This window comes from Akebia trifoliata, chromosome 11 (assembly GCF_017979445.1).
Source record: "Akebia trifoliata isolate Shusen 1 chromosome 11, ASM1797944v1, whole genome shotgun sequence".
Lineage (NCBI taxonomy): Eukaryota > Viridiplantae > Streptophyta > Magnoliopsida > Ranunculales > Lardizabalaceae > Akebia > Akebia trifoliata.
The window spans coordinates 109,067-178,980 of record NC_141385.1 but is presented as its reverse complement, the minus strand read 5'-3'; the positions used below and the strand labels follow the sequence as shown (position 1 = coordinate 178,980).

The window sequence follows — 69,914 nt, the reverse complement described above, 5'->3', positions numbered from 1 at the left end:
TCACCTCAATCAAGAATTTAAAATCTGGACATTTTGATTTAATTTGTTTCAGCACCATCGCTAGGTTTATTTAACTTGTTTTTGTATCGTAGCCAGATCCTACACCATTATTTTGTTCCACTCTGGAACTTCTTCCTTTGGTTGGTTTGCATCAAAGATGAACCCAAGAAAAAAACGTATAGGAACTTTTTTATTAATTAATTCATCAAACCACATTATTTATCTTTATTTCAATTTATGACAATTTCAAGTCATTCTTGACTTGATACATATAAGCATCTCATTATTTTTGTGGTGCATGTCAAATAAGAATTTCTACGATTCAATTTTTTTTTTTTTTTTTTAATTATCTTTATTTGAATTACCCATGATTTGAGGTTCTGAAAGAAAGCGTTTGTCGATGAACCTGACGGTCCGTACCTGAAAGTGTAGTTGAATTCCGTGTAGTTCCGTCACGAGTGAGTCTAGTTCTCAGGGAGAGCTCTCTATTCAATTCAGTAGGCCCTGACTAACTACACTTGATGTTGGAGTCGGCTGAATCAGGTGACCAGGTTAAAACAGGATTTCCGCTTGATAACTTAACAATTCAGATATAAAGATTTTTCAGTATCTTTGAGTAATTCTTTAAATTTTTTAGGATTATTTGTAAAAATAAAATAAAATCTTAGGTGACTCATTACCACATGATCCAAGTACCAACAAAGTAGAAATAAAAAATCTATTGGTAAGAAATCACCCTTGGATCAAGTATCAAATAATTTTTTTCGAATTTGGTATCCACAGGACTCATAGCAAGTAGCAAAGCTCTATTCATTTTGGTTTCATACGATATATAGTCAAATATAACCGTTTTGGTAATTTCTCCTGTCCTATATATCGCTTCTGTAATATTATGAGAAGGTAAGGACATTTACGTCATTCGCTCAGTTCATTTGGTTTCATTCGTTTTCGTACCCGAACAAGACTCTTTTTGGCTAGAAAATGCTTCTGTTTCTGTAAATAATAATATGTCACAGATGTTTTCATCTTCGTTCTCTTCAGCAGCTAAGAGAATTTCTTCTTTTTCACACAAAATCTCGAAATTTAGACCGTTTTCTAACATGGGGTTCTCTAAAATTATCAGAAAACGATCACTAGATGATGATAAGTGCAAAAAATGGGATACAAATCCCACTTCAGGTATGCTTAAATCTCCTCAATTTCTCTTAAAAAAGAAGAAAAAAAACCTTTTTTTTTTTCTCTCTGTTCTTCAATGAAACAACTTATTTTAATGTTTTTTTTTTCTTCTATATCTATGTGTAATATGGTCTGAATCTTCAAAACTTTACCATTGGAAACAGCCCAAGAAATTAATAACAGCATCTACACAATCCTCACCATTAAAAAAAGAACTTTTTTTTCCTCTGTTCTTCTAGAGCATCTACTCAATCCTCACCATTAAAAAAAAAGAACGCTTTTATCTCCTCTGTTCTTCCATGAAACTAGTTGTTTTTTATTTACTTTTTTTTCCCTTTGTGTTCTGAGTATGCAAAACTCTTACTTTTGGAAACAGCCCAAGACATTGAGAACAGCATCTATACAATCCTCACCATTCATCGATGGGAGTCTCTGAATCAGATGGACTACAGATTGGCTTCTCTTAGAACAGTTCACGGAAAACTCGCTTTGAAATTTCTCAACTGGGTTATCCGACAACCTGGTTTGGAATTCGATCACATCACCCACATATTATGCATTACAACCCACATACTTGTTAAAGCTAGGATGTACGAACCCACTAAATGGATTTTGAAACATCTCTCTCATATGGGTATAGGATCACGTTCCCTCTTTGAGGCTCTTATGGATTCATACCCATTTTGCAAATCGAATCCTTTGGTTTTCGACCTTTTAATTAGGATTTATGTTCGAGAAGGAATGCTTAAAGATGCTCTAGAGATGTTTCGATTGCTGTGTGGTCGAGGGTTCAAGCCATCGGTTTATACTTGTAATGCTGTCCTAGCTTCCATATCGAAGGAGGGTAGAGTGGAGTCCGTTTGGTCGTTCTTCAAAGAGATGTTGGCAAAGAGGATTTGTCCTAATGTGGCCACTTTCAATATACTGTTAAATTTGCTTTGTGTGGAAGGGAAGCTCAAGAGAGCTGGTTATTTATTAAGAAAGATGGAAGAAACTGGTTATGTCCCGACAACGGTTACTTATAATACTCTGCTTAATTGGTATTGCAAGAAGGGGAGGTACAAGACAGCTTCCGAGCTGATTGATCGTATGGGTCGCAAAGGCATTGAACCGGATGTGTGTACATATAACATGTTTATTGACAACTTGTGTAGAAATCACAGGAGTGCTAAAGCTTATTTATTATTGAAGAAAATGAGGAAGAGGAAGCTATCACCCAATGAGGTCACCTACAATACACTTGTTAATGGGTTTTGTAAGGAAGGCAAGATAGGAATTGCTACTCGAGTTTTCAACGAGATGTTGGGTTTTAATCTTGTGCCCAATTGTATTACTTACAATGCTTTGATTGATGGGCATTGTCGAGGAGGGACTTTGGAAGAAGCTTTGAAACTTTTGGATGAAATGGAAAAGGTGGGACTAAGGCCTAATGAAGTTAGTTATGGGGCTCTTTTGAATGGGTTTTGCAAGGTTACCAAGTTGGATGAGGCCAGATGTCTTCTTGACAGGATGCAGAAAAATGGTCTGGTTGTTGGCCCTATAGCATACACAATGTTGATCGATGGGTTCTGTAAGAATGGAAGGCTTGACGAGGCTTTGCAATTGCTTGACAGAATGCTTGAAGCCGGTGTGAATCCTGATGTTGTCACATATTCCGTGCTTGTAAATGGACTCTGCAAAGTGGGCAAGATAAAAGGTGCAAGGGATATGGTTGGCAAGATGCATAAAGCAGGCGTTTTACCCAACTCCATCATATACTCTACATTAATCCACAATTGTTGCAAACAGGGAAGTATAGAGGCAGCCATGAACATCTATGCAAGTATGAATCGTGAGGGCCATTATGTGGATCTCATCACCTGTAATACACTGATTGCTTCTCTTTGTAGAGTAGGGAGGTTGGTAGAGGCGGAGGATTTCATGCAGCACATGAGTAGGATAGGCCTAGCACCTAACTCCATTAGCTTTGATTGTATTATAAATGGTTATGGAAATATAGGTGATGGCTTAAGAGCGTTTTCCTTGTTTGATGAAATGGTTAAATGTGGTTGTCATCCAAGTCCTTTGACATATGGAAGTCTGCTAAAAGGACTATGTAAGGGGGGAAACTGGGATGAGGCAAAGAAGTTCTTGGAAAAAATTCGTGATATTCCTTGTGCCATAGATAGTGTCATCTACAACACGTTAATGGTTGAGGCTTGCAAAGCTGGGAAGTTGGAGGCAGCAATGGTACTATTTGATGAGATGGTCCAAAGTAATATCTTACCTGATGCTTACACATTTTCAATTCTTCTTGATGGATTTTGTAGGAAGGGAAAGACGCTTGCTGCAATTATTCTGTTTGGAAGAATGATGGAGAGGAGGATTTTATTTCCAAACCAAGCCATGTACACTTGTCTGATCGACTCACTTTTCAAGGAAGGTCAAGTGAAGACTGCTTCCTATATGTATCAAGAGATGCTGGGGAAAGGCATTCGCCCTGATATCATTTCATTCAATGCTATTGTAGATGGATATTCAAGGTTGGGACAAATGAAGAAGGTAGATAATTATTTTGTTTCCACAATGAAGTCTGAAGGTTTGTGCCCCAATTTGGTAACATATAACATCCTTTTACATGGGTATTCTAAGAAAAAGTTGTTATCCAAATGCTTTACCCTGTATAAGACCATGATCAAGAGTGGTTTTGTTCCCAACAAGTTAACATACCAAGCCCTCATTCTTGGATTTTGCGAGTGTGGTATGCTGGATATTGGGGTTAAAATTCTAGAAAAGATGATAATGGGAGCTATTATTCCTGATCACTTTATATTTAAGATGCTTGTTACCAACTGCAGTGAAAATGGTGAGATGAGCAAAGCTGTTGATCTGATTACCGGTATGAGTAGGTTAGGAGTGCTACCTGATGTAGATACCTACAACACCATTATTAATGGAATCAACAAAAAAGGTGGATTTCGAGAATCTCATATGATTTTGCATGAAATGATGGAGAAGGGATTCCTTCCTACATGTAGACATTATATTACTATGATTAATGGTATGTGTAGAGTGGGAGATATACAAGGAGCATTTAGGCTAAAAGATGAGATCGAGGCATTGGGTGTACTACCCCATAATGTAGCCGAAAGTGCTATTGTCAGAGGACTTCTCCACTGTGGGAAGATTGAAGAAGCCATGCTGGTTCTTGATTGGATGCTTCGGATGGGACTGGTCCCAACTATTGCTACCTTTACAACTCTAATGCACAGACTTTGCAAAGAAGCGAAGCTTGTGGAATGTTTGAAGCTGAGAGGAGTGATGGAACTCTATGGTGTGAAGCTTGATGTTGTTGTTTACAATGTTCTCATTACGGGCCTTTGCGCTAATAGTGATGTTGCTGCTGCCTTTGACTTATTCGATGAGATGAAACAAAGGAGTCTTTGGCCTAATATCACCACTTATACTGTCCTCATCGATGCTGTTTATAAGGAAAATGATATTGGTAAGGGTGAAATGCTTTTGATGGATATACAAGAGAGGGGATTGATCACTTTGGATAAAAGCACCCAAGATTTGCATAAGCGCTTGATGAATGCCATGGGGAGATTAAATTTCTTAAGAAACAGGAGAAGGAAAAATAGTGCCACAAAATGAGTAGGAAAGCTTGGTTCACAACATTATTGCACTCACTTTGCTTCAAGGCCTATTGGCAGATGAGGATGATTTCTAGCCTTCCAAGGCTTAACCAATTGGAATTCTCTATTAGAGGTGTGTCACATGTCATATTGAAAGCATTAAATCTGTTATTCATTGTTATCCGTGTTCAAATTGTATCACTCATTCTTATCATTTTCAACAGGTGAAAGACTTCCACACTATCAGAAGCATTAGCTCAGGTTTTAATGGTGGTAAGTGATTTAGTTTTTTGTAAAACTTGTGAGTAGAAGAATTGTTCAATAATAAGTACTAAGAAGCAACTTTGGTCCTATTTTTTGGTTTCCAGGAATGAAACTTCTTGATGAGGGCCCCAAATAGGTGGTGAAGTGTGCCTGGTCAGTTAATTTCTTTTTTGATAAGCCAAAAATTTTATTGAGTAAAGCGAGGTGGGCGAGGTGACCAAGAAAGCAACGACAGATTATGAAGCACCTACTGTAATTGAAGATTGCCCACCCGGCCTGTCCCATTTAACTACAAAATCATCAAACCCAACCCCTCTAAATTCCTCAAAAACTTTGGACCAAAAAAAGATGCAGCCTAACGCCGCCAAGTTGATCGCTTGAATATCTGATGACTTTGCTTTGAAAACTCTCCGATTTCTTTCTTTCCAAAGTCCCCGGCAAATTGCAGAAGGCAGGGACTCCACAAGCGTCTCTTTGAATATCTGGTGAGCTAATTTCTAGTGGTCCTATTATGCTTTTAAGGTCAATTCAGCTCTTCAATGGCTAAGATTTTCTTTTTCATATATTTGCTTTTACTTGCGTCTTTCTTGTATATGGGTTGTTTAATCTTGAAACACAGCTGAAAGTTCGAAGAACTTCACATGTATTGTTGTTATAAAAGCCCGAGGAAACATAACTTAGAATATTACTTCTTTGTGATTATATCATTCTTCTTGGCATTGTCATGTAATCACTCTAAGCAGTAAAAGATTCAACCACCTTTGTCTTCATTGTTGGTTAACTTGAATCACAAATCAAAACGACAAACCATCCAAAACCCACGGACGAGATATTAAGTTTTTGTGAATTAAAAAAGCCTTTTAGTTTGGAGGTTTTATGTTCTTGGATAATGCTTTGGTTGATCGAAAATTACATGGTGTTATAGGTCCCAATTTTGAAAGTATAAGAAGCCCATATGTAGCCATATCAGTAGTGTGCAGCTGTTGACGGAGGCAATGTCTTTAACATCAGCTTGTATTTCCCATCAGAAGGTGCGGGTCATTGGATCAAGCCAAATCAGGCTGTGGCCCACCAATTGAATGGTCAGGACTGATGCACGTCTATGGTTCCTGGTACTACAAGGCTATAAGGTATCCTTCCCTGCCTGCATATTTTCTGTCATAAAAGATGATATTGTATTTTGTGCTGGTTGCAGGATGAGATTTCATGATCACATGCAACTGGTTTGGCTCATCTAGCTGATGGGCTCCATGTAGGAGCTCCCCTAGAAATCAGCCTAATTAGATGACTTGCAACCATCTGATCTATTTTCATCTTTTGATGAGCGTTGTAAAAGTTTATGTATGAACAATATGATTATGTATCTATAGAAAAATGGAAATTAAAAAAGAAAAAAAAAATAGAGAATAGAGAATAGAGAATAGAAAATAGAAAATAGAACATGTATGTAGAATAAATGGCTATAATGAGATGATCAGCTCAGGTCAATTTGGCATATAAAAACGGTGAGAATATTTTATATAATTTAAAAAGCAGAACTCTGCATCATTTCTCCTAGACTCGTAGACGTTTGAGCGACCACTTACTGTATTTTTGTGATATTTTTATTTTTCATATTATTGATTTGTAGCATTTGGACTTCGCTTCTTGCTCTTTTGATATTCAAATGCCCATTGGTGTAGACTTTAGAATTGCTTCATGCATAAGCAAGAAGCCAAAATAAGGGCATGGTTGATTGTATGGTAAACTTTTCAGGAAAATAGTTTGCCATGGAAAACTTGAATTTACCGTGTTTTAAGTGCAAATTAAATACAAAAAGCAGGGAAAATGATTTGTCACGCACATGAATTTGGGTCTCTTAAATTCTTTGATATAAGTGATGTCATTTTGGTAAAAAAAATAAAATTGCAACTAATGACCCTATAAATAAGGAGGTTAGTTTTCAAAACTTTTAAAAAATATTTTATTATTATGTAATATTAAAAAATATTTTAATCAGTATTTTAAACTACAAATAAATCCTTTTAATTTTAAAAAAGAAAAAAGAAAAAGAAAAAGAGAAACACCTTCCTTAAATATCATTGAGCTCAAATAGATTATCAAATTGCAATCCAACACCATAGTCCTCTAAATTTCATGTAAAAAACTCAGATCCATAAAAATAAAAATAAAATTTTTTTTTGGACGTCGCGGTTTCAAAAATGAACTATTGAACTCTCAAATTTAAAATTAAAATGGCATCAGATAAATGTTTTTGGATGCTAGATTTTCCACATGATCTTCCAAGATTTGCCAGTACCTCATTTGCTTAGCAAATGCCAGTTCCTAAATATTTTCCTTGCAACCAAACACGCCTAAATGTCTTCAACTTTCTGTCCAAGATTTACTCCTCCCCTCATAAAGGATGAGAAACTACTTTCGCTTTTCTCTCTAACTTCTTCATCTGGAGTAATTGCAATAACATGGAACAAACTAAAAAGCTCCCTCATAACTTTTTTTTTTTAAAACTAATAAGTCATTTAACCACTATGTTTACATTTATTTTAACTTAAAATTTCTATTATGCTTTTAATAATGTAATTCATTATTAACACCACTATGATATTGGAGTGTCAATGCCCATTTAACATCTTTCTATTACTTGAAAACATTTCACACACACATACACACTCCATCAAACACATTTAAGGATCCATTTTTTTGGAGATCACAAGGAGTATCCGTTCCCTAAGTATGATATTATCTGAGATGCCAAGATTTTGAATATTTTGCTTAAGCCATAATACCCATATTAATTTTAATTACTAAAACAGTCAGCAATCAAAATCTGGTATAAACTGATTTAAATAGCTTCTGTAGATGTTTCATGTTTTGAAACCAAGTTCAAAAGTCAAAACTATGTTATTCTGTTAAAACTATGAAAGATGGGGGAAGGAAAACCTAAATCAGTTTTTAAATTCTACACCCCTATATAAATAATACCAGATGGCAAATCCAAAACTACACTCTGGATGTGCCAAGCTTCCTTTCAAACAGGCGACGCAGAAGGTAGACTTGACCAACGCTAGCCCCAATGAGTGCTACTGATTCAAACATTGCCTTGTGGACTGCCCGTCGACTCATTCCTTCATTCACTGTCAACACAATCAAAAGAATATGGTTTGAAGTTACGTTTACTCACAATTGGAAGAAACTCATCAATTCTACTTGTAACAAGGACAAATATTCTTAAAGCACCAAGTTAAAAGTCAAATATATTTAATCTACTCTGCCAGCATAGTGCGTGCATGAATCTAACACTATCATTGGCACCTGACAGAAAACTAGGCTTTGAAGAAAGGTTTTGAAACAATATGTATGGAGATGCAAGTTCAACACAAAAGGGTGGTTTTTGACACACAACTATAGCATTCATGCCCCACAATGTCACTAATGTCATGCACCTATGGCAATGATGGCAAAAACAATTGTCGTTGAAAGTTTGAAATCTAAAAATTATCAAGTTGAAATACCATGTTTATAACAGTGATTGGGGGCCGTCACATTATTTATTTCAGAATGTTAAAATTTAAACTAAGTTCTGGCGGAAAATATGAGTCCAAGAAATTAATAGTTTAACTGTAAGCCATCACCCAAGATTCCTCATATAGAGCTAGAAAAATAAAAAATCTGAAGTATCCAACACTTTTTTCGAAAAGCAGGAGTATTAGTTCCTAGAAAGGATGGAAATCATGGTACACCTAAAAGTAGGGAGTACTTTATAAAAATCAATAATATTGATATCAACGCAATTACCAAACTTTATATATATATTTATAAATAGATTCAGGCCATGAACATATACAAAAAATACCAATTTGAAATGTGTGTTAAAAAAACAGGAATCCAGAGTTGTAGGTTTATCTGGTAAACATCAGGCCCTTAGAGAAACAAATTCTTGACGTGCAATGGATGTGTTCTCATATAAATAGAAAAGAAATTATGAAGTTTTAATACATACCCAGTGCTTGGCGAGCAGTTTGAGCCTCGAGCCAATGTTGTTCGAACTGGATGTTGTAAAGAGCTTCCTCTAACTTTCCAATTTGTTCCAACAAGGGATTGAGGTGCTCTGCAGAGATTCAGATAAGTTACCACAGGGTTTATTTTCTTAACTTTTATGGGATCAACAAAAGCCCAAAATATAGAGCCCAGTAAACAAAATGGCTTACCATCTTTTGCATGCTGATCATAGTATGTGAAATGGCCAACATGTACATCAAAGTCTATGGTTTCATGATATGGAGACTTATTAGTGAAGCAGAATTGGTGGAGGCCTTTCTTGTGAGCCACAAACTCAAACTTCTCTTCAGTTTTGTCACGAGAATCGTGTATTTGATCACCTGAAGGTCCTTTTACCTGGTAATATTGAACATTTTTCAATCAATGGTGGTATTTACAGGCAAATAAGGAGCAGTACAAGTTCAAAATCAAAAGAAATCCCCAGCACAAGCATAACATGTTTCCCAGGCCAGCAGAGAGGTTCTGAAACTTTGCCAACCAAATTTTCTAACTCAACTATGATGGTGATATTAAAGAAATTAAATCAAAACTTGTTGCATGGATGCCACTGACACGTCATTTGCATACCAGGTACAAAAACACCTTTTTCTTATCAGGCCAACTTTTGGGAAGCTATTGACAACAAAAGAAGATATACTATGAATTTCAGAGTAGGATATGAACAACTCTCAAAGTTCTTCAATTTTTTATTCTATAAAGTTTTTTCTTTTTCTGAAACACTTGATACCCTTTATCTTATTCTTAGTAGAACTTCTTAATCATGGCCTCCCTCTAACAAGAAAGCCTCATATGTTTCTAAGAATAAACCTTCTAGCTCCACTCAAAGACCTCCAAAATTACTTTGACTAGGACTGTTCCTCATTTTAAGGTTGTCAATGCCTAAGTTCAATCCATTTTAGCTTAATTATTTTTTACCAAGTGAACTTAGTATGCTCCCATGCTTCGAATATAGTTTCTTTGAATTCTTTCCTATTAATCCTCTCAAATTTTGTCAAACTATCCCATGTAACAAGGACGCCTATGCAGTGTTTCTTTTTTCTACAAATCTGGACCCAAGCACGGATAAAGGAGTACTACATCGGATTTGCAATTGGCATAAAAAGCCATCACCACCTGCAAAGAATTCTAATCATGTATTTCATTCAGCTCATGCTAGGACGTGAAGACATGGTTCTTGATAGAATTGAATGGAGGAAAAAGATTTGTTCAGCCGACCCCAATTTTTTGAGATAAGCCTATGATGATAATCCTACTTAACAAGGACATGAAACGTGTATCACATGTGTTAGTGTTTGAAACGGGTACAAAAGGCTAGAAATGTCTTTAAGAAGCTTGGCACATTGATACATCCTTACATATTTATTATAACACAATATTTTAGAATTAGTTAACTCAGTATTTTTTCAAACAAAAATAGGAAAAGAAAAATATGACGAGTAAAAGAATACAATTCTATAGACATTACTAAAAACTAAAACATAGTTGTGTTTAAAAACTAAATAAATCAATGTATAGAGGATGGATCCTGGACTTAGAAACTGAAACAAGTCCGTGATAACTTGAGCAAATTATCTTTTGGACTTGGATGGCTCAAAATGATTTTTTCCATTGTGAACTGGCTACCTCAATCATAGTTTTAAAATTCGTTTTGACATCTCGTCTCGTTCATGAACAAGACCAAGTCGGCTCGGAAGAGTTTTCCGATACGTTTGAACCGTCTCGTTCAACAATGAGAAAAATGAACTATAATTTTAGATCTCATCCGATACATTTGACCTGTCTATCCATCATGTTGGTGGAAGACGTATCAGACGAGATTTAAAACCATGACCTCAATGACTCATACAAAAACTAGTTCAAGTCAACCGAGGTGGATCGGTTTTGGTGTTTTCCTCGTATCAATATAAACAATTTTTAAGAATCTAAATGTTTGTAACGTTTTATTTTATTTTATATTAATATCTCCACAAATACTTCCTTGGGGATGGATAAGACTTACCACAAGATCCACGCCATCGTCACGATGATGCCATGGTGCATCACCTTTAATCACAACAAAAGAAGCATGTACATTATCTCCTTCATATTGAACTGAATGAGAGAAGCACTCTTCTCTGTCGATCACAAATCTAATCCCAACTGCTGATGGCAGGCTTGACAAGAGCGCCACTACTACAATGATTACAAATTTTGACAACCAAAATTCCATCTGTACATTTGAAAAAAAACAAAAATTTTTATTTCACGTCAAATAATCCAACAAATCTGCCACACAAAACAGAAAACTAAACGCACTAAGAGGTTGGTAAGATAAAAGAAACTTGTAAATTAAACAAATTCATGCTAGAAAAATAATAAATCATATTCATGTAAATTAAAGGATACTATACCATCACAAACTTTTCACGAAAATTAGGGCTTGTTTCTAGAAAAAAATAAATAATAATAAATAAAGAATTACAATAGTTATATATTCATCAAGAAATTAGAAACTCCTAATAAATTTCGTATTCGTGACTAATCTTCTAATATAGTGAAATTTAGGGTTTCTATTCTTGAAATCGCAAGTCCAAGTTTCAGAAGTTAATAAAAACGATCGTGGAGAATTCTGAGACTGAAGAACCGAAACGATTATTTAAAAAAATCTAACAAGAATTACATACAATTTCGCGACTAATTTAAAGATATCGAACAAACAAACGAAGCAGAATCCGATTAATGAATCCAATATTACCAGAAGTAGTGTTGATGTTCATAAATCTCGCTTTTGTAAATCAAATAAAAATAATACGAAATCATCCCACTTGGTGGAAAAACGAGAAATCGAATAACAGAAATACCTATCAATTTGAAGAATCTGAGAAGAATTCTTGTAAGAGTTCAGATCGAATCGAACGAAACGTCAGAAAAAGAAGAAAATATTTTCCTTCGAAACCCTTAAAATATATATAATATATAATTAGACAAGTTGCAAAAACTTGAACGAGAGAGTCAGTGGACTATGACTATGAGAAGAGGTTTCGCTTGTACTTATATAATACAAGGGTTTGACTTCCTATGTTTGCCAACGTCAAATTAAGAATCTACCGTACAGCTGTCCTAATAGCTTAGGGCTACCCCACTAATCGACGATCCAAAACACACAACATCTGGACCACTAATATCGTGGGCCAGTTAAGACGTTTTTCTTTGTATCCACATTAAGCTTTTAGATGGCCACTATTGCCACACCAAATTTTACTAACGCCACATCAACTAAGTGCAACTATTTGGTAATTTAACTACGAATTGGCGTGGCATTACTAAAAGTTGATGTGGCAATAACTGCTCTCTTTCGAAAATCAGGATCGTATGATTTCAGATGTGGCTGTCTTAAAGATGATTTACTGATTTCTATGGCCTTGATTAATCAATCAATCTAGTTCTAGTGGGCCTTGTTTATACTTTAGCGTCCTGCAATACTAACAGTTGGTATTAGATTGCGCCCGTCTGATTGTCATAAAGCTATGGTTGGCCCATTATGAAATTTGGTTTGGCCAGCCTTCATGACTTTTTAAACTATAGAAATAGAAATCGCTGACATCATGCATCTTTAGGATTGCTTAATCCATGATTTTTTATGGATTAATCAAAAGAGGTGGTCTACAAAACACTGATTCAGCCCAGGCCCACCATAATTGGCCCAATTCTTGATAGACCTCATACCCCCCCCATCCCCCCCCCCTAATCAACTGGTTGAGTTAAGGGTCAACCGGACCCTGGAGGGTGGCCCCAAGGAATTCATAGCTTCGTGGGATTTCAAACACTTGACCTAACCTTCCTGTGGAGCTTACCAAGGCTCGGCTTGCCATTGGGCCAACCCCTTGAGTGAACTAAACACCAAATATCAGTGTTGTTATTGGTTTCTATATAATTTCATCAAAGAATCAAGCACATCATAGCCTTCAACACTCCACATGTGAAGATCAATCATAAGTCTTCATTATCATTGAAACATTATCCCAAAGATTGGGGTTGGCTAAGATAGATAAGAAGAGGTACTAAATCAATTAGTTACAATATCACATTGTGCGATATGTAATCTAATACAAGGATAACATATAGATCAATATAGCTAAAACAATTGATTTAAATGTGAGAGAGGAGGGTATACTGCCATTGTCCTTGCGAAAGAATAGCCCTTGGTACACGGGTAGATTGATGACAACCACAATCCCAGACAGAAGAATTTGCAAGAAGAATAACTCCAACAGCCTAGTTTCCATGTTCATGATCGCTCTCTTGATCCATCCAACCAAACTAAAAAGGTTGAACAATGCAAGTGTTGCTATAATGGTAAACATGGGAGATGATGTCCCAAACTCCATGATTTCTTTCTCGTACCTTTGGGAGATGCCATGGTCAACCACCTTGGATGTGATGTCAAATGCTGAGTTTGCAAGCCCTAGTAATTTCAAGATGACGTCGATCAAGCCGAAGAGGTAAGAAGTTGTTCTCCTAAACATCCACATCCTTTGTTCATTCCACCAACCCTGGATTGTGCCCCCCGACCAAAGGTATTCACCTAAACTGTAACCGTATTTGGTGATGATCACATATGCAAAGGGTAGGAACCATGGATTTGAAATCTAATGGGAAAACAATAGGATGTTAGCCTTCATGTAAGAATTTTTGTATTTATGCATGCATATATCAGACATTAGCAACCTCTTATACCATAGTTTTTTGGTCTATTAGTGTCATGCTAATGATCATTACAAGGATTAGAGATTAGCAACCTTAATTTAGTACCTGAATTTTTTCATAAAATTGTACAAAAAAAGTTTTTTTAGTTTAAAAATTAAGTGATTTATTATAATGGTGCAATGGCATTGAATTTTATGTGTCAGACAATGTAATTATAGCCCAAGGTTATCGAATTAATCTTTCTAGCCCACCCCTCAGTGGATCTGCACGCTACAATCAGTTTGATTGTGATTTCCAGGCATTGGAATTGAACATTTCTTTATCAAGAGCCACGACAACGAGTTTGTGAGAAAACACTCAAATCCAATAGCTAAAATCACCAAACAAGCTAATTTGATGTATAGATCCAGGGCAAGGTCAGCAAAACATTAATAGGTCCAAAAGAATGTGCTAGAAAGGAAGATAAGACATACCTCTGGGAATAAGGGAATGCCCTTAAGGAGACAAATGGGTGGAACAATGAGGTAGCATAATGTGGGAATGGAATTAGGAGCCCATAGGCAGTAGATACAATATCCCATTTGAAGTTCAGGCTTAATCCTTCCAAGCCCATAAGATAAGGGACTATACTTGGATACCAAGATTTGAAGATCGCCTTCAGACCATCTCTTATGTTGCACAAGTGTCTGAGCCAATGTTGTAGGAGCAATACCCAAGAAGCCTTTCCTCACAGGATTGAAATACACAGATTTCCAGCCCAAACACTGAATCGATAACCCCGTTATTACATCCTCAACTGGACAACCATACTTTAATCCCATCTGTAAATCCATATTCATTTTTTTTTAATATGCATTAGAAAGAAGATCACATAGTGTCGTGGACTAAGAATTGCACCGGGAACAACTTGACATGTGTAGTATTGAAATTTCTCCAACCCACAATATTAGGATACGAAATCAATGGAAGAGAACAAGCAAGAAATCGATCACAACACACTAATTTATGTGCAAATTCCTAAATTAAGGGAAAACCACAAACCCACACTTATTTTACTATGCTCACACTGCTAAAAGAGAAGTACAATTCTTTCTACTAAAAAACGACATTAATTATATACCCCTAACCAATTAGGCTTAGCATATTATCATCGCAAAAAGTATTGAATTATCCTTTAGATTGGGGTTTTGCTCCTGGACCTGAGCACGGGTGTGTTGTCCCCTTGCAATTCCCCCTAATTCAGTGTGGAGCTCAACCCATGGAAATTGCGCCTTGCTTAATTAATAATGAATCTTTATAGATCAGTAATGTCTATGGCTCCACAAAATATGATACATAGAAGGGACCTATTTTTGTTGGGCCAAAGTGCTAAAGGTCGTTATTGTAAGGAATTTTCCGGCTTAAACCCACGGTTGAGATTCTCCATCAACATGACCGTTAGCATTTGAGGAAAAAGGTAGATTTCCTAGAGATTAGTTTTGATCTTTTAGAAATTAAGACACATTTTCCTTTCGTCCCGACAGTCTCAACCCATGGGCTGAGAAGGCAAGTATTTTCGTTTTCCTTATTGTTAAGGGTTAGGATCAAGAACCAACTATTTGGCTAACATGTTTTGTCTTATATTGGTTATAAGTTTTGGAATGGGCTGATTTTTAGTGAGGATATAACCCCATTACAAATTGAAGAATTGTGGGCTGTTCATTTTTTTTGTAAACTACTTACAATGGGGTTAGAAGTTTCGGAATGAGCTGATTTTTGATGAGGTTGATGACAGTTGGCCAAATATTTGGCTTTTAATTGTCATAATATATCTTGGGATGTGTGTGGGAGCAGTGTAAAAGAGAGAGATAGACCTGATTTCCCCATTGAGTACCCTCTTCATAAGTGCAATTTGCAAGGATCTTCGATGACTCTTCTAATTCACTCACAGTTTCCTCTCTTTTCCTTCGAAAACTTCCCTTCCATTCAGATTTGTAGTCCTTGGTGTACTTCCTCCCACAAAGAGTTTCTCTCCTGTGAAAACAACCCGTACCAATATATAATGGCCCTCCACAACCATCCAAACCAGGAAGGTCCACCTTTGTTATATATGAAAAGCCACACACAAAACATGAGAAACAAAAAAAGTATAAATATTCCAAATTAACATATACTGTATGAAAAAAAGTTTATTTAATTAGTTTTTAAACATGCTCTAAGAATAAGTACCCACCTCGCTAATTACCATCAAAGAACCACCATAAACATCATTCTTGGTGATGTTCTCAAAGCATTGAGGAAATTGCACGAAAGCAATTTCATTACTTTGTTCTTTGTCCATGAAGAAACACAGTGCGTCTCTCACCGAATCTGAGTTGTTCGAGTACATATCACAATCCACATTAAGGATTATCGTTCCATTGCTTATATTTGATGACACCCTTAACTGCACAAAATAATATATGATGTTGAATTGTTGATGATATCATGCATGTTAGACAACATATTTGTTTGTTTAGGAGTGTCAAGTGATACTCATTTATATTGGAATCAGAATCGATTCTATTATATTCTATCGGTACCTGCAAGTGTCTCAAACTGATTTATTTTACCTTTTTTGTTTTTTAGGAAAATTCTCAAAACATGCACAACTTTTGTTAAAATTAGTAAGATCATAGGTATTTATTCAAAAAGTTACGATCTCTCTGGTAAAAAATTAAAACATGAGATAACGATATCGTGACTTGATAAATTAGGTATTTTAAAGTGAAATATTGCTTGATATTTAACGGCGAGATCATTGGTATTTATTCTATAAGTGCCAATCTCTCTGAAAAATAATTCCAAATCATGCGGAGCATGTTTTGGGAATTAAAATGAACAGCGTACTAAATTGGGAATTTTCCCATATTCACCACATGAAATGGTAATTTACCATTTTTTGAGAATATTGTCGGTGGTTGTAGATATTCCTACCTTTTAAAGTTGATAAATATCAAACAAAATTCTTCAAGTTTCCATATAAGTATGTCTTCTAGTTTAAACTTTAAATGAGTCATCTCTCCTAAAATTTATTATTTGTAAAGAAGATGAATTTTAATTTTTCGAAAAAGCAAAAAGTCATCACGACTTTTTCATTACAAATTGTAATTATGAGGTTGATACCTTTTTTTTTATATATGAATAATGATGAATGCACGCGGCGGTTTTGGTATACAGCTGATGTGAAAAGGGCACATAATCTTGCATCTTTTTTCTATGTATCCTCATGAAAAAGATTTATGGTTCTATGCCCTTGCCATGTCAGCCGTGTCCACAACCCCATACCAAAATCATGTGCATTCATCACTGACTCTTTTTTTATATATAGAAAATGTGTTGGATTGAATCGTGCCGGAGTAACATTGAAATGTGCATCGATTCTGACATTCTGATGTGGTAGTGCACACATAACCATCGATGATTTTTATTCATATTTCGATGAAAAACATCTATGGTTATGTGTGCACCACCACATCAGAATGTACACTTTAGTGTTACTTCAGCCTTATCCTGTTGTGTTATGGTTTGTGTTGGCTCTCATACGCATTACCAATGCATTCATCGCTCCAGCTTTGTAGTTATGAGGGTGTCCGGGTCTCTTCTCACGTGCCAAATATACCAAAGTCGGCAATGCACGTCCATCAATATCCACCGCACGTGGGTCTCTTCCATCTATTAATATCTAAGGAAAATACAAAAAAACAGAAGTCATAATAAAATATAATTTTTTAAATAAAAATGTGTCTACGTAAATTAAAATGTAGGATTAATTGATTACCTGAATTATTGTTTGATGATCACGTTTCGATGAAACCGAATCCCATTCAGAAAATCCTTTATGTTTTGCACAAATTTCTTTAGAAATCCTACCCAATTTGGTTGCAGTTTCAATCTGATGCTCCATTTCTTCATACAATTTCTAAAAAATCGAAAGAAAACGTTCTTTGTGTTCATCATCTTTAGACTAAAGTTGTTATCCAAACATCATATCAAGGTTTATGAAACTTTAACAGGACCCTTTTAAAGAATAGACATGGCAACAACCAAACCTTATCCCAAAGATATGGTGTCCATTTTAACCCTGACCTTTCAACTGAAAATTTTATCTACTACAAGGAAAGATAGGGTTATTGTTGAAGAGTAAAGAGATAAAACTTGGGTTAGAAAAATACTAGGACTTTCTATAATGGGTTAAGGCAAGGTGGAAAACAATGAATTAGAGACAAGTTTGAATAGATTGAGGTTACCAAAGAGGTTGAAGAACTTGAAAATGATTGGTTTTGGAAAGAACAATAAAACAAGATTTTTGGGAAAGAAGAAAATGATGGAATTACCCACTTGGGGTTAGTTGAGATGGTAAGAAGCGACTGGGTGTGCTCTCCAAGTCGTGACTTCAAATTTTTATATGCCCCTCCACCAAAAAGTGACTACTTAATGGCTTCATGTGACAAGGTGAGATGATGCATGTGGTCCAGGAGTCCTGTCGGATAAGGTTGGTTAAAGCCCAATGGACCAAAGCCTATCCCACTACCACAAGGACCACCTTGTTACCGCACAAAAAGAATGATGGAATTTTTTTTATTATAAAGAAATCTAGGTTTTCCATAAAGTGTTAAATGTTAGGTTTAAAATGACAAATGTAAGAAAATGTTAACTAGATTACATAAAGATACCAACAATTTAGGATTTTGGCATATTCTCACATTTTAGAGATGATTCTCTCCTCCGAACCTGAACAAACTCCAACCCAACCTCAGAATCACTATTTACATCTCTAATTCACTACTCACATAATAAAAAACAATAAACTTACTATTGGCAATCCAACTTTACTTATTACACCCCAAGTTAAATATATAAAGTTTGTTATTGGCAATCCAACTTTACTTGTTACACCCCAAGTTAATATTTAAAAAAGAAAAAAAATGCTATTGACAACGTAACTTTACTTGTTACACTCCAATTTAAATAAAAATCCACCAATTGTATGAGAAATCAAATTTGGGCTTAGTAGAAAAATATAAAGATATACATTTAAATTATTTTTATTTATTTAAAAAAATGAATATTTAATATTAAACTGATTTTTTATTATAATTTTTTGTCAAATTTAATTGAACAATTGATTAAATCTGAGTTTAAAATATTTTATAAATATTTAATAAAAAGAATTAAAAATATTGAATCATAAGAATTAAAAATAAATAAGAGACAAAAATTATATGTAAAACATATTTTTATTGAAAAAGAAAATTAAGAATGACATTTATGTAAAACATTAAAGACATGATTAATATTTGAAGAAGATGAATAGTGAAATAAAGATCATTATTATTATTATTAAAAAAAATTTATTTTTATTTTTAATTCTAAAAATGTGAATAGTGGTTTAGGGGGTGTGTCAGAAATTAAAAGTAAGGGACCCACGCACCAGTCATTGAGTCATACGTGACGAGAGGGCTGAGGACAGCACGTATGTCTGTACATAGAGAACCCTTACCTTGATGGATGACAACTCCTTGGAATCGACAAGACCATTTGTGTCAGATTTTGCTGAAAAATAAGTCCCCGGAGATCTTGGCTCAATGTTGAATTTCTTGCAAAAGGGTATCCAATACCTGGAGAAATGAGAGGCCTCTAAGAGAGCGTAGAACATCAGATCTGACCCACCGTCGTCGGAGAGGTACACACTTAACTTCTCCGGTGGGTAATTGTACGACATAACCGATAAGACAGTGTTGACCACCATCATCGGTGGCTCTATCGTGTGATCCGCTGTACATACGAATACGTCCACACCTGGCAGTTCCTTCTCATATCTGTCCCAACATATAATTATAGTAGAATTACAAAACAAATGCAAGGACTTTAGAGTTTAAGTTAATGTTAAAGAAGTAAGAAGCGATTCTCACCAAAGTAAAACTTATGTAGCATTTTTTTTTTTTTTAAACAATTTTTACAAGGTTGAGACGGCGACAAACTTAAAGAAAAATTAAAATGACTTTGTTTAAATTTAAAACATGCATTTCAAAGTCTTGGATCAATTGAAAAAAAAAAAAAATCAGCTCCATTTTTTTAGAATAGAATTGATGCCTTTCTTTTTTCATCATGGATTTAAATCACGTCAGAGACTAAGATAATTCGTTCGAGTCATGTCAGTCTCGTTCAACAACGATATGGATTTACATGATATCTCAATATTCACATCATCTTGTGAGATAAACGAGATGTCTCATACAATATTTTGAAAATCTCAACAAAGTTAGTGAAACTCGGTGGTGTCAAGTAGGATTTTGGATAAAATAATTAATTTTTTTTAATTTAAATATTTAATATATATATATATAATATGATGTTGTCAATAAATATTTTTTAATATATCTAATTTTATTAAAAAATTATAATTATTTTAATTTAAAGATATACAAACAGATCAATGTAAATCAGAGTTAAATGAATTGTCTCCTCCATGGACGAGACGAGACGTGAAACCGAGTTCTAACACCATGTTTTTCATTAAATGACTAAAAATAACTTGAATATTTTGAATATTTTTAAGGTATAAAATAAATCATGGAAATTCTTTTTTTTTTAAGGAAAATAGTAAGTTATTCATTTTAATTTGAAAACACTAAATTATCCTACTTGAAGTCAGGGCAGAGCTAGTAAGGAGCCGGTGGGGACAATTGCCCCCATGGAACTTTGAGACACCCCTATATTTTCAACTAATTACAAATCTCATTTGTTTTCACTCCCTCACCTCTCTCCCCATTTGCCCACACACCCTCCAATTTTTGCCCCCCCCCCCCCTCCTCCTCAATTTTTTTGTTGATGAGATTGCGTCTTGACAGGCCTTTTCATATATAAATTGGAAATGACCTAAATATCATTTTCTTCAACTTCTAATTAAAAACCTCATAATTTCTCCATAAAATCATTCATCTTCAAGTTCTTCAATTATACAACCAATCATAATTTGCCCCCACTACAAGAAAATCCTAGCTCCGCCCCTGCTTGGAGTTAAAACATTTTGGTTGAAGTAAAATAAATTCTATTTTATAAAACAATTAATACTTTTCTCATTTTAATTTTAGTAAGGATTAGAAAAACATATTTTATAATTTTTTTTTCTTCACTTTAACTAAAATATATTAATTTAAAAAAAAAATGTAAATTACTGTTTTTGAAATTAAAATTTATTGCTTTGAGAAATTTTCAATTTTCCTTTAAAATAATTATCCAAGTATATGTTTTCTCTTAAATATAAACACGGAGAGGCTAGAGAGGTCAATATTTACGAGTATTACCTTTGAGAGAGTCTGTGTTTGAAGGTGTGACGATAGATGCAGTTCCAGCGAACAGACTGGGTAACAACCCAATACAAACTGAACCACAACTCCGCTCCAAATAGTAGGATCCAAGCCCATCTTCCTTCTCCATTTCCGGGTATGTGAGTCACCCTGTAAAACCATATCAAACAAATACCAACAAATATCGACAACGAAAATAACCGATATCCGATCCGACCCTTTGCTTCCTTTGTTTCAAATAGAGGAAGATACTCATCTCCCTCACCACCATCTCTAACCATTCTCTCTCTCTATCTCTCCCTCTCTCTCTATATATATCTTTCTATCTTTCTTTTGTGTGTGTGTGTGTGTGTGTCTTATTTATACACAAAGATATGTGGAAAGAACGAAAGTGCCCATTTGATTAATAATTGATGAATGTTTTGAAAAATTAAAGACACACCTCCTTTAAGATTAAATTAATAAATTAAAGTTTCACCCAAATTAATCAAATAAATCAATAATAAGAGTCATCAATTTTTTTTATTATAAATGATAAGTCGCACTTCTTGACGTGGAAGTATACGAAACCATAAAAGCTTTTCAATGATTCCTGTATATTTTCCCATCAAAAAGTGTGATATGAGATTTCAACCTGAGGTCACTCCAATGACTCTCTATTAAAACACTAGGATACTGAAAATATCCAAAAATAAATTCAAGGAGCATTCTTAAATTACGTAAATAGGACTAAAGATCTTTCAAAGTTCCGTATGCTTTTGGGTGTAGTTCATCAATGAGTGGACTCAATATTTAATAAAGTAAGTGTTAAATTGTTCAAATGTGGCATTTTAGGATGACTTTCTCTATATTTACAAAGACTGAAAGACATACTATTCTCTCAGCATAGCTTGATTTGTTGGAATAGCACGGTATCCCCAAAACCATGGCCCCACATGCTTATGACTTTTATAGCTTTAGAACAAGAAAATGCGAATGGAGATTGGAAGAGACGACAAAACTTAACAATCGACATTGCCCTATATCCAAGTCTACGAACTGGTCCAAGTTTTTTTTCTTCTCATTCTTTGAACACTCACACACACACACTCAAAATTCCCCAATTAGCAAATTATGATAATATATTAACAAAAATAATTTATGTAAAATAGTTCTGTAATATAATTTGAATTGTTGTCATAAATAGATAATCCAAGGATTTTGTTAACTTTTACCTTTAAGGGAGCAAGTTAAAGTGCAATAAATACACTTTGAAAATTGGAATCCAACAACATCACCTTATGGCATCCAAAAATATGATTTGATGCCACTTGATTGTAAAGAACAAAATTATATGAACTTTGAAAAAAAAAATATTATTTTTCACCATCGAACTTAATTTATGGTTGTGTGACTTTATTTTTAGTAAGTGTAATGGTTTTGTAACTCAACCTGATAGGGTAACTAAGACACTCAATTGATGTATACCTTGCAAGAATAGTAAATTTCAAGATCATTTTTGATACAAAATCCAATTTCGAAAGTGTATTTATTGCAGTTTAACTAATACAAATCATACTTTAAATTGTTTCAATTTTTTTTATTTTTATGATAAATGTGTATACCTCTAGATTCAAGACATGAACAATTTTGAGCAAATCACTCTTTGAAAAAGAAATTTTCACTACCAAGTAAGAGGCATAACTATAGGAATTCTTCAAACAAAATTCAATAAACTATATAGAATCAATTAATTAAAACTAGATGGTTCAAGTGGAGGTGTGCTTTTGTAGTGTTATATAATATGTACATATCAATCACATTTAAAGAAAATTTGTCTAAGACAATTAGAAAACTAATTATGCTTTATAGAGTTTAATATTGTGCACTCAAGAACATGGTTTCTAAACTCATCCGAGACCGAGATATATCGTCTGAGTCGTCTCGATATCAAGCATGGATGAGACGAATGGACAAGTCAATGTATCAGACAAGATTTAAAATCCTATGTTCATTTTTTTCATTGTTGAATGAGATGTCTCAAACGAATCGGAAAACTCGTCCTAGATGACTTGGTATCTAGCATGGATGAGACGAGACGTGAAACCAAGTTTTAAAACCATGCTTAAGAAGCATCATATTGATAAATTGGATGAATAGAGGAGACAATATGTTTAATAGACAAAAACTAAGAAAAAATCAAACTAAGATGATTAGGATATGTTTGATAAGATTGATCACACTCCCAATAATAAGAAATATTGAAGTTGAAGTTCTTAAAAGAGTAAGAAGAAGACCTAAAACAATGTGGATGGAGTCAATAAAAGTAGATATGAATTCACTTTGAATGATGGAATTAAGGCTTGACTTTGAATGGTGGAATGGAGGAACAAGATATGTTTATATAGCCAACTCCAAATCTTTAAGATTTTGTAAAATTCAATGACTCCCAAATGCATTCTTTTCTATATATTCTCCATTAGGCTTCTTGTAATGTCAAAAAATAAAAAATAAAAATAAAAAATCGATCAAATAATATTATTTAACACTCCACATATGAAGTTCAATCATATGTCATCATTATCATTGAAGTCTTGTCCCAAAGATTTGGGTTCAATCTGCTGCCATACTAGGTAAAAATATTGAATCCATTGATTACAATATCACAACAATATTGTTTACTTATTGAAAGAAACTGAACTTATTGCAATATAATCTAATACAAGGATAGCATACAGATCAATAGAGCTAAAACAATTGATTTAAATGTGAGAGAGGCGGGCAGGCGGCCATTGTCCTTGCGAAAGAAGAGCCCTTGGTACACGGGTATATTGATAACAACCACAAGCCCAGATAGAAGAACTTGCAAGAAAAATAACTCCAACAGCCTAAATTCCATGTCCATGATCACCCTCTCGATCCATCCAACCAAACTAAAGAGGTTGAGCAATGCAAGTGTTGCTATGATGGTAAACATGGAAGATGATATCCCAAACTCCATGATTTCTTTCTCGTACCTTTGGGAGATGCCATGGTCAACCACCTTGGATGTGATGTCAAATGCTGACTTTGCAAACCCAAAGAGTGTGGAGATGTTGTCGATGAAACCGAAGAGGTAAGAAGTTGTTCTCTTAAACATCCATATCCTTTGCTCATTCCACCAACCTTGGATTGTGCCCCCACTCCATAGGTATTCACCTAAGCTGTACGTGTATTTGGCGATGATCACATATGCGAAGGGCAGGAACCATGGATTTGAAATCTAATGGAAAGACAGTAGCATGTTAGCCTTCATGTAAGAATTGAGTAGGAATGCATACATCAGATATTAACAACTTCTTACACCTTAGGTTTTTTTTTATCCCCATCAAAGTCTATTTTATAAGTAGAGAGATTTATCTGTTGGACAGACCTCAGTTGCATTTTTATTACCAAAACTCCCTTGGGGTCTCCAAGAGAGCCATAATTTATCAAGTTTGTTACCAAACAAACCTTAAAGTGGGACCCCAATCTTTTAAAAGATTAAATAATTATAATATCTCATTTTTAAAATCAAATACCTATTATAACCTTCCTTCATCATCAATTATCTCTCCCAAAATCATCATTGGGCTCATAGTGGCAATCCAACACCTAAACATTTTAGATTTCATGATAAAATTTATATTTAAAGAACAAAAATTAAATTTGATTCATGGTTTTAGGAGAGAATAGATGTCAAGAAGATAGAGGATATAATAGGTATTTGATTTAATGAATTGAGAGTATTATAGGTATTTAATATTTTAAAATGACGGATCCTACTCTAAGATTTGTTGGGTAAAAAATTTAATAAAATAAGGTTCCTTGGAGTTTTTGTAATAAAAATGAAATGGTGAGGTCTAGCCGATAAATCTCTCATAAGTATTTATTTTTGTCTTCTGTGACCTTATAATGACCAATACAAGGATTGGAGTTTTCCAACCTTAAGTACCTGAATTTTTTTTTCATAAAATAGTGTAAAAATGATTTTTTTTTTAATGATAAAAATTGAGAGATTTATGATCATTGTGCAATGGCATTGATAGGATGAAGGGGTCCAAAAGAATGTGCTAGAAAGGAACATATAGTTTGACAAAGAAAGGCATACCTGTGGGAATAAGGGAATGCCCTGAAAGAGACAAAGGGGTGGTACAATGAGGTAGCATAATGTGGGAATGGAATTAGGAGCCCATAGGCAGTAGACACAATATCCCATCTGAAGTCCAGGCCTGATCCTTCCAAGCCCATAAGATAGGGGACTGTACTTGGTTACCAAGATCTGAAGATCACCTTCAGACCATCTCTTATGTTGCACAAGTGTCTGAGCCAATGTTGTAGGAGCAATACCCAAGAAACCCTTCCTGGCAGGATTGAAATACACAGATTTCCAGCCCAAACACTGAATCGATAACCCTGTTATCACATCCTCAACTGGGCAACCATATTTTAATCCCATCTGCAAATCCGCCATTAATTACTAATATCCATTAGAAAGAAGATTACATTGTGTGTACTGGGTTGGCTGGTGCTAAGAATTAAGCATCAACTTGACATGTGTAGGCCATGTTTAATACCAAGTAGTTTCCTTTTATTTTTAAATTTTTTACTTTAATTTTTAAAAATTAATTCAAACACGCTTTTTAATTTTACAATTTTTAAAATAAAAAGCTATTTTTTTAAATATATCCAAATGGGCTAGTACCATTGGAATTTCTCCATTTCACAGTCCTTGTGATACAAAATGAATTGAAGAGACCAAGAGAGAGAGAGAGAGACCTGATTTCCCCATTGAGTACCCTCTTCATAGGTGCAACTTGCAAGGATCTTAGATGTCTCTTCTAATTCACTCACAGTTTCTTCTTTTCTTTCAAAACCTCCCTTCCATTCGCATTTGTAGTCCTTTGTGTACTTCTTCCCATAAAGAATTTCCCTCCTATGAAAACAACCTGTACCAATATATGCAGGCCCTCCATATCCATCTAAGCCATTAAGCTCCACCTTCAAACGAAAAGCCACAACAAACAAAAAAAAAATGCATGAAAATTAAAAGTCTAGTTTCAAAACATGCATGTTTCTAAGAGTAGGTACCCACCTCGTTAATTACCCTCAAAGAACCACCGTAAACATCATTCTTGGTGATGTTCCCAAAGCATTGAGGAAACTGCACGAAAGCAATCTCATTGCCTTGTTCTTCGTCCATAAAGAAACACAGTGCGTCTCTCACCGAATCCGAGTTATTGGAGTACATATCACAGTCCACATTAAGGATTATCTTCCCATTGCTTATCTTTGATGACACCCTTATCTGCACAAATTAATATATGATGTTGATGATATCATGTTAGAGTAAGGTTAGACTGAATATGTGCCTAGTAGTGTCAATTGAAATAGGTTCAGTTCTACTTGATGGGCATGTGCGAGTTTCCTGGAACTGATTTATTTTATCATTTTTTTCTAAATTTTAGGTGTTTGTTGACTTTCCTACCAGCCATTTGAAGCTAATGAAAATCACATAAAATTCTTTAAGTCTCCACACAAGCTATGCATTCTAGCTCAGATTGAACTCTCTCCTAAACTTTATTACTTATAACAAAGATGAATTTTAATTATTGGAAGAAAAAAAGAACGGGTATTTTAGAAACAACCCCTGTAGAATGCTGATTTAACAGTAAAATTTTGATTTTATCTAAATTTTAATTTAGTGATTCAAGTATTTAAAGAGCATTTTGAAAAAAATTAAAATTAAAATTTCACTTAGAAAACATAACGTTGTCTTATGGTCGGGGGTAAACCTAATATCACTAATTTTACAGGGGTTGTTTCTTAAAAATAAAAAAACTCATCATGTCTTTACCATGAAAAATTGTAATTATGAAGTTGATCATGATAGTTTTTTGTTTTTATTTTTAATAGACAATGTGTTGTGATCTAGAAATTTTTTTTTGCAATGATTAGTAGAAGACATTTTCTCATATATATATATATATATATATATATATATATATTTTCTTATAAAAAGAAGTGTATTTAAAAGAGATGGAATTCCATTATCTAGATGCTTTTTTGTCTGGAATGATTTTTAATACTTAACCATATTAAAAGGGTCAGATTTGATAATTAACCAATCCTATAGATTTGATCATGAAGTTAATGCGAGAAAACTATGGTTTTTAAGCAACAAGTAAGGAATGAGATTTTCTTTGGCGCAAAAGCCATTTCTTGCTCGGCTAAAAAGTCTTTTTTTTTTAATACCAGGATTAGAAAAGCTGGCTGACTCCAACTGATAGGGCTAAGAGAACAAGTTGAGCTGGCTTCAGGAAGGGAAAAGCTTTGGCTCTCGAACTCATTAAAATGTTTTATAAAGATCTATTGGATTTGAATCCAAATATTTTGATCTCATAAGGATCCAATCCAACAAATAACCATTCGATTACATATCTGATCTGATTATTGTCAGATTGGTTTCATATTGAGTTCGATATTGTTCCTATTGACAGTTTTAATATAAATTTATTTGAGTTGACTCACAAGTCAATACTGGACTCTATGACCAACCGAATCACTAGAGTTTGGGATAAATCATGTGTTTTGCGTTGGCTCGTACGCATTACGCTACCTACCAATGCATTCATAGCTCCAGCTTTGTAGTTATGAGGGTGTTTGGGTCTCTTCTCACGTGCTAAATAGACCAAGCTCGGCAATGCACGTCCTTCAATATCCACCGCACGTGGGTCTCTTCCATCTATTAATATCTAAAAAAATAAAAAAATAAAACAAAATATAAATATTTTAATGAAAATAGCTATATAAATAAAAAGTAGGATTAATTGAATACCTGAAGAATTGTTTGATGATCACGTTGTGATGAAATGGAAGCCCATTCAGAAAATCCTTTATGTTTCGTTCGAATTTCTTCAGAAATCCGACCTAATTTGGTTGCAGTTTCGATTCGATTCTCCATGCCTTCATATAATTTCTAGAAAATTAAATAAAAGAATACTTTGGTCATGGTCACCATATTTAGACTGTTATTGTTATCCAAACATCATATCAAATAGGAGTGTCTGAACCCTTGGCACGGCCCCTTTTAAATAATAAGTCATGGTCTTGGTACACAGTTGGATACATGGCTGATGTGGCAAGGGCACAGAATCCTAGATCGTTTTCATCAAGATACAGAAGAAAAATATATGTTGTTTTGTGCCCTTGTCACGTTAGCCGTGTACCCAACCGCGTGCATTCATCATTATTCAAATAATAAAGATAGTGTAATGATTTTCTAACTCAACTTTGACACACTAACTCAAAAACTTGTTGACTTGGCATGTGCAAGAACCATAGATTTTTTCCCTCGGGATACACAATTGCACAAGGGTAGAGCCATGACTTTGCTAGGGGGGCAACCAAGAGTAGAAATGTGTTTGTGAGGGGAAATAGTCAATAGTCAATAGTGGCAAATTTTGTTATACATTGCTAAAATTTGTCGTAATAGCTCACTAATCCATAGACTTCGAAAATTCTTGTGAGGACGAGTGCCCCCATTGTAAATCTGCCCTTGCAACTACACATGTTTTGTGGGGATGTGCAATTGTGGATCCCAAGGTAAAAAAATCTATGATTTTTGCACATGCCACGCCAATTAGTTTTGAGTTATTATGCCAGATTGAGTTAAAAATTCAGCACTCAATAAACATAACAACAACAACTAAACCTTAATTACCATAGAAATTTATAGTCAACTAACTAAAATAAAAGAAAACGTTGGTCATGGTCCCCATCTTATTAAATAGGAGTGGTTGAAATCATAGCATGGACCCTTCTAAATAATAAGAATAATGACGATTGCACGTGGTTGGGTACGCAACAGGGCACAAAAACCGCACATTTTTTTTCTTGTGTATCCCGATGTAAAAGATCTATGGTTCTATGTCCTTGCCATGTCATCTGCATACCATGACCGAGTGGATTTATCACGACTCAAATAATAAACATAGTGTAATGATTTTCTAACTCAACTTTGACAGACTAACTCAAAAACTCACTAACGGGGCATGTGCAAGAACCGTAGATTTTTTCATTAGGATACACAACTGCACATATTTTATGAGGATGTGCAATTGTGTATCCCGAAGGAGAAAAATTCTACGATTCTTGCACATGCGATGTCAATGAGTTTTTGAGTTATTCTGGTAGGTTGAGTTAGAAAATCAGTACTCAATAAACATAATAACGACAACAACTAAACCTTAATTATCCAGAAATTTACAGTCAGCTAAATGAATCATTGATCCTATACTTCACCCTACATTTCCAAACTCCAAAGTCATTTCTTTTGTTATTAAGAGTGATTTATATCTATTTCGATTGTCTCCATTAGAGTTCTTTTAAGTCTTTCTCTCACTATTTTCTTCTAATCTCAGTGAAAAGCATCTATAATCTTGTAAACACATCCACGTCAATGAAGTGTGGAATTGAGGTCAATTTTGAGGTAACTCCAGTATTATTCATATTCTCTACGAAGAATCTATTTTATATGAATTAATATCACTAGTTATGAGACCCACATGCACCAGTACTGAAGGCATAAGAGAGAACTGCAGAGCATTAATATCTATTTATCTACTCATCTACATAAAGACATTTACCTTGATGAATGACAACTCCTTAGAATCGACAAGATCTTGTGATTCAGACTTTGTCGAAAAATAAGTCCCCGGAGATCTTGGCTCAATGTTGAATTTCTTGCAAAACGGTATCCAATACTTAGAGAAATGAGAGGCCTCTAAGAGAGCGTAGAACACCAGATCTGACCCACCATCGTCCGAGAGGTACACACTCAACTTCTCCGATGGGTAATTGTACGACATAACCGACAAGACCGTGTTGATCACCAACATCGGTGGCTCTATTATGGGGTCCGCTGTGCAAACGAATACATCAACGCCCGGCAATTCCTTCTCATATCTGTCCCAACAAAAAACCAAAAAATTAAAACAAATAAAACAAAGTTCTAATATTTAGTTTAAATGAAAAATTGAAGAACTTTATATAATATATGTTAATTTTAAAATATAAAAAAATCTTAAATTATTTATAATGTAAAAAATAAATCGATTTCAAATACTCTTGGGATAGAACCTAATGGTTTTGATTCCTATCGGTTCGATTCCATATTAGACTTGACTCTAATTGATTCCAATAAAAAGAGAACCATAATCAAGATTTTCGATTTCAAGTCCGAGTAAATGGATACTCATTAACACCCCTAGCTCTAATTAGAGGCCAATTGCCTCACTCATGCAAGTCAAACTTACGACAAAATTTTCTCTTACTGAATCGGGATTGGGGAATGATTCAGTAAGAGAAAATTTTAGAAAAAGTCGAAAAAATTCAGTAAAATCGAGAAAATATCAAATAAGCTAAAAAGTAAAGAATAATCATTTTAAGTATTAAAATATAAAAACAATATACATTTTATATATTAAATGAAAAAATAATGCTGAAAACAAAAAATAATCCATGATTTTTTATTTTTTGAAAACATCAAGATTAAATAATAATAAATCGTTATTTTTTTAAAGAATCAAAGATATTTGTAAAATTTTCGTGATTTTTTGAAAAAAATTATGATTTAATCTATAGTTATTAAAATCATGATTTAATCGTGATTTTTTCAAAAAGTCACAAAATTTTGTCACTATGATCGGGACCCACCATCACGTCATGTGCGTTAGCACTGCTTCCTACTACATATATTAAAGATAATTTAAGGTCATCATATCTCTCATAATTATTTATCAAAAAAAAAACTCTCTCATAATTAAGATCTGATAACAGAGAGTATATGGCTAAGTATTACCTGTGCGAGAGCCTGTGTTTGAAGGTGTGACGATAGATACGGTTCCAGCGAACGGATTGAGTGAGGACCCAATACAGACTGAACCATAACTCCGCCCCAAATAGTAAGATCCAAGCCCATCTTCCTTCTCCTTTTCCGGGTATTTGACTCAATCTGTAAACCCATATCAAACAAATACCAATAAATATCGAAATCGAAAATGACCGATACCAGATCCGACCCTTTGCTTGCTTCGTTTCAAATAGAGGACCATACTCATCTTCCTCACCACCTCCTTTAACCATATTCTGTGTGTGATCTGGAACCTTTGCTTGCTTCGTTTCAAATAGAGGACCATACTTATCTCCCTCACCACCTCCTCTAACCATATTCTGTGTGTGTGTGTGTGTGTGTGTGTGTGTTATATTTATACACAAAAATGTGTGGAAATAACAGAGGGTCCTAATTGCTTGTTGAATGTTTCGAAATTAAAGACATACCCTCGCCGAGTAAATAAATTAAAGTTTGACCCGATTTTATCAAATAAATCAATGAGAATTGACAAGATAATATAATTTAAGGATTACCATATGACTCAAAGTGTATATTTTTTTAAAATGAGGAATATAGAATATTTTAAAAAAAAAATCCAAGCTTTTAGGACCTTGTTTAAAGGACGACATTTCATATTCAATAAAGACGTTTCGAATCAAAAGTTGTATGCTTTTCGCAGTGGTTCATCAATGGATGGACCCAGAAGGCCAGAACCGAATCTGACCCAATTTTATGGGTACGGGTCGATTATACATGAAACTGGAATCGACCCATTAATTTTGGGTACAGATAAAAGATCAAAAGGGTAAGCCGGTACCCTACCCAAATCCAATTTTTCGGTTACAAGTTCGTACCGGGTTTGGAGATGTATTTTAATTTAAAATTTGATTTGTTCATGTATGTTAATTTAACTTTAAAGTTTAAATCTAAACTAGAGTTCAAATTTATAAATATATAAATCATACTATATTAGAAAATTTTATAAAAAATAGAGTATATGCTAATTATATAATAAGGGTGACAATCATAACATGATTCGCGAACATAATTCGAAAATGACATGAAATTATTGGGTTTGGGTCGAGCTTAATTAGGTTTTGAGCTTAATAGTGTCTACCCGTCTAACACACAATTATTAAATGGGTTGAATCCAAGTTAGAGGCATCAACCCACTTAACCCTTTTTTATACATTTAGTTATTTTATTATTAATGTGTAGTTTTAAATATATCAACGATTATTTAAAAGCGTTTTAAATTATCCATTTATTTTTTTTAAAAAAATTTTCTAAAATGTTTTCATAATGCATTTGTTTTTTCAAGCTCAATAAAATATAAAAGGTGTTTTAAGACATTTTCAAATAATTAATGGTTAAGCTTTAAGTTTGGAAAAAAATAAAATTTTCTTACTAAGTTATTTATTTATATTTATATTTTTTAAATATGTTTATTTCATTGAAATCTAGAGACATGTTGTATTTGATTCCGAACATAGTGATCCATGTTGACAAAATGACACTTAGTAAGATTTAAGATATTATCAAGACTAACATGTCTCATGGGATAGTGAAATACATTTTACTTAGCTAATAATAATAATAATAATTTCTTTATTTATAGTCCCTTTAATTGTAATACATTTTTTTATTATAAAACTTAATTTATGTTTTGTGATACTTAATTTATGTTAATAGATATTGATTTATAGTCGTGTGACTTCTTTTTTAATAATAATATTTTATTTATGGTGGTGGAAATGTTACTTATTTATTTCAATAAGATTAGAATTTAATTAAACATGTTACAAATGAATAGGTCAGGTATACCTATTTATAAATGGGATGAGTTTGGGTTTAAGTTTTTTAGATGATTATTAAATGGGTCAGCCTTGGTTTTAATAAATTTTCATAATACCCTTATCTCAACACGGCCTGACCAGACCCAACCCATTGCCAGCCCGAGGTAAGAATGTGGAACTTTTGGGCTGCCTTTGTCAATATTTTATAAAGAATTGTTTATGACACTATTACACTAGTCACTCAGCCCTATTTGATTTGTTGGAACTTAAAAAAGATATACTCCTAGTCATCAGCCCCACATGCTCCAAACTTATGTATTTTAATAGCAAGAAAATAGGAATGGAGATGAGAAGATGTGACAAAACTTAACTATCCACAGACTACATCAGTTCTACACTACCCCATGACCATAGTTAGTAAATTTGCAATTGATTCACGAATTAAACGTATATTACTCTTCTCAATCAGAATTATCATTGGATTCAAAGATTCAGATTAATTCGTGAATCTTTGATTCCCAACGACTAAATCACAATTTGTATGTATATTTTATAAGTATTTTATTAAAATATATCATATTTCTCTGTTCTCACTTCAAAACTCAAGACTTAAGAGAAGAAAAAAAAAAATCCTAAGTTAAAAATCGCCCCCACCGACCCGCCCACCATGGAGTTTACTCATTGGCCATCCATCGTCCGATGAAATTTCCATCTACTTCGCATTAATAATTTTTTAGAAACAACAAGAAATTTCTTTTTGAATTTAATTAGGTCATAAGACACAATGATTTTGACATTAATTAATATCTCATATTTTATACTTTTCATTTACATTGATTATTAGATGGATTAAAACTAAATCTTTAATTGCAAATATATATTTTATTCGATGAATGTGTTGTGGATTGTTTATTTGTTTACTTAAGATATTTTGAATTTAAGTATTAATAATTTGATTCGTAGATTATAATTATTAGGTCATATCATATGTTATATATATCTAAATTTTTGAAAGTTTTAAAAATTGTTGAATCCGAATTATTCTCGAACTATTTCCGTATCGTATTTTTACTGTCCTGATGCCCATAACCACCTGCAATGGAGGTAGAACAAGTATATATTCTGATTTGTTGGAACTTAGCATAAGATATACTCCTAATCATAGGCCCCACATGCTCCAGACTTATGTATTTTAATAGCAAGAAAATAGGAATGGAGATGAGAAATGGCATATTAATAATCTTGGGATATACACATGACCATGTGCAATGGAGGTAGACCAAATTCTTTTTCTCATTATTTTACTCCCCCCCCCCCGCCCCCCCCACCACACACACACACACACACACACACACACACAAATAATAATAATAATAAAAAATAAAAATAATAAAAAATAAATAAAATCCCTGTATTAGCAAATTATGATAATATACTATTGAGAATAATTTAATTTATATAAATAGTTCTGCAATATAACTTGAATTGTTGTGTTAAATAGATAATCCAAATCATAATAGTTTCAATATGTTTTTTGGATAAATGTGTATACCTTGAGATTCACGACAAAAATAATTTTGATCAAGTCTTGCATCAAAGTGGGATGGGGTATTTGTAAAAGGAAATTTTTGGTGCCAAGTAAGAGTCATAACTATAAGATTTGTCCAAATAAAATTTGATAAATCCCATAGAATTAAATCTAGATGATTAAAGTGGAGGTGTAGTTTTGGAGTGTTACATATATGAGATACGCATACCAGTTAAACTTAAAGAAAATTTCTATAAGATAACAAGAAAACTAATTATGTTTTATGGAGCTGAATGTTGTGTGCTCAAAAAGCATCATGTGCCAACAAAATGAAAAATACTGACTCCCATAGACAAAAATGAAGAAAAAATCTATTAAGAAGATTGGGGTATATTTAATAAAATTGATCACACTCTCAATCATAAGAAATATTCAAGTTGAAGGTCCTTAAAGAGTAAGAAGAAGGCCTAAACGGATGTCGATGGAGTTAGTAAAATGTAGATATGAACCCACTTTGAATGATGAAAGGCTTGGCCTTTGAATAGTAGAATGGAGAAACTAGTTATGTTTAGTAGCCGAGCCCAAATCTTTATGATTATGTCAAATTCAATGAGTTATATGTACCCTATGAGGCTTCATGTAAAATCATCAAAGAATTGATCAAATAATATTCTTTCGCACTCCCCACATTAAGATCAGTCATAAGTCATCATTATCATCGAAGTCTCATCGTCACAAAGATTTGGGCTCGGCTACGATACTAGCTAGATAAGAATACTAAATCTATTGATTACAATATCACAACATTGTAAGTACAATATTGTTTACTTATTGAATTGTGAGCTAGTACAAGGATAAAATACATATCAGTATGGTAAAAACAATTGATTTAAATGTGAGAGAGGCAGGCAAGCGGCCATTGTCCTTGCGAAAGAAGAGCCCTTGGAACACAGGTATATTGATGAGAACCACAAGACCAGACAGAACAACTTGTAAGAAAAATAACTCCAAGAGCCTAATTTCCATGTTCACGATAACTCTCTTGATTCCTCCAACCAAACTAAAAAGGTTGAGAAAGGCAAGTGTTGCAATTATGGTAAACATCGACGATGACATCCCAAACTCCATGATTTCTTGCTCATATCTTTGGGAGACGCCATGGTCGGTCACCTTGGAAGTGATATCAAATGCAGATTTTGCAAACCCTAATAGTTTGAACATAGTGTCAAAGGAAGCGAAGAGGTACGAAGTTGTTCTCTTAAACATCCACATCCTTTGTTCGTTCCACCAGCCCTGGATTGTACCCCGACACCAGAGGAATTCACATAAACTATATGTGTATTTGGCAATGATCACATATGCAAAGGGTAGGAACCATGGACTTGAAATCTAATGGAAAGATAGTAGCTTGTTAGCTTTAGTGTAATGATGCAAGATTTGTGTATGTATGCACATGTATATTTATAGAGTCGTGCTGGAGTGACTTTATAATTGACATCGATTCACACTTTGCTGACATGGATGTACACACAAAACCATATGCACTTTTTACTTGTATCTCCATGAAAAGCTTATATGGTTCTTCTGTACACACATCCATGTCAGCAAAGTGTGAATCGATGTCAATTTTGAAGTCATTCGAAAATGAGTGATATTTATATACTGGAAATCCTAACGTTCAAGACAAACATTAGATGTTAGCAACCTCTAATACCTTAGTTTTTTTCATAAAAATCTATAAGAAGTAGTTTTTTTTGTTCTCAAATGACAAAAAACTAGGATTCTATCATATTTATATACATGAGAATTGAGAAATACTAATAACTGCAGGCTTTTTTGGCATAAAAGCCCATAAATTCTCTTTTAATGTCTGAAAAACAAAGATTTTATGATCATTGAATAACTGCATTGAATGTGTAGATGTTGGTAAAGGTCATGGCCCAAGGTAATTGAATATTATTCCATGCCCTGACATTAAAAAATGCTAATGTCATGGGGTTATTGAATATTCCACAGCCCGAGGTCCATGATAAAATTGGCATGCATTTGCGTGTAGAGAGGGAGAGGAGATCGTACCCTTGGAAATAAGGAAACGCCCTGAAGGAGACAAATGGGTGGAATAACAAGGTAGCATAATGTAGGAAAGCTGGTGGGAGCCCATAGCAAGTAGATACAATATCCCATCTTTAGTCCAGACTTGATATTGTCATGACCATATGTTAGGGGACTGTACTTAGATAATAAGATCTGAAAGTCACCTTCAGACCATCTCTTATGTTGCACAAGCGTCTGAGCCAATGTTGTAGGGGCAATACCCAAGAAAGCCTTCCTTATAGGATTGAAATATACGGATTTCCACCCTGAACTTTGAATTGATAGCCCTGTTATCACATCTTCAACTGGACATCCATACTTCAATCCCATCTGCAAATTCAGTCGCGTGAAACTTCATTAGAAAGAGAATTACATTGTGCATTGTGCTTGTGTGTGGAGGTCAACGAAGCACTAATACAGATTTTTCTGCTGTGGAGGCAAGTGAAATGGACTTATCCTCGCTGTGTCAAAGTGCTAAAGGTCATCATTGTTACATTTATGTGCATTTGTGTGTACGTCAATGTGTCTGTGTGTGTTCGTGCATGTGCACCTGTTTGTGTGTGCTTGCATACACTTGTTGAGCGAAGGGTTCATCTGTTTCATGGGCTGAAGAAAAGCAATGTGCAGGACGTAGGAGGGGCCTATTCTTGTTGACTCAAAGTGCTAATTAAGGTTGTAATTGCTATGGCCATATCTTGGTGGGGTGTGTGTGTGGGGATGTGTGTGTGAGAGAGAGAGAGAGAGAGAGACCTGATTTCCCCATTGAGTACCCTCTTCATAGGTACAATTTGCAAGGATCTTCGATGTCTCTTCTAATTCACTCACAGTTTCTTCTCCTTTCCTTTCAAAACCTCCCTTCCAGTCACATTTGTAGTCCTCAGTGTACTTCCTCCCACAAAGAATTTCTCTTCTATGAAAACAACCCGAACCAATATATAATGGCCCTCCATAACCATCCAAACCTTGAAACTCCACCTTTATAAGAAAAACCACCAAAGAGGAAAAAAGAAAGATTTTTTTTATTTTCTAATTGACACAAAATGTAAGACAAAAATTCTATTTTGGAAACATGTTTCTAAGAGTACCCACCTCGGCAATTACACTCAAAGAACCACCATAAATATCATTCTTGGTGATGTTATTAAAGTTTTGAGGAAACTGCACGAAAGCAATCTCATTACTTTGTTCTTCATCCATTAAAAAACACAGTGCGTCTCTGACCGAATCCGAGTTGTTGGAGTACATATCACAGTCCACATTAAGGATTATCTTCCCATTGCTTATATTTGATGATACCCTTATCTGCACAAATGATGATAATAACATGTTAATTGACAATTTTTTTTTTTTTTGGGTAGTAAAGAAACTTGATTACAAATCTAGGGAAAAATTCTTCAAGAAAGAATTCTATTTCAATCAAGGAAATCCACATCAAGACTTAATAAAAATAACTCAAATGGATGTACAGTAATTAAATTTACAATAAGAAGCATTAGAACACTCTTCAGTTCTCTTCGATGAATAGAGATAAAAGAGACTCTATATACAAAAAACTAAATAGTCGACTCGAAAGTGAGCTGATTCTTCTCTGGGTTAAATGATAATTACTTAAACATTTTTGTATAATTTATTAACCTTAACTAGATATTAGGGTAGTCAATGGATTGGATCCTACCCAAAATCCAATCCATTTCAATCTTAATTAGGGTCTGAGTTGAGGATTTGGGGTTCTATAAGGACTCGATCCTATACTAATTTGACAACTTATTTGGATCAACTGTCTCCCAATCCCATATATGATCCAAAAATATGTTAAAATATATCAATTTTATCTTATACTTTGGCTAATTATATGATGTATATGAGCAAATCCATCTTTGTATGTTGAATTGGATTTGGGTCAAATAGTTTGATCTGATGAGGTTCAATCCAATAAGATTTGAACCAATCTTCTAATCTACCTTATTATATAAAAAATTATAATTATTTTCATATAAATGATATATTAGTAAATAATTGTAAACCAAGTTAAACAGTTTATATGATCTCAAACGAATTGACTCGTCCATGAACAAGACGAGACGGCAAACCAAGTTAAAAAGCCATGCATGTACAATATGTATTATCTGTGCACGTTACCAATGCATTCATAGCTCCAGCTTTGAAGTTATGTGGGTGTTTGGGTCTCTTCTCACGTGCCAAATATACCAAAGTCGGCAGTGCACATCCATCAACATCCACCGCACGTGGATCTCTTCCATCGATTAATATCTAAGAAAACAAAAGAAAAGAAATTAAATATAAACATTTTAACGAAAAAGCCTACATAAATTTTTTGTTTTTTAAGTAGGATTAGTTGGTTACCTGAAGAATTGTTTGATGATCACGTTGCGATGAAACCAAATCCCATTCGGAAAATCCTTTATGTTCTGTCTGAATATCTTTGGAAATCCTACCCAATTTGGTTGCAGTTTCAATCCGATGCTCCATTTCTTCGAACAATTTCTAGAAAATCAAGAAAAAAAAAAAAAACATTAATCTTTAAACTCACATTGTTGTTCAAGTATAGAAAAGATGGATTGCATATTTACAAGATTTAGTCTTAGAGAAAATCGGTACATTGTTCTATTTCCTATAGTTTCTCCAACTGAGCAATAAATTATACCAAATTAAGAAACATGCAAATCTTACATTTGGAGAACAAGAATTGGTTAGATTTATATCAGAATTCTGTAAATCGTGTAAGCGCTAATTAATCATATTATCATACTGTGATTATTCAATACAGGAGTAGGGATGCAAATGGGCCAAGACTGGGCCTAGATGGTATGAAAGAAACAGGCTGGGCTACATGTAAAAACCAAGCCCAAGCCGTTTCTGCCCATACAGTGAGCTTCAGCCCAGAACTATTTTTATACTTTAGGATAATTTAGTAGAGAGTCCTGATAATACGACTCGCCAGGTGGCATATTCAATCGACTCCCCGACGTGGACTTCTGTACGCCTTGGGATACATGGCTTTCTCGGGATACACTTTTTTTAATGGGAAAGTGCAATCGTGTTTCCCAATGTGAACAGATCTACGGTTCCGGAACTTATCCACGTCAGAGAGTCATATTATCACAACTCTTTGGTAAATATCGGTGTGTTTTGGTTGTGGTGAGTTACCATGTGTTCTTAAACAGCTGACATGCCCACTTCGACCTTGGTCCTTGATGCCACAGGTGAGCCCTACGACCCTTAGTAGGGTAAAATCCTTACTAACTTAGTAAGGCTAGTTGGACTCATGGATCACTACTATCTTATATTACAATCGTATAAGGACAATACCTTGATAAACGACAACTCCTTGGAATCAACAAGACCACGTGCGTCAGATTTTGCTGAAAAATAAGCCGCCGGAGATCTTGGCTCTATGTTGAATTTCTTGCAAAAGGGTATCCAATGCTTGGAGAAACGAGAGGCTTCTAAAAGTGCGTAGAACACCAGATCTGACCCACCGTCGTCCGAGAGATACACACTCAGCTTCTCCGGTGGGTAATTGTAGGACATTACCGACAAGACAGTGCTGATCACCAGCATGGGTGGCTCTACAGTAGGGTCCGCTGTACATACGAATACGTCCACGCCCGGCAATTCCTTCTCATATCTGTCCCAAGTCCCAACAAGTGATATTATAATGTAACTAAGTAAAAACAAATATAAAAGTAGCGTTTGGAAATTCATTGTGGAGAGTGCTTCTTGCACATTTGAGAATTGATTCTAAAAAACGCTTTTTGAGTGTTGACGTTTGGTAAACAACTAAGAAGCTATTGTCACAAAAGCGGGAAAGAGAAGTAGCGCCCGAGATTGGCTTCCAACTAAAATATTTGTGAGAGAGATGTATTAGTGTACCTTTGAGAGAGCCTATCTTTGAAGGTGTGACGATAGATGCGGTTCCAGCGAACGGATTGAGTGAGGATCCAATACAAACTGAACCATAACTCCGCTCCAGATAGTAAGATCCAAGCCCATCTTCCTTGTTCTTTTTCGGGTATGTGAGTCACCCTGTAAACCCATATCAAACAAATACCAACAAATATTGAAATCGAAAATAACCGATACCCAATCCGACCCTTTACTTGCTTTGTTTCAAATAGAGGAAGATTCTCATCTCCCTTACCACCACCACCTCGAACCATTCTCTCTCTCTCTCTCACACACACACACACACACACACACACAAACACACTCACATTATGTCTCTCTTAATTATTTATAAGTATATATAGGAATAATAAAGCGCCTATTTGACTGTTGAATGTTTGAGATATTCGTTGTTTAAAAGTCAAGGATTACGGTTTAGGTTTTCAAAGATTGCTTCACACGATATTTAATAAAAAAATTCTTTCGAAATGGTCCTACACCTCATCTCTCACGTTTCTTATGATTGAATACACTAATTATTCGAATCCATTCATCCAAAATTTGAAAGTACTTGATTAGATTTACGACAAAATCTAGAAATCGATCATTCATTCAATTTAATTACCTCTACATGATAGACCTCAACAGAAAATTAGAAGATAACAACAGCAAGTAATTGAATTTAGTAATTCCTCATAAAAAATTATTGATTCTAGAGATATGATAATAAAGAGAAGGCAAAACTATTTAAAGCATCGACAGAATCGCAAACGCCCCTTGTTTCAAAGAAATGAGGACAAGTTATTTACATTTCATATGATGGTCAGAAGTGAATTGAAAACTAAGTAGTGATAAATTTTTATTTTTAATATCTCAATCGAGTTTCAGAGACTCCATTCAATCGGAAAGGATTTAAAAAAGAAGAATAAGTCATTTTCAATAATTTTTTCAAATATTTTGAAAATATATATAAAAAATTAATGATTTTTTCATTTTTTTTCTTAATTTTTGAATGAAAATTCATCAAAAATAATTATTTTGTGTTAAAATCATTTAAATAAATCAATTTCTCAAGTTTTTAGTCAGTATTTTAGTAAAAAAAATTTAAAAATTTAAAATGAGTGAGTTTTACCAGTGTTGAATTTGCCAATAAATAAAAAATGATAAATTCAACAATAAATAGAGATGAGTTCGATAATTTTAAAAAATGATAAATTCAACAATAAATAGAGATGAGTTCGATAATTAAAATTATGAATTCAACTATATGATGGGCCACTAAGAAGGAAAAACATTTACTAAATATTCTTTAAGAAAATTTTCCAATATTTTATAATGAGAGAAAAAAAAATCTATAAAGTTTACTTGGCGTAGTTATCAAAATGTCGGGTTTCATTTTCAGGTTGCCTTTATAAATATTTTATAATGACGTACTTATGACACAATCACGCAAATCCGTCCACGGCTGACGGCCCCACGCAGGCGCAGTCGGTCATCGAACGACGCAGCTTTGTTGGCACATCTTGGAAGATATGTATTATCAGATTGGGTCTGGGCCCACAAGCTTTGGGCTTGGATTAGTTCAAAGGAAGAAAATAAGAAATGACAGAGTCGTCATAATCTGCCTACCCACGTGGCATACTCAATTGACACCTCTGACGTAACAGGTTTGAGAATGGTAGATCTACTCTCCTCGGATTAGGAAACTGCACCATTTTACGAGAAAAGTAGTTTTGTATCCCGAGAAAAGTATACCTATGATTTCTGAATCTATGACATCAATTGATTAACTACGCCACGTGGGTATGTGAGATTATCACGAATCAATAACTAACGTCACCTCATACGCTAGTCATGTTGACCTATTGATTTATTTATTTTTTATTATTTAAAAAAATAAATCTATATTAGCCAAAACTGGACGGAGATGATTTGGGTGTGTCCAACGCAAGTCGATGAGAAATTTTCAACTTGAGGTTGCTAAAAGTGTGAGAGAAAGGCATAATAAAGCCTAAATAAAGATATTAAAAGTAGATATAATTTCACTTTCCATATCAAAAGTTTGACTCAACAACCCGACCCCAAATCTTTAGGTAAAAACTTTTCTATAAAATAAATTTAAAAAAAATGCTGGAATGCAACAAAAATGATAAAAATGATGTGATGTCTCTCAAAAAAGCATCGACAGTAATGTGTATGATACCACGCATTTTTGTCATTCTTGTATCTCCCTTTGTGTCACCCAGCACGATTCTAGATAAAATAAGAATTGTTAATGTGTATTGGCTCTAGAGTGCAATAAATATATTTTGAAAATTTGATTTTGTACTAAAAATGATGTTAAAAAAATTATTTTTTATCACAATATCTTTATATTTTAATTTTCAATGTGTATTTATTGAACTTTAACATGTACCCTAACAAAATCTATAAAATAAATGCAAATATTCTCCATTTAATATATGCATTGATCTCTATCTTGTCAAGTTCTATTAATTTTTCTTGAGGGGGTGGGGATTTCAAGAACCATCCTAATCATGATTTCAAAATCCATTTTAATGTCTTTTCTCATTCATGAACGATATCAAGTTGTCCTGGACGAGTCTACTTGTCTCGGATGAGATAAATCATTTTACAATTATTGGTTCATATATATTTATATAAAAATAATTATAATTTTTTTTATAAAATAAAATAAATTAAATTAGAAGATGTTTAATCATTAAATCATATTTTATTTAGATAATAAAATTAATTATTTTAATTAAAATATAAAAAATCTCATTTGACTTGAACAAGTTTTATTGATTTGACTGAAATTTTCAAAATCTCATTTGAGATTTGGACGAGATTTAAAATCATGATCCTAGTCTTTTTCATCTTTGCCCACGTGGTGATGTGTAAGTAAAGAAAGTTTTTTCTGGTGTTCATCTTAAATCTAAATAGAGTGTGGGGTCAAGTTGAAATTGCTACTTGGGATGACAACGTTGCACTTTCTCAACCTCATCATCAACCTCGAGATTTTTGAAGATCAATCCATCTAAGCTTATTATACTACCTAGAGATGATTCATGTACAATTAAGAGGAGATTATATTTTGTACCCCATATTAAGTTAGTGGATTATATTAATCAAATGTGAATTAAAAAACATTTCTCCATTTTATTGTTGTTTGTAAGGTTAGCAATGGGTAAGGTCATATCGTGTTGATGAAAGGTATTTTGAAAATTATCCAACCCAAACTCGATTCATTTAATAATCGTGTATTAAAGTTTAACCCAAACCCAACACAATAATTAAATAGGTAACCTAACCCAGCCCATGTAACTTGTTTTGTAAAATTCTAATCTTAAGTAGAACAAATAAATTCTATTTCTACTATTGAAAAAAAAAAATCGAACATTCTTAGAATTTTGTCTTTTACATCCCTGTAACATTGAATAGTATTTTTGAATGTCACAAGATAATGCAATTAGGAAATTTTCTTTACTAGCTCAATAAGGAAATGTTGTTTCTTTTCCAAATTAAAATTTTAATCCTTAATTATTTGAAAAATATTTTAAAACACTCTCTATATTTTATAAAATTTGATATAAAAAAAAATACTATAAAAAAAATTCTATCAAATTCTAGTAAAAAAGGAATAATTTTTAATATTCTTAAATAATTGGTGATATTTGAAATACCTCCTACAATTCATAATTTAAAATAAAACAACAAGTTAAAGACACGATAATTAAATTTGCCAAAATGGGTTAAGGAGGTTGATGTTCCTAACTTAGATAGGACCCGTTTAACAATTGTATTAAACAAATCAACACCATTATGACTCAAACCTATTAATTTCGTATCGTTTTTTTATTGTGTTCCTTGATCATGTCAAGATTGCCACTCCTAATTGTTTGTAAATTGATAGTTTCTATTTATTTTATTTTTCAGTTTTATTTTATTTTACTATTTTAATTATTTTCTCGAAACACGCATAAGATGATATGCGTCTCGAGGATTATGGGTGAAATCTCAAAACCCCCCAAATATCTATCTATAGATACGTCCTTAGATTGTCGTGTTGGTCGTTGGATTCCAAATAAATGTTGAAGCTTTGACAAGGCAACTTGGAGGTTGGTGGACTTTTTTATTGTCAAAATATTAATATAATGGATTAAATATTATTATATTTTAAATTCATGGAATGTGATCGATTCTGATTGGGAGGCTTACTCCCAAAAAACCCCATTAAGCCAAATTGACGACAGTTGTGATGTCAAAGCCCTTCAACATTGTAATATTGTACATTGTCTACCTCACTTTATACATTAAATATTTTAAGTATTGTAAATTATTGTTAGTTTCGGTGGGGGGAAAAACAGGGATGATTGATAGCCCAATAATTGATACAATTGGATAAGCCCTAAGCCAAAAAAATCATACTTAATCATCCATGATATACACTCTTAAAAAATTGGAAATCAGTCTAAAAAATCTCAATTGTATCAACTTATTTTTAAGTTTTTTTTTTATATATATAAAATAATAAATTGAATATTTGTGATTTATATAAAATAAGATTTGTGATTGAATATTAAAATTCAAGATAAATTTATAATAAAAAAAAAATTAAATCAATTTTAGAGGATTTGACTCTTCCAAAATAAGATCCATCAACTTTACTAGGTGATGATATGAGAGAAGGTATCATGTTTTTAATATATTAGAAGAGAAAGCGAAAAAAAATAATGAAGTTGGAGGGATATTATTGAAAAATCTTTGGATTTAAAAAGGTAAAAGAGAGAAAAATAAAAAAATAAAGTGAATTAAAGGGATAAAAAAGAAAAGATAATAAAGTTTGAGAGGTATTATTAAAAAAAAGTGTAAAAGAGGATAGATGGTAAAATTGGAAGGATATTATTAAAAATGAGAGAAATGATAGGAAAGATAATAAAGTTGAAAATGATAAAGAAAAAAGGGTAGTGTGGATTCCACTTTACTATAGTTGGGTAAGACATTTGTAACCCATAATTGTAGTTGAAGTACGATTCATCGTTGTGATATATATATAGGGGGGCGTTCAATGGCCAACTTTTTAGCAAACTTTTGGCAAAACATTTTTCAAAACATGAGTTAGAGGTTTTGGAATGGGCTGATTTTTTGTGAGGATGATCTCTATGGTGAGGAGATCATCATCACCAAAAATCAGCCCATTCCAAAACTTCTAACCCCATCAAAAACAGTTTACAAAAAATGGACGGTCCACAATTTTTCAACTGGTAAACATGGGTTAGAAGTTTTGGAATGGGCTGATTTTTGGTGAGGATGATCTACTCATCATCCTCACCAAAAATCAGCCCATTCCAAAACCTCTAACCCATGTTTTAAAAAATGTTTTGCCAAAAAGTTTGCCCTTGAACGCTACCCATATATATATATATATATACACACACACACACACACACGTTGGCTCTTAAAAAACTCATGTAGAGTTTACCCATGTATACGGCACAAACATTTTTTTTGGGGTTAAAGAGATAAAAAATAAAAGACAGTAAAGTTATAGGGATATTATTGATAAAGAGGGAGGAGAGTTCCATACAATAAAGTTGATGGAGGAAAATAGTAAAGACGATAAAGTAGAGTTGTTTGGATCTTACTCTTTCCTCACAAAACTATAATAGAGTTGAATTCACCGTTGTATTTTATTAATAATAATATTAATAAAAGTTTGCTCGTGCCTACGAAACAATCATCCTCATTAGGGTTAAGGAAGTAAAAGAGAAAAGATAATAAAATTGTCAAGGTATTATTAAAAAAAAAAAAGAGAAGAGAGAAAAAAAATAAAATTGAAATGGTATTTTTGGAAAGGAGGAGAGATTAATGAATAAAGTTTAAATTATTTCAAAGGTCTTGATCTTGGTATTGTAGATATGGGAAATGAAACCTACCTATTAGTTGATCATCAGATCCAATTCTAGGGTTTGCTCATTTGCTTTCCCTTTGGAATTTGGATCACCAAGATCACGGAGATTTGTTGGAAAATTAAATGCCAATCTTTACTTATGTGGGGGGAATAAACGTTTGATGTATATATATATATATAGTCAGACTCTCAACCTTGCTAAGACTTGTGGATGTGAGTGTGACACATGGAGGAAAAACCAACAGTAATCGGTTACCTTGTGTGGGGGTAATAGGCTATAACTTTTTTTTTCCCTCTACATGGTGAACCTAAAACTGTTAATAAGACTTAATTTATTTACGGTGGTTCCAAGGTTTAGTTAAATTAAATTGATCAAAACCTAAATAATAGACCTTATGAGTAGAAAGCAACTCATCTTTGGGTTGAATTGGTGCCTAACATTTTGTGACCTTATAATTTGGCAATCGAACCAAGGATCTAAGTTCAGACCTAACCCGAGCCCATAGTTGAATATGATTTCTATACTAAAAAAAAAAAAACTAGGTGATGAATCTAGTTTTGCTTGTATCCTTGAAATAATACATAAACACAAACTCAAAATGAGGGAAACAATCCGTTTTGATCGTGTTGGAATTTAGAGGGTTGAATTAGAAAACCCTTTAATATTCATTTAATTGCAACCATATGGTAAATCATCTATTAACCATAGGGTATTTAAATCCCATGTTTGCTTTATACTTTTTACTTTATGCTTTATGCTTTTTACTTTATTGCTTTATGTTTAGTTGAATGTTTTGATTTTGCCTTGAGAAATTTTAGTCCCACATCGACTAGGAGAAGAATTGATTTGCAATTCTTAAGTAGTTGTGCTTCTAATAGCTTTAAAGTGGATAGAAGTAGTGGGCGGGCTCACGCGCGCACACGGAGGTCCAAGAGGAAAACCCATGGTTCTAATTGGAATTTGGATCCACCGATCCGAAAACCTTAATACGTGCGCGCAGGGGGGGTGCAAATTCTCGGATTTACACCTCACGTGGGTGCGTGCATAGGCCCGTTTTTGCTTTAATTTTCTAGGTCCGTTTTTATTAAAAATTCTAGACGTTTTTTAAATTTAAATTGAACCAGTGTGTCTATTCTGAACCAGCACAATGTGCCTGTTCGGAACCAGTTTGTGACTGTTCTAAACAGTCACTTCCTCTTTTATTTATATCAATTGTTTAATCGATTTTAACCACTTAATTTTCTCTGATTTTTCATATTCTCGAATTATCAGTAATTTATTATTCGTTGTGAGAGCACACAACATCGTCGAGTTCGAAGTTACGTTCCAATTTAGAGTACCCTTTTGGATACGTGGGTTGTTGAATCCTGCAGAACGAACGCCTACAGACTGTGGTACCGTAGCAGGGGCGAATTTCGTTTTAGGACAGTGCTTTGTGCACGCCTCAACCATTTTCTTTTTAGGTAATATTTTTCTTTACATTCTATTTCGAAATTAAGATTTGTTTAAAACTTCTTCTCTCTTTGCCATAAGAAATCAGTATTCAGAAACAACAATCTAAAATAAAAATGAGGTAATCGTGACGAAGCGATTGGGCCTTCCTACCTCTCAGGTATGGATTAGCCCAGGAAAGTCCCCGGGCCGGTTTTCGTAGAGATGTGGACTCGGAAACGAGTTTACTTTGGGGGAGAGATCGTTCGCACCTCGTGTGCGAGGGCAGAGACACGTGTGGAGCTTAGGTTTCCCCCCGAAGTTCCCATTGGCCAATGTGTACAGTTATTCGCTTAGTCCTCTCGGACTGACAGAACGGGGATTACGATCACGGTTACCCAATTTTTATTTTAGATTGTTGTTTCTGAATACTGATTTCTTATGGCAAAGAGAGAAGAAGTTTTAAACAAATCTTAATTTCGAAATAGAATGTAAAGAAAAATATTACCTAAAAAGAAAATGGTTGAGGCGTGCACAAAGCACTGTCCTAAAACGAAATTCGCCCCTGCTACGGTACCACAGTCTGTAGGCGTTCGTTCTGCAGGATTCAACAACCCACGTATCCAAAAGGGTACTCTAAATTGGAACGTAACTTCGAACTCGACGATGTTGTGTGCTCTCACAACGAATAATAAATTACTGATAATTCGAGAATATGAAAAATCAGAGAAAATTAAGTGGTTAAACCCTAGACCGGAGAATAGACACACTGGTTCAATTAAGGGCCGAAAATGGTCAACCGGAGAGCCTATCTCCTAATAAACCCTAGACCCTAAACATGAATCTGTTTATAAGTTAATGGCACTTATCGATGGGTTAGTGAGCCTAAGAGAGGGTGATTTATATAGTCACTTAAGAAGGATAAAAGTTGGTTTATTCAAACCATCTCTTGTTAGTAAGGCCGGTCCATAACTAGGCCATGGTATCAGATAGTGTATACTTGAAGGAAGGGAAGTCGATGGCTCAGTTAGCGCTTGCATATCAACAGACAACACATTCATACCCAAAATCGTCAAATGTGATGGGTCCATGATAGGCATCTATCATCTGGTTGAGCCTACGTTCAATTTATTTCATGCAAATCCCTATAAGGCTAAAATAATTGAAGCTTTGCTCTTGGAAATGAAAGGCCCTTGGTGGTCATATTTTTAAGCCCACAAAGAAGAATCTGCAAGGTCATTGAGAGAATCTGACTTGGCTAAGGTCAATCAAATATTACCTCTTTATTTAAAGTCTTGAGCATCATTTTGACCCAGGCCCATCATCAACTAATGTACAATTGGCTGCAGCTACACACATACCAAAATAAAAATAAAGATGATTGGTTCAGAATTCGGCAACATACATATTTCTTTTGAGTAATGCTCTCTTTTTAATGCTTGTGTGAAGCTTACTATAATAGCTTGTGTAGGATTGTCAATGAGCCAGTTGGGCTGGGCTTTAAACTGGTCAAGCCCTAATAAATTTTCATAATACCTTTACTCAACACGGGCTGACCCGATCCATTGCCACCTCTATGTAAAAAGTCACTCGGCCCGTTTGATTTGTTGGAACTTAGCAGAAGATACACTACTATCATAGGCCCCATATGCTCCAGACTTATGTATTTTAATAGCAAGAAAATAGGAATGGAGATGAGAAGACGAGACAAAACTTAACTATCCACAGACTACATCAGTTCTACACTACCCCATGAGCATGTGCAATGGAGGTAGACCAACTTCTTTTTCTCATTCTTTTACTCCCCCCCATAATAAAAAAATCCCTGTATTAGCAAATTATGATAATATACTATTGAGAATAATTTAATTTCTATAAATAGTTCTGCAATATAACTTGAATTGTTGTGTTAAATAGATAATCCAAATCATACTTTAAACATATAGTTTCAATATGTTTTTTGGATAAATGTGTATACCTTGAGATTCATTACGAAAATAATATTGATCAAATCTTGCATTAAAGTGTGACGTGGTATTTGTAAAAAGAAATACTAAATCAATTGATTACAATATCACAACATTGTAAGTACAATATTGTTTACTTATTGAAAGAAACTTAACTTATTGAATCGTGAGCTAGTACAAGGATAAAATACATATCAGTATAGCTAAAACAATTGATTTAAATGTGAGAGAGGTGGGTAAGCGACCATTGTCCTTGCGAAAGAAGAGCCCTTGGTACACGGGTATATTGATGAGAACCACAAGCCCAGACAGAACAACTTGTAAGAAAAATAACTCCAATAGCCTAATTTCCATGTTCATGATAACTCTCTTGATTCCTCCAACCAAACTAAAAAGGTTGAGTAAGGCAAGTGTTGCAATTATGGTAAACATTGACGATGACATCCCAAACTCCATGATTTCTTGCTCGTATCTTTGGGAGACGCCATGGTCGGTCACCTTGGAAGTGATATCAAATGCTGACTTTGCAAACCCTAATAGTTTGAACATAGTGTCAAAGAAAGCGAAGAGGTAAGAAGTTGTTCTCTTAAACATCCACATCCTTTGTTCGTTCCACCAGCCCCGGATTGTGCCCCGACACCAGAGGAATTCACATAAACTATATGTGTATTTCGCAATGATCACATATGCAAAGGGTAGGAACCATGGACTTGAAATCTAATGGAAAGATGGTAGCTTGTCAGCTTCAGTGTAATGATGCAAGATTTGTGTATGTATGTGCATGTATATTTATAGAGTCGTGCAGGAGTGACTTTAAAATTGACATTGATTCACACTTTGCTGACGTGGAGGTGTGCACAGAACCGTATATGCTTTTCACTATGGTTCTGTACAGACATCCATGTCAGCAAAGTGTGAATCGATGTCAATTTTGAAGTCATTCGAACATTAGTGATATTTATATACTGGAAATCCTAACATTCAAGACAAACATTAGATGTTAGCAACCTCTAATACCTTAGTTTTTTTCATAAAAATCTATAAGAAGTAGTTTTTTTTGTTCTCAAATGACAACAAACTAGGATTCTATCATCATTGTATACATGAGAATTGAGAAATACTAATAACTGCAGGTTTTTTAGCATAAAAGCCCATAAATTATCTTTTAATGTCTGAAAAACAAAGATTTTATGATCATTGAGCAACCGCATTGAATGTGTATATGTTGGTAAAGGTCATGGCCCAAGGTAATTGAATATTATTCCATGCCCTGACATTCAAAAATGCTAAAATTGAATATTCCATGACCCGAGGTCCATGATAAAATTGGCAGGCATTTTCGTGTAGAGAGGGAGAGGAGATCGTACCCTTGGAAATAAGGAAATGCTCTGAAGGAGACAAATGGGAGGAATAACAAGGTAGCATAATGTAGGAAAGCTGGTGGGAGCCCATAGCATGTAGATACAATATCCCATCTTTAGTCCAAACTCGATCTTCTCACGACCATATGTTAGGGGACTGTACTTGGATAATAAGATCTGAAGGGCACCTTCAGACCATCTCTTATGTTGCACAAGTGTCTGAGCCAATGTTGTAGGGGCAATACCCAAGAAAGCCTTCCTTATAGGATTGAAATATATAGATTTCCACCCTGAACTTTGAATTGATAGCCCTGTTATCACATCCTCAAGTGGACAACCATACTTTAATCCCATCTCCAAATTCAGTCGTGAAACTTCATTAGAAAGAGGATTAGATTGTGCATTGTGCTTGTGTGTGGAGGTCAACGAAGCGCTAATAAGGATTGTTCTGTTGTGGATGCAAGTGAAATGGACTTATCCTCGCTGTGTCAAAGTGCTAGAGGTCGTCATTGTTACATTTATGTGCATTTGTGTGTACGTGAATGTGTCCATGCATGTGCGCCCGTTTGTGTGTGCTTGCATACACTTGTTGATCGAAGGGTTCATCTGTTTTATGGGCTGAAGACAAGCAATGTGCAGGACATAGGAGGGGCCTATTCTTGTTGAGTCAAAGTGCTAATTAAGGTTGTGATTGTTATGACCATTTCTTGGTGGGGGTGGGTTTGTGTGCATATGTGTGTGTGTGTGTGTGAGAGAGAGAGAGAGAGACCTGATTTCCCCATTGAGTACCCTCTTCATAGGTACAATTTGCAAGGATCTTTGATGTCTCTTCTAATTCACTCGCAGTTTCTTTTCCTTTGCTTTCAAAATCTCCCTTCCAGTCATTTTTGTAGTCATCAGTGTACTTCCTCCCACAAAGAATTTCTCTTCTATGAAAACAACCCGTACCAATATATAATGGTCCTCCATAACCATCCAAACCATGAAACTCCACCTTTGAAAGAAAAACCACCAAAGAGGAAAAAAGAAAGATTTTTTTTCAAATTAACACAAAATGTAAGAAAAAATTCTAGTTTGGAAACATGTTTCTAAGAGTACCCACCTCGTTAACTACACTCAAAGAACCACCATAAACATCATTCTTGGTGATGTTATTAAAGTTTTGAGGAAACTGCACGAAAGCAATCTCATTACTTTGTTCTTCATCCATTAAAAAACACAGTGCGTCTCTGACCGAATCCGAGTTGTTGGAGTACATATCACAGTCCAAATTAAGGATTATCTTCCCATTGCTTATATTGGATGATACCCTTATCTGCACAAATGATGATGATAACATGTTAATTGGCATTTTTTTTTTTTTTGGGTAGTAAAGAAACTTGATTACAAATCTAGGGAAAAATTCTTCAAGAAAGAAATCTATTTCAATCGAAGGAAATCCACATCAAGACTTAATAAATAACTCAAATGGATGTACAGTAATTAAATTTACAATAAGAACCGTTAGAACACTCTTAAGTTCTCATCGATAAATAGAGATAAAAGAGACTCTCTATATACAAAAAACTAAATAGTCGACTCGAAACTGAGCTGATTCTTCTTTGGGTTAAATGATAATTACTTAAACATTTTTGTAAAATTAATTAACCTTAAGATATTAGGGTAGTCAATGGATTGGATCCTACCCAAAATCCAATCCATTTCAATCTTAATTAGGGTCTGAATCGAGGATTTGGGGTTCTATAAGGACTCGATCCTATACTAATTTGACAACTTATTTGGATCAACTGTCTCCCAATCCCATATATGATCCAAAAATATGATAAAATATATCAATTTTATCTTATACTTTGGCTAATTATACAATGTACATGAGCAAATCTATCTTTGTATGTTGAATTGGATTTGGGTCAAATAGTTTGATCTGATGATGTTCAATCCAATAAGATTTGAACCAATCTTCTAATCCACCTTATTATATAAAAAATTATAATTTTTTCATATAAATAATATATTAGTAAATAATTTTAAACCAAGTTAAACAGTTTATATGATCTCTAACGAATTGACTCGTCCTTGAACAAGATGAGACGTCAAACCAAGTTTAAAAGCCATGCATGTACAATATGTATTATCTGTGCAAGTTACCAATGCATTCATAGCTCCAGCTTTGAAGTTATGTGGGTGTTTGGGTCTCTTCTCACGTGCCAAATATACCAAAGTCGGCAATGCACATCCATCAACATCCACCGCACGTGGGTCTCTTCCATCGATTAATATCTAAGAAAACAAAAGAAAAGAAATTAAATATAAACATTTTAATGAAAATGCCTAAGTAAATTTTTCTTTTTAAAAAGTAGAAATAGTTGGTTACCTGAAGAATTGTTTGATGATCACGTTGTGATGAAACCAAAGCCCATTCCGAAAATCCTTTATGTTCTGTTCGAATATCTTCAGAAATCCTACCCAATTTGGTTGCAGTTTCAATCCGATGCTCCATTTCTTTGTACAATTTCTAGAAAATAAAGAGAGAAAAAAAACACTAGTCTTTAAACTCACATTGTTGTTCAAGTATAGAAAAGATGGATTACATATTTACAAGATTTAGTCTTAGAGAAAATTGGTACATTGTTCTATTTCCAGTAGTTTCTCCAACTGAGCAATACATTATACCAAATTAAGAAACATGTAAATCTAACATTTGGAGAACAAGAATTGGTTAGATTTATATCAGAATTCTATAGATTGTGTAAGCGCAAATTAATCATATTATCATACTGTGATTATTCAACATAGGAGTAGGGATGCAAATGGGCCAAGACTGGGCCTGGATGGTATGAAATAGAAACGGGCTGGGCTGCATGTCAAAACCAAGCCCAAGCCGTTTCTGCCCATACAGTGAGCTTCAGCCCAGAACTATTTTTATACTTTAGGATAATTTAGTAAAGAGTCCTGATAATACGACTCGCCAGGTGGCATATTCAATCGACTCCCCGTGGACTTCTGTACGCCTTGGGATACTTGGGTTTCTCGGGATACACTTTTTTATGGGGAAGTATAATCGTGCATCCCAATGCGTACAGATCTACGGTTCCTGAACTTGTCCACGTCAGAGAGTCATATTATCACAACTCTTTAGTAAATATCGGTGTGTTTTGGTTGTGGTGAGTTACCATGTGTTCTTAAACAGCTGACATGCCCACCTTGACCTTGGTCCTTGATGCCACAAGGTGAGCCTTAGCAAGGGTAAAATCCTTACTAACTTAGTAAGGCTAGTTGGACTCATCGATTACTAGTATCTTATATTACAATCGTATAAGGACAATACCTTGATAAACGACAACTCCTTGGGATCAACAGGACCATGTGCGTCAGATTTTGCTGAAAAATAAGCCGCCGGAGATCTTGGCTCTATGTTGAATTTCTTCCAAAAGGGTATCCAATGCTTGGAGAAACGAGAGGCTTCTAAGAGTGCGTAGAACACTAGATCTGACCCACCGTCGTCCGAGAGATACACACTCAGCTTCTCCGGTGGGTAATTGTAGGACATTACCGACAAGACAGTGTTGATCACCAGCATGGGTGGCTCTACAGTGTGGTCCGCTGTACATACGAATACGTCCACGCCCGGCAGTTCCTTCTCATATCTGTCCCAACAAGTGATATTATATTGTAAAGGAAAATAAATAAAAACAAATATAAAGTAGCATTTGGAAATTATTTGTGGAGAGTGCTTCTTGCACATGTGAGAATTGATTCTCAAAAACGCTTTTTGAGTGTTGACGTTTGGTAAACAACTAAGAAGCTATTGTCACCAAAGCGGGAAAGAGAAGTAGCCGAGATTGGCTTCCAACAAAAATATCTGTGAGAGAGATGTATTAGTGTACCTTTGAGAGAGCCTATCTTTGAAGGTGTGACGATAGATTCGGTTCCAGCGAGCGGATTGAGTGGGGATCCAATACAAACTGAACCATAACTCCGCTCCAGATAGTAAGATCCAAGCCCATCTTCCTTGTCCTTTTTCGGGTATGTGAGTCACCCTGTAAACCCATATCAAACAAATACCAACAAATATTGAAATCGAAAATAACCGATACCCTATCCGACCCTTTACTTGCTTTGTTTCAAATAGAGGAAGATTCTCATCTCCCTTACCACCACCACCACCTCTAACCATTCTCTCTCTCTCTCACACATACACATTATGTCTCTCTTAATTATATATAAGTATATATAGGAATAACAAAGCTCCTGTTTAATTGTTGGATGTTCGAGTATATACCCCAATATGACTAAATAATTTAAAGTTTCACCGGGTAGAAAAGTCAAGGATTACGGTTTTGGACAAGACCCAAGAGGTTGAAAACGAAATATTCAACATTAATTTTTAAAATGGATATTTTATCACTTAAATAAAAACAGAGGTATACAAAATATTTAAAAAAAATTGACCGATCATATCCAAATTGCTCAAGAAAATTTCATTTTATTGTTGTTTGTAGGGTTGGCAATGGTTCAGGCCGTGTCGTGTTGAGGAAAGGTATTCTAAAATATTAAATCCAAACTTGACCCACTTAATAATCGTGTAAAAAATTTTAGCTCGAACCCAACACATTTATTAAATAAATAACCTGGACCATGTAACTCGTTTTGTAAAATTCTAATCTTAAGTAAAACAAATAAATTATATTTCCACCATTGAAAAAAAAAATCGAACATTTTTATAATTTTATTTTCTACATTTCATTAGCATTTAATAGTGTTTTTGAATGTCACAAGATAATGCAGTTAGGAAATTTTCTTTACTAATTCAATAAGGAAATATTATTTCTTTCTAAAATTAAAATTTTAATCTTTAATTATTTAAAAAAATATTTTAAAATACTTTTTATATTTTATAAAAATTAAAAATAAAATAAAATAAAATAAAATAAAATAAAAAAATTACGGGTCAAACTCAAAACTCAAAAATCCCAAATATTCCATCTATAGATACGTCTTTAGACTGTCGTCTTTCGCCAATAGTTTGTCGTTGGTTTCTAACCAATGTTGCAGGTTTGACAAGGCAACTTCGATAAGCTTAGATTTGGTGTACTTTTTTATTGTCAAAATATTAATATAATGGATTAAATATTATTATATTTTAAATTCATGAAATGTGATTGACGACAGTTGTGATGTCAGAGCCCTTCAACATTGTAATGTTGTATCATTGTCTTCCTCACTTTATGGATTAAATATTTTAATTATTGCTATTTTCGGTGGGGTTAAAACAGGGATGATTGGTAGCCCAATAATTGACACAATTGGATAAGCCCTAAGCCAAAAAAAATATTATACTTAATCAGCCATGATATACACTTCTAAAAAATTGGAATCAATCTAAAAAATCTCGATTGTGTCAACTTATTTTTAAGTTTTTTATATATATAATAATAAATTGAATATTTGTGATTTATATAAAATAAGATTTGTGATTGAACATTTAAATTCAAGATAAACCTATAATAATAAAAATTAAATCAATTTTAGAGGATTTGACTCTTTCAAAATAAGATCCATCAACTTTACTAGGTGATAAGATGAGAGAAAGTATAATGTTTTTAATATATTAGAAGAGAAAGAGAAAACAAATAATGAAGTTGAAAGGATATTATTAAAAAATCTTTGGACTTAAAGAAATAAACGAGAGGAAAAAAATGATAAAGTTAAAAGAAGTTTTTATTAAGAATGGAGGAGAAGAGGAAAAATAATAAAGTGAGTTAAAGGGGTTTAAAAAAATAATAGTAAAATTCGAGGGGTATTATTGAAAAATCTTTGGACTTAAAGAAATAAACGAGAGAAAAAAAAAACGATAAAGTTAGAAGAAGTTTTTGTTAAGAATGGAGGATAAGAGGAAAAATAATAATGTGAGTTAAAGGGGTAAAAAAAAATAGTAAAATTTGAGAGGTATTATTGAAAAAGAGTGTAAAAAATGATAGTAATAAAATTAGAAGGATATTATTGAAAATGAGGGGAATGATATTAAAGACAATTAAGTTGAAGGGGGTGGAGAGAAAAGGATAGTGTAGATCCCACTTCACTATAATTGGGTAAGACATTTGTAACACATATTTGTAGTTGGAGTACGATTCATGTATATACACACATGTTAGACTCGTGAAAAACTCATGTAGAGTTTACCCATGTATATGGCACAAACATATTCTTTGAGATTAAAGGGACAAAAAAGAAAATATAGTAAAGTTAGAAAGATATTATTGATAAAAAGGAAAAATAGGAAATATAATAAAGTTGACGGGAGAAAAGAGTAAAGACAATAACGTGGGATTGTGTGAATCTTACTCTTTGTCTCAATTTTTATATCTTACAAAATTATAATGGAGTTGAATTCACCATTGTATTTTATTAATATTAATATTAACAAGAGTTTGCTCGTGCCTATGAAGCAATCATCCTCATTAGGGTTAAGAGGATAAAAGAGAGAAGATAATAAAATTGTCAGGATATTATTAAAAAAAAGGAAAAAAGATAGGAACAAATTAAAATTGGAAAGGTATTCTTGGAAAGGATGAGAGATGAATGAATGAAGTTTAAAGTACTCCTTGGGTCTTGATCCTGGTATTGCAATTATAGGAGATGGAGCATACCTATTAGTTGATCATCAAATCTAATTTCAGTTTGTTTATTTGCTTCCTCTTCGGAGTTTGGATCACCAAGATCATCAAGATTTGTTGGAAGATTAAATCCCAACCCTTACTTATGTGGGGGAATAAGTGTTTGGATGAGAACTATTATGTTTTATTTATATATATATAGTCAGACTCTCAACCTTGCTAAGGCATGTGGGTGTGAGTGTGACACATGGAGGAAAAGCCAACAATAATCGGTTACCTGGGGTGGGCTAATAAGCTATAACTTATTTTTTCCTCTACATGGTGAGCCCAAAACTGGTAATAAGACTCAATTTGCATGCCATGGTTGCAAGGTTTAGTTAAATTAAATTGATCAAAACCTAAATAACAGACCTTATGAGTAGAAAGCAACTCATCTTTGGGTTGAATTGGTGCCTAACATTTTGTGACCTCATAATTTGGCAATTGAACCATAGATCTAGGTTCAGACCTAACCCCTAATCCCGAGCCCATAGTTGAATATGATTTCTAAACTAAAAAAAGAAAAAAAAACAAGGTGATGAATCTAGTTTTGCTTGTATCCTAGAAATAATACATAAACACAAACTCAAAATAAGGGAAACCATCCATTTTGATCGAACCCCACCCGGACCCAGACTCAGGATCAATCTTGACTGATGTTCCCGCAAGCTAGGCCTTAAAAACCTTATTTAAACCATGTACCAAGACGGTGGCAATCATTGGCAACAAACAAGCTTCCAATGAGCCATAAACCCCCTAGTTCTAATCGACTTTCGAAAACCTAGACCAAGCTCAAACTCGATCAGTCTAATTTGTCCAATCACACCGGACTGGGGCCAAAACATTTATGCTCAAGCTTGGTCCCAGCCTGCAAGCATTTTGACCTTCTTATGGGCTGCACTAAACCCAAATTCTAGGTTTTCTTGTATCTATAATAGAAACTATTGAGCAAGGCCGAAAATGGTCAACCGGAGAACCTATTGGGTTAATGAGCCTAAGAGAGGGTGATATACATAGTCAATTAAGAAGGATAAAATTTGGTTTATTCAAACCATCTCCTGTTAGTAAGGCCGTCCCATAACTAGGCCCTGGTATCAGATTGTATATCCTTTGAGGAAGGGATGCCGATGGCTCAGTTAGGGCTTGCGTATCGACAGACAACAGATTCATACCCAAAATCGACAAATGTGATGGGTCCATGATAGGCATCAATCATCTGCTCCTTGGTGATCAAATCCCTATATAGTTAAAATAATTGAAGCTTTGCTCTTGGAAATGAAAGGTCCTTGGTGGTCAGATCTTTAAGCCCACAAAGAAGAATCTGCAAGGTTATTGAGAGAATCTGATTTGACCAAGGTCTATCAAATATTATCTCTTTATTTAAAGTATTGGGCCTCATTTTGACCCAGCCCCATCATCAACGAATGTGCAATTGGCTGCAGCTACACACATACCAAAATAAAAATAAAGATGAATTCGGCAACATACATATTTCTTTGGGTAATTCTCTCTTTTTAATGCTTGTGTGAAGCTTACTATAATATCTTGTGTAGGATTGTCAATGAGCCAGATGGGCTGGGCGTTAAACGGGTCGGTCCTAATCCAATGTCGAATCCTAGGTTGAACCAAGACTGTCTAGTCGTAGCGTCAATCCAAATAATAGAAGGCTAGGTCCAAGCTTGGCCCATCCCAACATAACCAGTCTTATATGCAGACCGAATTGACCTGATATTTTATATATGAATATATTCTTATATTACAAGTATTAGTTAACCCCTAGGGGTTGGCCTTGTGCCAAGCCGAGCCTTGATATGCTCCTCAGGAAGGGTAGGTCAAGTGTTTGAAACCCCTCGAAACTATAAATTCCTTGGAGCCACCCTCTAGAGTCTGGTCGATCCTAAATAAGCAGAAATAATAATAAAAAATTATAAGGAATAGTCAGCCTGGCCAACTAACGGGCCTAGATCCACTAACCATAAGCCATGACTAGACCGGCTTGGCCCAATAAATGAGCTAGTTACACTACCCAAACCTGGTCCACGTTGGTATGGGGGCGTCCTAGCCCATGGACAATTATAATCTTGTGTCATAACCTGAACTCCATGATTTCAGTCTTGAAGGATCTTATCCCAAGTTTGTCCTTACATGCATGATGCTTAGATGACTGCTATACTCTTTATTTTACCTAAAACAGACAAGTTGCATGGCATCCTTTTCATCAGAAGAGTCGTTACAAAATGACACGTAAAACGTACACTCTTGATGTAGTTAGTGCACAGAATCATAGATCTTTTTCTTCAAGATAAACAAGAAAAATGATGTACGATTCTATGCATTTGCCACGTCAATCACGTATAGAGACCACGTCATTTTATCATTAGTGCTTATCATAAAATAATCATTAGGGGTGGATCCCAGTGTAGACCACTACCACGACAATAAAATATCCCAATATCATGAAGGTCCATTACAGATATATTAACTGTATATTTCTTTAATTAAAGGGGTGCTTAAAGCACTATCCGCCAAATGTACATGATGAAGTTGTTGATTAGGCCATCCACGTGTATAAATCAGGATGGTTTATACAATGATGTTATCTATATGTGAGTTACATTATAGATTTTCAGTTTAAACGAAATCAATATTAAAAGAAGCCCATCCCCAGCATCAAAATTTGGAACTTGAGGTGTGTGCCTCTCTTCGGAAACTTGAACCTGTATGAATTTCATCACCCTTCTCAAAGCAATCTCGCTGAGTATAACGTCAATCCTGTCTTCCTGCGAGTTGTGTTGTTATCAGACTTCAGGTCTCCCTCACTTACATGTGGCATACTCTTCCATATCCATTGACTTGTAAATGTTAGGTGCATTAAAACTCATGCAATTCATAACTTAAAAGATGAATTCTAGCATTTTTAGTCGAATTCAAAAAGAGTAACATTTTCCTTACTAACTTAGTAAGCTTTTAAGTCTTACTAAGGGTCATATTTTCAAATGGATTACGACATCAGCAATCTAAACACCACTTCAATCTTAGTTTCTTCATAAAACTCAGATGAAAAAAATAAAAAAGAAAAAAGAATTTCTTTTGAGTTTGATCCAAGATTTTAAAAATGGTCAACTATTGAACTTTCAAATAACTCCCAAATTTAAAAATGAAATTCAAAATGTGAAAAATAACTTTTTTTTGAATTCATTTTTAATGATTAAAGAATTTTGTTTTCTACTATTTCGAGTATTACATCATGCAATCCTCTACTACAAGATGAGCCTAAGAACCCTTAGTGAGGGTGAAATCCTCACTTAGTAAGGTTAGTTGGGATAAGATCTCACTAGTTGAGGTCAAACCAACCTTGAACGAAGGTGCATATGAATCAACTTCACTAATCGATTGGGAGGTTGGCACATGTGCACGAAATGACCACCTAATCGCAAACCATCAATCAAATATCATTCCACAAGCATTGAAATATAATTGTAAGTCGAACCCAAGGGATATGGTCATCCTCATGGGCAAACAAAAGTAATTTTTTCTAAATATCACACTTGGACTGGTGACCTAACACAGGTTCAACATGTGTCATAACATAATATATATCCTGAAAATTATAATATCATCCAATCAAAAACACCACCAACAATCCACCATGTGGCCAAAATCAATTGGACATGACAACGTTGGCCTATTTTAATAACTAATGAATAAAAAAGATTTGACAAGTGTCAAGATATGCAAAGGGCTAAATCCAATACATGTCATAATATGTGCGCATATGATTCATAAGGAAAAATAAATAATTCAACCCAAAAAAAACCTCGAAAAACCTATAAATATAGTTCCTACACACACCCCTCACTTACATGGCATGTGTTACAATCATAGATTTTTCTTAAGATAAGCGATTACAATCCCCATAAATATATGTGGTTGTGTATCTCGAGAAAAAATTTATAATTTTATCACATGCCACGTCAGACATGTATGAGGGTGTATCTCAAAGGTGGATGTCAGGTTATCATTATTCAAATGTTAATTACCTCGAGAGGCTTGAAATCAGAGGATAAACATTGGTGGACTGGTTGGTCTAACGTATCGGCACGTGGCAGTAAAGAAGTCCACCAATATGTCGTAATCTAGCAACGGTGAGTACGAGATCCGAGATCTTCACTCTGTCGCACGTGACTTTCATTATTAGTCACACCTTGCTCCTTATCCTGCCGAAACGTGTCCAGTTGCCACGCGACTGGCAACTTCGTTTCTTTGATTTTGACTCAGGGCCCTACTGCAATGCACGTGGCATTAAATAACAGACTACGACAACTTATGCTGCGAACAGTGGTATTCTAGTAATTTTGAATGATACGTGGGTATTTTTTGTCCTCTTCAATTCTTCAAGAATGCTTCAAGGAGCATAGATCTGTGCTCCTCGATATACACATTACACTTCTCCATAAAAACTCAATAGAACCGTGTATACCGAGGAGCACAGATCAACGGTTTCCGAGCTTGACACGTCAGTTAGTCGATTGGGTAGTCAGATTATCACGACTCCTTCAAATATCAATTACTTTCTCCACTACGATTCCCTGTTTTCTCGAACACAGAAAGTAAAGAAAAGCAGTATCTTGGTTTCTATTCTTCTTCTACAAAGGTAAAAATTAAAAATTCAGATTTTTTTTTTTTTTGATCATCTTTGATCTCAAATTCATTAATTATTTGTGTTTTTTTTGAGTTTTTTCAGTCAAAATCTCATTACAATCTGTTTGATTGTAGAAAGAAGGTTGAGTTTACCTGAAAGTGATACATTTCTAGGGATTTGGATGAATTAAGGTTCTTTATTCGACTTTAAGATCACTTGTTGAAGAACTCAGAGTTATAATTCATGTCAGCTTCATTTTTACGCTTTTTTTCAACTGTAAACTAATTTAAAGTGAATTTAATTTCTCTTGATTCTATAAATATTAGATCGATTATCTTGAATGAAGTACAAGATGATTGATACCAATTGGTTAGCTTATATTTATCTGAAGAAGTTTATTTTTGTTCTACGTGAGTTTAATTTCCACATTTTTTTTGTGTCGGTAATTTCCACTGTTATTATGTTAACTGTTTTGCTTATCTTATTTCTTTAATTACTTCAAGAGAGATATTCAAATTCCAATATTTCATTATCATGGATAATTTCATGATCTTGTAATCCACCAGTTCAATTCGAAGATGCACAACCAATATGCGAAGGACTTTATTAGGACCGTTATATTTGGTTGTCTCGTGATGATTTTACTTCCTTAGCTTCTTTAATCATAAAAAGTTGGATTTTTTTCCCGTTTAGTGTATATTTGGCATGGGTTGTGACATCGTACTTGATCGGTCCATGTCAAACCGTTAATTGGCAATATATGATCTATTTCTATCTGATGCTATGTTGGATAGCTTATTATTTAGACAACTTTGATTGGGTATTTTACTCTTGATTTATTATAACTTTTGTTGGGATTATATGTTGTTGTTTCTTTATGACATTCTCTTTGTTGATGCATCCGATGGATTGACTTGAAATTTGGACTTTGATTGTTATTGATCTTGGCTAGTTACATCAGAAATTTTTTCCAGGAACTTTTGGAAAGGCATGTTTTTTAGCAATCTATAATTTTAAACCATGGGAGATGCTGAGGGAAGTCGTTTCAACTCTCCTTTTTTGCGAAGCTTGAATCATAGAGATTTCCTTTTGGTTGGGAAAAGCTATGGGACGTACGGGCTTGTGGGTGCAATTGTTATAGGCCTCATTATACCCTTATTGCTTTCCGTGGTATTCATGGGAAAGAAAAAGATTAAGCAAAGGGGAGTGCCAGTAGACGTTGGTGGTGAGCCGGGTTTTACTGTGCGTAACAGTAGATTTACTGAATTGGTTGAAGTTCCTTGGGAAGGGGCCACAACCATGGCAGCTCTTTTTGAGAAATCCTGTAGGAAGCATGCACGAGATAGATTTCTTGGATCAAGAAAGCTCATTAGCAAAGAAGTAGTCACATCTAGTGATGGAAGGAAATTTGAGAAGCTACACCTGGGGGAGTACGAATGGGAAACTTATGGAGAGGCATTTGATCGAGCTTGCAACTTTGCGTCTGGTTTGGTTAAATTGGGTCATAATGCGGATAGTCCTGCGGCAATTTTTTCTGAATCCCGAGCAGAGTGGATCCTTGCCTTGCAGGTGCTCTTGTTTAACATTCATAGCTAAAATGCATCATCTTCTTAATTTGTTGTGGAATAATTAATAAGAGAGTTACTTATTTTCTGATATCAGGGATGCTTCCGGCAGAATATTACCGTAGTCACCATATATGCTTCTCTAGGCGAGGATGCCCTCATCCACTCACTTAATGAGGTCAGAATGTTGTTATTTCTATAAAGGGTTTTTGTTGTGCAAGTGATTCAAAGATGAGTCATCCCATGGGAATATATTGTAAGGTCATGGAAAATCTCACTTGGAGCTTTGTGTCTTCTTTTTTCTTTTCCTTTTTGGCAGACACAAGCATCAACATTGATCTGTGATTCAAAGCTATTGAAGAAAGTGGCTGCAATAAGCTCGAGTCTGGAAACTATTAAACACATTATTTACTTTGAAGATGACGGTAAAATTGATTCTGATACCGCTGGTAGTTTGAGTGGTTGTGTAGTTTCATCTTTTTCTGAAGTTGAGAAGCTCGGAAAAGAGAGTCTTGCTAATCCTAGACTACCTTCCAAGACTGATACGGCTGTCATCATGTATACAAGTGGTAGTTCAGGCTTACCAAAGGTTGGTTCCTGATTTTCCTACCCATGTAAAATAGTCGTTTGTAGATTCCCGAATCTCAACACAATGACATGTCGGGAAGCTTCCGTAATATATCTTAGTTTTGAGCAATTACTTGAATAAAAATGAACTGAAAAGAAAATGATTTTGAGTAGCTAAAACTTTGAAACAAACTAATGCCTCTGCTTGTGTGCTATGTTTGATAATGCAGGGAGTGATGATAACCCACGGTAATATTGTAGCAACTACAGCAGCAGTTATGACAGTCATTCCCAAATTAGGCAGCAGTGATGTTTACTTGGCGTATTTACCACTAGCTCATGTTTTTGAACTAGCAGCTGAGGTCATTATATGTTAACCCTTTTTGTGTGCACACGAGAGTCAAAAATGTTCTTTCTATTCTAATTTCAATATGCTGTGGTTGTCCAGGCTGTGATGATGTCCGCAGGTTGTGCAATTGGTTACGGTTCTGCTTTGACTTTAACTGACACCTCAAATAAAATCAAGAAAGGAACCCTTGGAGATGCTTCTGTATTGAAGCCCACCCTTATGACGGCAGTTCCAGCTATTTTAGATCGGGTTCGGGAGGGAGTGCTGAAAAAGGTTTGAATTGGCTTGACATTGTTTAGTGTAAATAACATAAACTGTGGTGCCTTTTTTTTTAGTGTTGTGAGACTTGCGATGTATAGATAATATCAATACGCTTGTTACCCTGTTACTTATTTCCGTCATTCAATAGGTTGAGGAGAAGGGTGGGTTAGCCAAGTCTCTTTTCAACATTGGATATAAACGCAGATTGGCAGCTATAGAAGGAAGCTGGCTTGGAGCTTGGGGACTAGAAAAATTTTTGTGGGATGTTATTGTTTTCAAAAGGATACGTTCTATTCTTGGAGGACACATCCGAGAGATGCTTTGTGGTGGAGCCCCTTTGTCAAGTGATACACAACGGTTCATCAACATCTGCCTAGGGTAGTTGATCTTTCTTTCATCTCTAGATACCATACGTGTTAAATCTCATTTCTTTTGCTAATTCTTATGTTATGCCGGAGTTCAGTTAGTGATAATATGTTAACAAAAGTCAACATGGCGAATCTAATGTTCAAGCAAAAACTTAAATATAACTATAGCATCTATGCCTGTATGACATTGCCAGTGAGCATTATATAATTTTGTTGAAGTTATCTGCTTGAAGATGGTTATTAGTTTATTATTTTATTATATATAGTCAGGGAGATCATCATTATCAGGTTTAGATTAATCGACATTTCTTTAGCAGAATGTAGTGCTGCTTCCAAGTAATTAAAATAGAGAGAAGTTCAAAATATTCTGGTTGATTGGTAAAAGAAGTCTTTGTTACAAGGGACTAGCTTGTTTAATATTTCAAGGAGAAGTAAAGATTTACTCACTAATCATGCAAGATATCATCCCAGATTTATCTTATCCACACGGAGATCCAGTCTTCATGAAGTCTACAACATGTCGACTATAATCCCATGTTTAGGATACGAAAGTATAATTAATCAAATATATCCAATGCTGACTATGGTAGGAGTGAATATAATGATGAGAAAATTAGATAAAAATACATGGCGTAAAAAAAATGCATGGATGACATTTTAACAATGAAAGAACATAAAGTGAAGCACCATGGGAAGTTTGAGAAGTTCAATGGCGTTGTTCACTGGGTACTACACCAGTTGATATGATGACCACAAATGGATATGGGGGAATCAAATCATGCAGTGATGAGCACATTAATAGGGGAAGCTTCTAGATAACCTAATGTAGTGGGTATCTATCCAGAAGTTTAAATCCATGTTTGATGAGTCCCCCACTTTATGTAAATCTTCTCTTTTTTTCTTTTTCTCCCCTAAAAATTACATCTGACTTTGTTAGCACAAATTTTCTTCAGGGCTCCTGTAGGTCAAGGATATGGCTTGACTGAAACATTCGCTGCAGCAGCTTTTTCTGAATTTGATGACACGGCTGTTGGTCGCGTGGGTCCACCTCTTCCTTGTTGCTACATTAAGGTAATCCAACACTGCTTTTTTCCTCCTACTTGTCAAAGAAAATGAAAACGAAGGAAAACAATTGAAGAAGAAATGGAGAATCAAACCTAGATGATTATAACCTCTCTCATAACATGGTACCCTTCACATTTTTTTTCTATTGTCTAGGATACTCTTCGGGGTGGAAGTTGCATTTAACTTGTGTGAGTCCAACAAGACTAGCCTGTGGAACTTCCTGGCCAGTTCTTGTTATGATCAATATTTTACTTGTATACTCGAGTTTACCTAATTTGTGATGAGCTTTGGGCATGGTTTTTAGATTCTCGCATGTGTGTTGGATTTGGAAAATTCCGAAAAATAGGATATGTGGACTCTTCTACTTAATATTCATTCAACTTTTCAAAAAATGCTTTATACGAATAAAGAAAGTTAGAAAGTTTTTTTTAAGTGATTAAATGATGTTTCAAATGATCACACCTTTTCATATCGATATATGCTAGAAATGGTCTGAAACATTCTAAGATGCTCATACAATCCTGGGTGTATTGTTCATGTTATTGCCTTTTCATTTCCTGAAACCTACTTTATTGGGTCCAAGAGTCTATGTTGATTCATGGGTTTGAGAATCAGCTAAAGCTGACTTTAAACGTTTTTGGGCCCAAAAATCCTGTGGTTGAATAAATTCCGAATTTATCCCAAGACAAATCGATAAGAACCTATACATGGTCTTGTTCTTCATTTTCAACCTTTTGTAAACTTATTCTTCAATAATGGAAATCAATTTATTCCTTAAATAATCAATTACATTTAGAAAAAAAATATGGCCCACAATTTGTGGTTCATGGGTACAAATTTTCATGCATTCCATCTGATCTTTACAGCTCATCTCATGGGAAGAAGGAGGATATACGATTTCTGACAAGCCAATGCCTCGAGGAGAGGTTGTAATTGGAGGATTCAGCATTACTTCAGGTTATTTCAAAAATGAAGGGAAAACAAATGAGGCGTACAAAGTAAGACACATATTACTATTTTTTTCAAATATATACTGATTTCACACCCGATTACTGGTGTTCATGATACTGCAAATGCAACAGGTGGATGAGAAGGGCATGCGATGGTTCTACACTGGTGATATTGGTCAATTTCACCCAGATGGATGCCTGGAAATCATTGATAGAAAGAAGGATATAGTTAAACTTCAACACGGAGAGTACATCTCCCTTGGAAAGGTGTACACGATATTACTCAATAAAAGATGTCCCTTTCTGTGTGTCACATATCCCAAATATGCAGGGAGATCAGTGCCAATTCCTCAATGAGTCTAAACATGAAAAATCTGGGAATCAACTCTGGTGGATGATCAGAACCATGTAACTTATGTTATCATGATTTTTCATCACCACCATTAAAGCTTTATCCCATAAAATAAAACAACTTATGTTTTTCCATTAAATTCTATTCAAGGCAGTGCCTTCTGCTAATTCAATTGTATTCGTATCCTCTCACCAACTCAATCCACCCCCTTTTTGGTGTTCCACTCTCTCTTCTGGAACCTTTCAACTTGTACATTTTCTTTTTCGTAAGCCATAATTTTCAGCTGAGTTTTGAAGTTGTCAGTCAGGTCTGATGCATGAAATCTTATGGAACTGGTGAGGCATTGGCCCTAACATCCCTGCATGCGTTGGGCACTTATGGCAGAATCAGAGAGGAGAATAGCTGCTTCTCATTGTGTAGCAACTAGTAGCTTTATGGTAGTAAATTGAATTGTTTGAATTTATGAATGCAGGTCGAGTCAGCTCTGATATCAAGTAATTACGTGGATAATATCATGATTCATGCAAATCCATTCCACAGCTATTGTGTTGCACTGGTAGTCCCCTCACGTCAAGTCCTTGAGAACTGGGCCCAGGGCTCTGGAGTTGAATACAAAGATTTTCCAGAATTGTGCAAGAAAGATGAAACTGTTCGTGAAGTCCAACAATCCCTGCTCAAGGTAATGTTCATTTTGGCTTGAGAATTTACAGGAAATATTATCATCATCATAAACCTCAAGTCCTTATCCCGAAGATTTGGAGTTGGCTAATGGAATCTAGAATCATGTTCCTCCTACATACTCCATTCAAAACCACATCTTCTGTTATTGAAACGATCTCACCCAAGAAACATTATAGGGGCAGATTCCCTCCTTTGAAGAATTGCATTTGTATGCACTTGGCTTCTGGATTCTCACAGAAGCCAGTCCAAAAGTAGGTCAGAAGTCAAAGCGGCTCAGACCCGCTTCTGGATTCTAGTTTCCAAGGGAATCCAGATTGAATGTAAATTACGTCCCTGGACTAGAATAACCCTTGATTGTTTAGGTTTTTAAATTAATGACTAAAATGTTCAAATTTTAGTATAATTAAAAAAATGGGCCACAAATTCACTATATGCTGTAAACCTCCTGGAAGTGCTTCTAGATCCCAAACGACCACTTGGCCGACCTTTTGTCTCCAGATGATTAATTTTGTAGTCATGATTCTTATAGAAGTGATTTTAAGAAAAGTGATACCAATAGAAGCACTTTGATTAAGAGCAGCTCTGTGCATTAACTGATTAACATCTATTGCATGGGAAAGTGGTGAAATGCAACCTTAGTCACTCGTGTACATGCTAGTTTCTCTCTATAAAGGCTATGTGGAGTTGATTTATTGATACTGGTGTGCAGATAGCAAAAAATGCAAAACTCGATAAGTTTGAAATTCCAGCAAAAATCAGGTTGGTGCCGGATCCATGGACGCCAGAGTCTGGATTAGTGACTGCAGCTCTCAAGTTGAAGAGGGAGCAGTTAAAGGCTAAGTTCAAAAATGAGCTCCAAAAATTATACGATTGAAGTGCTGGATTTTGTGTGTTTTTTCCTTGTGTCGTTGAAGTGCAGATTAGTTCATAATCATATTTCTGTCTGAACTTTTGGCTTCCTATTAAAAATGTAATAAATTTTCTACTCAGAATGTTTGTCTTGTTTTTATATTAGCATTGAATGTAACTTTTAAGGTTGTAATAGGAAACTCTGCATCAGAGAAGAGGGACAGGTATAAAGTTCGGTTTGGTGTTTGTTTCATTTTTTTGAGCCAAAGTTGAAATTGTTGCATCTTTGAACAAGTTTTGTAATTTGTACTGCTAAGTTTGTGATACCATAGACCTGGAATTAAAATAGTGCCACCATCAACTGCCTTGAGATGCATGGCATACTACCATATGCATATGCAGAAGTTGTAAGGGCGATCCACATCATAAAATTCAAATGGATGCATTAATTTGTTACTCAACATATGTTGGAGTGGATTCTAACTGCAACAATTTGTGGTATGATCTGATGCCACAGGATTATAAAGGAAACGAATTCAAAGAACTTTGAAAAAAAAAAATTATTTTTCACCGTTGATTTTAAGAT

At 34.5% G+C, this 69,914-nt stretch overlaps 7 protein-coding genes and 1 non-coding gene across 18 annotated transcripts; 3 read left to right on the top strand and 5 right to left on the bottom strand.

The window, feature by feature from the left end:
* The first annotated feature begins 928 nt into the window (after positions 1-928).
* Positions 929-6,979, top strand: LOC147390072 (PPR superfamily protein). 3 transcript variants are annotated; one of them, XM_086457490.1, is made up of 6 exons: positions 929-1,179; positions 1,553-4,926; positions 5,018-5,066; positions 5,162-5,542; positions 5,983-6,169; positions 6,253-6,979. In XM_086457490.1, exons 1-2 carry the CDS (start codon positions 1,008-1,010, stop codon positions 4,810-4,812), a joined length of 3,432 nt encoding a protein of 1,143 aa, XP_086313616.1. In that variant the 5' UTR covers positions 929-1,007; the 3' UTR covers positions 4,813-4,926; positions 5,018-5,066; positions 5,162-5,542; positions 5,983-6,169; positions 6,253-6,979. The 3 variants fall into 3 exon arrangements, with proteins under 3 accessions (XP_086313616.1, XP_086313615.1, XP_086313618.1); XM_086457489.1 differs by having other exon boundaries at positions 5,983-6,978; XM_086457492.1 differs by lacking the exons at positions 5,162-5,542; positions 5,983-6,169; positions 6,253-6,979 and having other exon boundaries at positions 5,018-5,067.
* A 906-nt stretch (positions 6,980-7,885) lies between these two features.
* LOC147390071 (transmembrane emp24 domain-containing protein p24beta2-like) lies at positions 7,886-12,127 on the bottom strand. The gene is made up of 5 exons (XM_086457499.1): positions 11,957-12,127; positions 11,116-11,325; positions 9,266-9,452; positions 9,058-9,165; positions 7,886-8,191 (listed from the first exon to the last, which is right to left on the bottom strand). Exons 2-5 carry the CDS (start codon positions 11,323-11,325, stop codon positions 8,058-8,060), a joined length of 639 nt encoding a protein of 212 aa, XP_086313625.1. The 5' UTR covers positions 11,957-12,127; the 3' UTR covers positions 7,886-8,057.
* Positions 12,128-13,075: 948 nt separating this feature from the next.
* LOC147390070 (cellulose synthase-like protein E6) lies at positions 13,076-21,472 on the bottom strand. Its single transcript, XM_086457496.1, has 8 exons — positions 21,131-21,472; positions 19,324-19,642; positions 17,602-17,742; positions 17,374-17,505; positions 16,015-16,227; positions 15,656-15,880; positions 14,276-14,623; positions 13,076-13,744 (listed from the first exon to the last, which is right to left on the bottom strand). The coding sequence occupies exons 1-8, from the start codon at positions 21,412-21,414 to the stop codon at positions 13,199-13,201; spliced, it is 2,208 nt and encodes a 735-aa protein (XP_086313622.1). The 5' UTR covers positions 21,415-21,472; the 3' UTR covers positions 13,076-13,198.
* A 2,197-nt stretch (positions 21,473-23,669) lies between these two features.
* LOC147390069 (cellulose synthase-like protein E6) lies at positions 23,670-31,393 on the bottom strand. Of its 3 annotated transcripts, XM_086457493.1 has the most exons (8): positions 30,993-31,392; positions 29,779-30,097; positions 27,969-28,109; positions 27,754-27,885; positions 26,226-26,438; positions 25,910-26,131; positions 25,242-25,589; positions 23,670-24,374 (listed from the first exon to the last, which is right to left on the bottom strand). In XM_086457493.1, exons 1-8 carry the CDS (start codon positions 31,358-31,360, stop codon positions 23,829-23,831), a joined length of 2,289 nt encoding a protein of 762 aa, XP_086313619.1. In that variant the 5' UTR covers positions 31,361-31,392; the 3' UTR covers positions 23,670-23,828. The 3 variants fall into 3 exon arrangements, with proteins under 3 accessions (XP_086313619.1, XP_086313621.1, XP_086313620.1); XM_086457495.1 differs by lacking the exon at positions 25,242-25,589 and having other exon boundaries at positions 30,993-31,393; XM_086457494.1 differs by lacking the exon at positions 27,754-27,885.
* Positions 31,394-35,036: 3,643 nt separating this feature from the next.
* LOC147390068 (cellulose synthase-like protein E6) lies at positions 35,037-40,668 on the bottom strand. The gene is made up of 8 exons (XM_086458564.1): positions 40,338-40,668; positions 39,774-40,092; positions 38,808-38,948; positions 38,583-38,714; positions 37,533-37,745; positions 37,194-37,418; positions 36,426-36,773; positions 35,037-35,738 (listed from the first exon to the last, which is right to left on the bottom strand). The coding sequence occupies exons 1-8, from the start codon at positions 40,622-40,624 to the stop codon at positions 35,193-35,195; spliced, it is 2,211 nt and encodes a 736-aa protein (XP_086314690.1). The 5' UTR covers positions 40,625-40,668; the 3' UTR covers positions 35,037-35,192.
* A 7,168-nt stretch (positions 40,669-47,836) lies between these two features.
* Positions 47,837-48,093, top strand: LOC147390067 (RNase MRP). The gene has a single exon (XR_015170349.1).
* A 1,636-nt stretch (positions 48,094-49,729) lies between these two features.
* LOC147390066 (cellulose synthase-like protein E6) lies at positions 49,730-55,208 on the bottom strand. The gene is made up of 8 exons (XM_086458563.1): positions 54,911-55,208; positions 54,352-54,670; positions 53,398-53,538; positions 53,172-53,303; positions 52,126-52,338; positions 51,793-52,017; positions 51,030-51,377; positions 49,730-50,379 (listed from the first exon to the last, which is right to left on the bottom strand). Exons 1-8 carry the CDS (start codon positions 55,198-55,200, stop codon positions 49,834-49,836), a joined length of 2,214 nt encoding a protein of 737 aa, XP_086314689.1. The 5' UTR covers positions 55,201-55,208; the 3' UTR covers positions 49,730-49,833.
* Positions 55,209-62,177: 6,969 nt separating this feature from the next.
* LACS8 (AMP-dependent synthetase and ligase family protein) lies at positions 62,178-69,581 on the top strand. Of its 7 annotated transcripts, none has more exons than XM_086457930.1 (13): positions 62,248-62,333; positions 62,456-62,512; positions 63,296-63,890; positions 63,984-64,064; positions 64,206-64,475; positions 64,684-64,815; positions 64,902-65,075; positions 65,212-65,441; positions 66,385-66,502; positions 67,363-67,494; positions 67,579-67,713; positions 68,271-68,477; positions 69,189-69,581. In XM_086457930.1, exons 3-13 carry the CDS (start codon positions 63,342-63,344, stop codon positions 69,351-69,353), a joined length of 2,193 nt encoding a protein of 730 aa, XP_086314056.1. In that variant the 5' UTR covers positions 62,248-62,333; positions 62,456-62,512; positions 63,296-63,341; the 3' UTR covers positions 69,354-69,581. The 7 variants fall into 7 exon arrangements, with proteins under 7 accessions (XP_086314052.1, XP_086314054.1, XP_086314057.1 ...); XM_086457929.1 differs by having other exon boundaries at positions 62,276-62,333; positions 62,424-62,512; XM_086457926.1 differs by lacking the exon at positions 62,456-62,512 and having other exon boundaries at positions 62,178-62,333.
* The last annotated feature ends 333 nt before the right edge of the window (positions 69,582-69,914 follow it).

What these genes read in the sequence shown, in the direction of transcription:
- LOC147390066 (XM_086458563.1), bottom strand. Translation starts at nt 55,200, where the DNA reads ATGGTTAGAGGTGGTGGTGGTGGTAAGGGAGATGAGAATCTTCCTCTA. An exon ending in CTGGAGCTATGAATGCATTG is followed by an intron (nt 52,339 to 53,171) that starts GTAACTTGCACA and finishes TCATTTGTGCAG; the next exon opens with ATAAGGGTATCATCCAATAT. An exon ending in CTTTGAGTGTAGTTAACGAG is followed by an intron (nt 52,018 to 52,125) that starts GTGGGTACTCTT and finishes TTTCTTTCAAAG; the next exon opens with GTGGAGTTTCATGGTTTGGA.
- LOC147390071 (XM_086457499.1), bottom strand. Translation starts at nt 11,325, where the DNA reads ATGGAATTTTGGTTGTCAAAATTTGTAATCATTGTAGTAGTGGCGCTC. An exon ending in ACGATGGCGTGGATCTTGTG is followed by an intron (nt 9,453 to 11,115) that starts GTAAGTCTTATC and finishes CAATATTACCAG; the next exon opens with GTAAAAGGACCTTCAGGTGA. An exon ending in TGATCAGCATGCAAAAGATG is followed by an intron (nt 9,166 to 9,265) that starts GTAAGCCATTTT and finishes GAATCTCTGCAG; the next exon opens with AGCACCTCAATCCCTTGTTG.
- LOC147390068 (XM_086458564.1), bottom strand. Translation starts at nt 40,624, where the DNA reads ATGGTTCGAGGTGGTGGTGGTAAGGGAGATGAGAATCTTCCTCTATTT. An exon ending in CTTTGAGTGTAATTGCCGAG is followed by an intron (nt 37,419 to 37,532) that starts GTGGGTACTCTT and finishes TTTCTTATAAAG; the next exon opens with GTGGAGTTTCAAGGTTTGGA. An exon ending in GCGTTTCCTTATTTCCAAGG is followed by an intron (nt 35,739 to 36,425) that starts GTACGATCTCCT and finishes TCTTTCCATTAG; the next exon opens with ATTTCAAGTCCATGGTTCCT.
- LOC147390070 (XM_086457496.1), bottom strand. Translation starts at nt 21,414, where the DNA reads ATGGTTAGAGATGGTGGTGAGGGAGATGAGTATCTTCCTCTATTTGAA. An exon ending in AGGAGTTGTCATCCATCAAG is followed by an intron (nt 17,743 to 19,323) that starts GTAAGGGTTCTC and finishes TCGATTTTTTAG; the next exon opens with AAATTGTATGAAGAAATGGA. An exon ending in GCATTCCCTTATTCCCAGAG is followed by an intron (nt 13,745 to 14,275) that starts GTATGTCTTATC and finishes TTTTCCCATTAG; the next exon opens with ATTTCAAATCCATGGTTCCT.
- LOC147390072 (XM_086457490.1), top strand. Translation starts at nt 1,008, where the DNA reads ATGTCACAGATGTTTTCATCTTCGTTCTCTTCAGCAGCTAAGAGAATT. An exon ending in GGATACAAATCCCACTTCAG is followed by an intron (nt 1,180 to 1,552) that starts GTATGCTTAAAT and finishes TTTTGGAAACAG; the next exon opens with CCCAAGACATTGAGAACAGC.
- LACS8 (XM_086457926.1), top strand. Translation starts at nt 63,342, where the DNA reads ATGGGAGATGCTGAGGGAAGTCGTTTCAACTCTCCTTTTTTGCGAAGC. An exon ending in TTCATCAACATCTGCCTAGG is followed by an intron (nt 65,442 to 66,384) that starts GTAGTTGATCTT and finishes AATTTTCTTCAG; the next exon opens with GGCTCCTGTAGGTCAAGGAT. An exon ending in AAACAAATGAGGCGTACAAA is followed by an intron (nt 67,495 to 67,578) that starts GTAAGACACATA and finishes CAAATGCAACAG; the next exon opens with GTGGATGAGAAGGGCATGCG.
- LOC147390069 (XM_086457493.1), bottom strand. Translation starts at nt 31,360, where the DNA reads ATGGTTAGAGGAGGTGGTGAGGGAGATAAGTATGGTCCTCTATTTGAA. An exon ending in AGGAGTTGTCATTCATCAAG is followed by an intron (nt 28,110 to 29,778) that starts GTAAATGTCTTT and finishes TTAATTTTCTAG; the next exon opens with AAATTATATGAAGGCATGGA. An exon ending in CTTTGAGGGTAATTAACGAG is followed by an intron (nt 26,132 to 26,225) that starts GTGGGTACCTAC and finishes TTTCGTTTGAAG; the next exon opens with GTGGAGCTTAATGGCTTAGA.